The sequence below is a fragment of the Lissotriton vulgaris genome, chromosome 1_1 (genome assembly GCF_964263255.1).
Source record: "Lissotriton vulgaris chromosome 1_1, aLisVul1.2, whole genome shotgun sequence".
Lineage (NCBI taxonomy): Eukaryota > Metazoa > Chordata > Amphibia > Caudata > Salamandridae > Lissotriton > Lissotriton vulgaris.
Genome location: NC_141685.1, coordinates 1,220,368,205 through 1,220,440,293, shown reverse-complemented (window position 1 = coordinate 1,220,440,293; position 72,089 = coordinate 1,220,368,205).

The following is a 72,089-nucleotide window of genomic DNA, read 5'->3' as shown; positions in this document are numbered from 1 at the left end:
CCAGCGTGGTGCCCCTCACCATACTAATATGGCGAGGGGTGTCCCAGGGACATGTGGCGGGTGGATCGTCTCTGCCGGGCCGGCGGTGGCGATCCACCTGTTATCATAATAGGCCCCTTAGTCTCCTCAGGTGCCTAAAAAAGCAAGTATTTGCAATGCAATAGGCCTCCCATTACTGAAAGCTTGAGCTTTTGTCCTGCATTCTTATTTGCAATGCCAATAGGTCAATATTTCAGTAACGCGAGGCCTATTGCATTGTAAGTGCTTGTTTTAAAACACAAAATCCCTGAACACAGACAAAGCAGTGGTACACATTAAAAAAATAACTTAAGAAAAACAGCTGATAAGACATATGACATTGTCCGGTTATTTAAAAAAAAATGCACTGGGTATTCTTTCTTTTTCTCACCTTACTTGATATTTATTTAGGAGCATGTAGGTCAGAGGTAGTCCAGGCTCCTCTTGCAGGCCCCCGTGCAGGGAAAAGAGCAGAACTGTAAAGGAGGGGCTGGGGACCTCTGGGCAGGCATGCAGACAAATTTCCAGGAGGGGCTGGTGGGGCTGGGTCAGCTGTGGGTATATAGACCAAACGGAGGGCCTCTGCTACAGCAGCCACCGTCCTCCTATTTTCCAGTTCTGGATGGGTGGATATCAGATTTACAGCATGCCATGAATCCCTTTTCAGATACTGTTGTCATCCTTATGAATTTCTGATCAACTCAAGGGTCGCCTTTTCAATATTATCTCCGCTGGGCTGGCTATAGCGCTGGTGGCGCCCGGGGCGACATGTTTGTTGGTGCCCCCCTATCCATGGTGGAGGTGGTGACCACCTCCACTATGAATTACGTAACCACCACCTTTTAACAGTGGCCCTCAAGTCTCCATAACCACTGTCTTTCAGCTGCATTATATTAGTTGTATAACACTATTCATACAAGTGTAAGGTGTCAGAGCACTTTGCACCAGTCGCTCCTTGTCCTGACCAGACTTTGCGTGGGGGTAGGTGCTGACGGCAGAGACCGCACGCCGCTTGGGTACCTTACTCAAAGGTGCAGGTCCCACGGGAGCAGACTGCGGGGCACCTTAGGGATTGTCTTAGGCTCGCTCGTCTAAGGGCAGGACCATTCGGCCTGCTTTTCCACTGACCGCAAGACAGAAGGTTGTATTTTAAACATTCACTGTGTAGTACTGAGCACTTAGGTCCTGAAGAATTGCAATGAATGCAAGAAACATGTTGACCTGACCAGAAGGTTGTAGATATCTCACTGTGAACCTTATCACAGCACCTATCTCCCCTCCCACCTTTTAACCAAGGAAGCCAACCACACTAATAAATCACTCTCACTTCACGAATACACATTCACTTGCCCTCTCACATGCATGCACCATATGGCTGGAACAGAAGATCTCTGATAAAGAGCCCCTTCGCGGGTGCCCGTCAGACATTGCAGCGCCAGTCTGATGAGGAGCAGAACCCATATGATGAAGCATGACACCTAGCTTGCTAGGTGTTTGAGGGTTTTAGTTCCAAAAATGGAAATCCCCCCCCCCCTTTTTTCCTTTTCCTTCTCTACGCAACTTTCACACCCTCACCTTACTTGGGGAACTTTGTACCCTCCTTGTGTTACTGTTCTCCCGGACATGTACACTGGACCCCGCTAAATATAGTCCGTTTCTGGTTCCTCCCTTTTGTTGATAGAGCACTTTGCATCACACACAAATTACACAGAGACAATCAAGCATGTAAATCAGTGTATAGGAAATGGTACATACGCCATAGGACGACAAGGTGTTGGAGTGACACGTAATCCATGCTGGTAGGTAGTATACTTCAAGAGTGCTTGATCTCAATAAACATAAACTCATAATTGAAAACTAAACATTTTAATAATAAGAACTGATTTCAACGATTACTACACAAATTAACCCTTTTTGCAACATTAATCTATGCTATAATCTATACTTTGCAGTGTGTATGCAGTTCTCTGATTACAGTTAATAATTAACTGTTCTATATTAGGATTTTAACTTATAAACTTCAAGTAACAAAAGGATGTCTCTTAGAAAAGCAGAAACCCACTGATCTATTTACATTACATTCACTTTGTGATCTGCATGGTACAAATTCTTTGCAGCAGGGAGACCAAACATTTGTTCTATTTTATGATCAGTCAAAACCTCAACTTGACAAAACTCTGATCTCTCTCCAGAAAGAACATTAATCACCGGAGTTATTAATCACCGGAGTTGTCTCAACATTTTTATTGTTGCCTTGAAATTGCTGAAGGCAGGTGCTTTTAAATCAGAAATAAACTTGTATACACGGTGCCCCCTAAAGTCAGCACCCGCTGTGGTGGCACCGGTCGCAGCACCCTAGAGCCGGCCCAGCAGCTACACAACTAATCCTCACAGCATTGTTACTTAGTTGCATTTACTCTAGGGCAATGTTGTAGAAGCAGATATAAGAAGACTGAAGAAATGCTGACGGAAATGGGAGGAGTCGCTTCAAAACAAGACTTTTCCATAAAGATAGGGCCCTGAATTATGGTTGGTTACCTTTTGAGGGTCTGTCTTCACCAAGTTTTCATCTATCCAGAACAGAGGAAAGAGAAAAGGAGGCAAGAAGATTAGGAAGGAGATGAATGTAAATGAAAAGCACCTAGTCTGTGGAGGGAACATTTTCTTGAACTCCTTTCTTTCTTTTACATTTCAAAGTGTTGTATGCTCATAGACTGATGTGAAACTCTAGAGGGTAAGGTGGTAGGCCAAGAAACAAAACAGGTATATTTTGAAAACCATCCATTTCGTTTCCAGGTGAATATTTTAGGGGAACGATTTACCATTCTTTCATGCAGCGCAACACAACAAGCCTTCTTGTCGAGATGCGTGAAAGGGATAGTGCAGGAATGCATTGTATTTACCGTTAGGTGAATTCCTGTCCTTTCTCAGTGCTGGTGCACTTTTGGCTGCCTAGCGTAAATGCAAGCACCCTTGCATCATGTTGCAAGGGTGCCTGCATTGTAGTCAGGATTGTTTTTGCGCAGCATGAGACAACTTCCTGCACAAAAGCAATCTTTAGAGGCGGAAAGCAGCACATGTATAAAGAAGAATAAATGAGGAGAAATAAAGATAGTTGTCCTTGTTATGCCTCACCTGGGGAGGTGTAGCATTTTGATGGATTCCCAGGTCTTTTACTAATGGTAAATCTGGGCATATGCCAAAATCCATTGGTGGATGCATGGAAACACCGAAGCTACTCTGATGACAAGCGTCCGTGGGGTAGAGTAACGCATGGCAGCCATTTGTGCTGCCTTGCGTTACTCTACATGTATCAAGCCATGCAGGGCCATGCAAGGTGGCTTTGCAAGCCTTGATAAATCTCACTTAGATTTTGAGTTGACCTTGCGCCCCCGTGCAAGGGTGATGAAAAAACTTGATAAATATGGGTCCTGATTGTTAAAAGACAACGAACTGTCAGGTGGAAAAGATGATGGTCATGGATTGAGAGGAATATATGTTGTCAATTTTCCTCTGTCATCCACACAGGGAATCATCACTAGGTATTAATGATAATTGACTGTTGCACATAGGGCACATTATTCATTTTGATTTTTTATTTGGTCCCACCAATTTCACATTTGAATTAATAAATTAAAATAAGTGAAATCGCCTGACTCTGAATTTTCTTATGTGTGAACGGCCACAGGAGACACATAGTGAAGGTCAGTGGACAAGTGGCTTTGCTTGAGTATTTAAAACAGCTGCTGGGATATCTAGTATCACTCAATCATACTTAAATATTTGGGTATGTTACACCTACAACGCAACTTTTACGTAGCATTCCGTTACAACGCAGATTTTACAACGCGGGATCCATTACATCGGATGTCATTACAATGCATGGCATTACATCGCAGATGCTATTACAACGCATACTATTACATCGTAAGTATTGGTAAGTATTTAATTTTTTTAAATTTTATTTAATATTATTTAATTGATTTAATAATTATTAATAATTAAAAAAAATATTTATTTTTGTTTTTAAATATTATAAATTAAATATATTAATTTAAGTGATTTTTTAAATAAGTATGAGTATAGGAATATATGTTTTGGGGTACTGAGGTATATGTTTTGGGGTGTTTGGGTATTTATAGGTTTTAGGGCAGGGTTTGGGTTTTGGGGTACAGGGGTGTTTTTAGGTTTTAGGGCAGGGTTTGGGTTTTGGGGTACAGGGGTGTTTTTAGGTTTTAGGGCAGGGTTTGGGTTTTGGGGTACAGGGGTGTTTTTAGGTTTTAGGGCAGGGTTTGGGTTTTGGGGTACAGGGGTGTTTTTAGGTTTTAGGGTAGGGTTTGGGTTTTGGGGTACAGGGGTGTTTTTAGGTTTTAGGGTAGGGTTTGGGTTTTGGGGTACAGGGGTGTTTTTAGGTTTTAGGGTAGGGTTTGGGTTTTGGGGTACAGGGGTGTTTATAGGTTTTAGGGCAGGGTTTGGGTTTTGGGGTACAGGGGTGTTTTTAGGTTTTAGGGTAGGGTTTGGGTTTTGGGGTACAGGGGTGTTTTTAGGTTTTAGGGCAGGGTTTGGGTTTTGGGGTACAGGGGTGTTTTTAGGTTTTAGGGTAGGGTTTGGGTTTTGGGGTACAGGGGTGTTTTTAGGTTTTAGGGTAGGGTTTGGGTTTTGGGGTACAGGGGTGTTTTTAGGGTTTAGGGCAGGGTTTGGGTTTTGGGGTACAGGGGTGTTTTTAGGTTTTAGGGCAGGGTTTGGGTTTTGGGGTACAGGGGTGTTTTTAGGTTTCAGGGTAGGGTTTGGGTTTTGGGGTACAGGGGTGTTTTTAGGTTTTAGGGCAGGGTTTGGGTTTTGGGGTACAGGGGTGTTTTTAGGTTTTAGGGCAGGGTTTGGGTTTTGGGGTACAGGGGTGTTTTTAGGTTTTAGGGCAGGGTTTGGGTTTTGGGGTACAGGGGTGTTTTTAGGTTTTATGGTAGGGTTTGGGTTTTGGGGTACAGGGGTGTTTTTAGGTTTTAGGGCAGGGTTTGGGTTTAGGGATAATTAAATTATATTTACCATTTTAAAATATATTTAATAAATTAAATTAATTATTTTACATTAATTACATTTTTTAATTAAATTAATTAAATTAAATAAATTAATATTTTTAATTTAATTTCATTTCATTATAAAAAATATGTACATTAAACTAATTACTTTTTTTTATTAAATTAAATTAATTACAATTTTTAATAAAATTACATTTATTAAATAGATATTATTTTATTAAATTAAATTAATGACAATTTTTAAATGTCTTTTAATTAATTTATTTTAAAAAAATTAATTATAATAAACTAAACAACATTTTTTAAAAAAGGTATACTTACCTATACTTACGATGTAATGCCATGCGTTGTAATAGCATCTGCGATGTAATGCCATGCATTGTATTGACATCCGTTGTAATGGATCCCGCGTTGTAAAATCTGCGTTGTAACGGAATGCGTTGTAACACAACGCGTTGTACAGACACCAATCCAATATTTGTGCTCATTGTCTTTTCGTGACCAATTATTGACTATAGGAGGACATCTCCTAACAGTTTACCTTTCATCTGTCTTCTATAGCTTATGATTTTGACTTTCCCTTTTAACTTACTTCTCTAGCGCATAATTTTTTATCTATATCGTCTGTTTAAAAATAACATTTTATAGGGTTGCAAGCGTTAAAGTACGGGAGCCAAAGCAAGAACTTCTAAATCTTTAAGTGGATGAAAAGTATGAGTTGGGTGTCAATTGGATTACTTTATAATAAAACATGGTGTCATCATTGCTATTGTTTTAAATGCACCAGTTTTCCAGAAATAAAAAAAATATTTGAATATTTCATAATATTGTGTGCTAAAAAACGCCAGAATTTCACAATTTGGTGAAGTGATGAAATTACCTTGAACTGTCTTGCCATCAGTAATTGACATTGAGAGAACAACCACGTGTTTCTTAAAACATGGAGAAAAGAAAGGGAAGTTGGCACGGGACTTCATGACATTACTTACTGTCAAGGTCACTTATATACCTCTAATTGCAATTGATTTGCATTCCAAGTTGCAGGTGCTCGTTCTACTTTAAATGCACACCTCAGAGCGCCATCTGGCCCTCTGTTAGTCGAGTCATAAAAAGAGCGTGCACGGGTCGGTGCCCCGCCCTGGCGCACGTCTGATCATGGCCGCCAAATATAAGGTGCATGATCGGATGTAATTGATGGATTGTGGAGGGCAGGTTACTGGAGTGAAAGCACGTCCTGTAGGTTAAAGTTTATGAGCGGATCATGAAATTAATTCACAGCCATGTTCAGCTCTCCTATAAAGACTTGCTTACATTACGCTCAATAAACGCCATCTATTAACATATGTCATCCACACCTGGGCATTAATAGCCTATAATTACAGACCGGTGTTTTGGAAACTAACAGAGTACATCAGTAATAAGATACTAACTTCCGACTTTGCTGCCATAAAAAGGGTACAGACTTCAAATGGTATTGTAGTAACAGCAAAAAGCACATGCACGCAGATTTATCTCTCACAAAGTCGCTGATGAAGACTACTAATCTTGTCTGTGTCTAATTTTCTCCCCTGTGGTTTCCGTCCTCCTGGGTCTGTCTGTTAGGAGCGCGCGGTGTTCCTTGGAGGCCATGTTTCATGGATGGTACGCGGAGCCCACCTGCCATGTGTCAGGCACGCATTTCTCATGAAGGAGTGAGGCACCCCAAGGGCGCTGGCACAGGCAGGAGATTTCAAGGCTTGTTGGTTTTGGAGTTCGGCTATGAGCTCCCTGGCGCTGGTGCTGCTGTCAACAGGCAGGATTGCAATACCACTGGAGAAGCCGGTGGAGGATGGGGGGGCAGCAGTGTTCTCAGGCGAACCACACAAAGGAGCACATATGCGAACTCCTGTCTGCCGCAGAGTGAGCCGCTGACATGTGATGTGCAGGGAACACACGTGAAATGCTTGCACTGAACATCCTGGTACACTGTTATCAGAAATATTTCTTATTTCAACAACTGTCTGATATTTTGTATCATTAAATATAAGAGAAGCCAAAACTGCCTGGCTCGTTATTGTCTGAGGGCCTCAGAAAGGATGACCAATTCACCAAGATGGAACCACATGAAACAAATGTGCCCAATATTTCCCCATTCAAAAGATCCAAAATAATCACCATCAAATGCGCCAAATATTTCAGGGTTCGTTGTAAAAGATAAACCTTCATTGCAATAACACCGCTTTTATTGTTTAAAAAAATAATAGGACTAATTATCGTGGGCATCTTACATTTACATATTGTTAAAAACGGGGTCTCTAGTTGGCCGAGGACTGCAACCCGTCCACGTAGGCACCACCACTCTAGTCAGGGTAGGCTGGATACACACAGAAAGATAACCTGTGCTCACCCTCTGGTAGCTTGGCACAGAGCAGTCAGGATAATCCAAAGAGGGACTGTGCAAAATATTTGTGCAACACACTCACACACACACACACACACAGAAAAACATCATAAAAATACTCCACAGTGGTTTAGAAAAATAGACAATCATTTTGTAAATAAATCATGATCAAAATGACAAAAATACAATAAGTAGAATTTGAGACATGCATTTTGAAAGAATAAAAGTGTTCGGAGCGCTTAGAATCAATAGGTGATTGAGGGGGTTATCTGGTTGCATGGGACTAGGACAAAGCTGACTGTTCAAGCCGACCGTGACAAATCGCTGGCCAGGGACAAGTGCCACGCAGGCCCGGTGAACAGAGTACCTTGATCCTAGATCACAGCAGTGAGATGCGGGGTGCAGACAAGCAATATGTCCATTTTGAGCCTGCAGTTCAAGTGATGCTTTGATTTTCTTCATGCAGTGATGTGTCGGGTCCGATGATCTTAGCACCTGTTCTGAGTGCAGTGGTTGCAAAGACGATGCACAGGGTTAATCTATGCTGGAGGGGTGATGCCTCCATATTCTCCACGATGTGACGATGATGAGTTGGTTCAAAGTGGGTGTTCTGGATGCAAGGCTCCAAATTCTACTTCCACAACATGGTCAATGGGCTGTTTCTGCTGCAGGCTGCAGATGCGTAAAATTCTCAGGTTCAAGAATATGGGTCCAGTTCCTGTAAACCAGGAAGAGGAGCAGGTGTAGGACTTTGATAACCCTGATTCTCAATCAATGGGAGACAAGCCAACAAGCCCTTGAAGACCACTTCAGCTGCAAGGCAGAGTTCAGCTCTCCTCAGAGAGCAGCAGGACAGCATAGCAGAATAGCAAGCCTTCCAGATAAGCAGTCAAATCAAATCAAATCAATATGAGCTTTATTCGATTTTAGTCATTTAAAATCACAAAAGCAGACAAATTCATAAAAGCAGGTAAAAACATTCGATAAATACTTTAAGTTTAAAAAGTGCATTAAGTTCCACAAAGTGCGTAAAGTGCATTCAAGAAAAGGCAGTTAATATACAAGGTTAATACAATCCAGTCTATGTTCAAAATAGATTTATCCATTTACACTTTTCTTAACTCTCAATATGCTTTTCAGATATGGCGCATACAGATAAAATACTGTCTAAAAATTGTAAATATAAAAAGGCTGGTCTGCATTGCCTCCAACCCCCCTGCTTTAACAATGGGAGGATCCATCAAGCTCTTTCCTTTACATGAAGTTTAAAAAACGTCACGTGGATAGTAGATTGTGGTGACACATTGTCGCAAGGGCAAGGGCAGAGTTCTCTGGACCATTCGTTAATCCCCGGGTAACTAAACAGTCGATGGAAGCTATTGAACCTAAATCGAGTTAAAAGGTATCTGTCATATCCCTCAGTACAACATAAAAGATACGGTTGGATATCAAACATGATGAAAGTCAAGTGATGCTGGGTTACCAACTCTTTGTTCATCTCCAGGGCAGCTCTAAGTGACTCTAAATGGATTAAGCAGGTTAATTGAAACTCCTTCCTGGAAATAGAATTCATTTTCTCTGGGGAAGTATAATAATCTGGATGCCCTATATCAATCATACATTTTTTAACATAATTCAGCCACTCAATCTTACTGGCATGGTCCAGAATCATTGAAACCTTGATTATCTCTCTGTTTAGTCCTGTAATACTAGAGGTCCAGTTCCTATGCCAAAGCAGTACAGGTTGCATTTCAATGACACCAGAGACGTAGGAGATACCCAACTCGCTGTGACAGTTAAAAACTGGGGAACTAGCTGGAACTGCTAAGATAAACCTTAAAAATGCATCTTCCACACGGATCGAGGATACATCGTAAAAACCCCACACTTCTGCCCCAAAAATCGCAATACTTAAACACTTTGCCTGGTATATCTTAAGTAGTATACCAGGGGGCCTTTTACCCATTTTTTGGGAGAAGTTAACGACAGCTGCAGTCGACTCCATAAATAGTATACTCCTATTCTTCACCACTGGGCCCCAAGAGGCTGTATTTGCAAATAGGACACCCAGATAGGTAAAGATATTTGTTGAGTCCACCCTTTTGTCCCCCAGAGGGAGGCCTTTACATTTGTTTCTCCCTCGACCGCAGGTAATAACAAACTTTTTTTTCACATTTAATTTTAATCCTAAATTATCCAAAAAGCTAGTGTATGTAGTAAGGGCTTTCTGCAGACCTAGTTGCGTGTGGGCCATGAGTACTGCGTCATCTTGCGTGGAAGAGGGAGACTATTGGCCGTTTGTTGACATACAGAGTGTCTTTCGCCATTCCTTCAAGCTCCTGTTCCAGGGTGTTGGTATATAAAGTGAACAGGAACGGCGCCAGAACACAGCCTTTTCTCACCCCTATCCACGTTAAATGGCACGGTGCATTCCCCTTTGGATCCATAGCGCACCGTAACAGTAACCCCAGAATATAATTGTTTTAAAAACTGTCCCAGTACCGGATCAATCTTCACTTTTGTTAAGATGCTCCACAGTTTATTATGTACAACACAGTCGAATGCGGCTGCAAGATCTACAAATGCCACATAAAGTTTCCCAGCCTTTGCCTGAGTGTACTTTCCAATTAAAATATTGAGATTTAAAACCTGCTCATTTGTCCCTAATCCCTGTCTAAAACCATATTAACATTGCTTATTATATTATTCTCGTCTACCAATGTTTGTAATTTGTTCAGGACAAGCAGTCAAGCAGAGTCTCAATCCTTGATGCAGCATGGCAGTTCTACTAACAGAGTCCAATTATAGGTGCAGACGTGTTTGGTGGAGTCAGAGACACAGTACACATACTCAGCTGTACCTTTGAAGTGAGGGTGAGTCAAAGAAGGGTCTTTGAAGTGCACAAAAGTTCTTTCTTCCTACCCTGGCTCCAGACAATCAGTAGGGGGTAATCAGCCCTTTGTGCCAGCCCCTCCTTCCCTTCCTTCCCCGGAAGAGCCCTCAGAATGCAGATGAGTATTCAGACACACCTAACCTTTGTATGCTTTTGGCTGGCTAGAGGGAATGAACAAAATATAACTGTCACCCACCCCAGACGTGTATTGGAGACAGGCTTCAGGCACACAGAGCTGAATGAGCAGAGACATGTCTGCTTTCTAGAAGTGGCCTTTCTAAAACAGTAATGATAAATGCAACTTTAACAGCAAGGATGATTCATGATTACCATTCCAAAGATATAAAACACGACCCCGCTATTCCTTTCCAATCAGGAATTCTAGCTTAAAGTGTATTAAGGAATTATCAATGTTAACCTATGAGAAAAGTAGGCCTCACAGTAGTGAAAAATGAATTTAGGCTTTTTTTTACTTCCAGGACATTCCTACCATTCACTCACATAGCACCATGCCCTATGGACTACCTAGGGCCTACCGAAGGGGAGGCTTATGTGTAATGAAAGGTGAGTTTAAGGCTTGACAAAGGGTTTTAAATGCCAAGTTGAAATCCCAGTAAATCTGCACATGCAGGTTCTGCAGTGGCAGGCTTGAGACATCTTTATATGGCTACTGGTGTGGGTGGCGCAGTCAGTGCTGCAGGCCCACTATAAGCATTTAATTTACAGGCTCTGGGTTTATGGTATGCCACTTTACAAGGAACTTACAAGTAAATTAAATATCCCAATTGTGTATACACTAATGTGACCATGTTTAGGGGAGAATCACATGCACATCAGCACTGGTCAGTAGTGGTAAAGTGCTCAGAATCCTAATGCCAACAGAAAGAATCAGCAAAAAGAGGAGTTAAGCACGCTAAAAGTTTGGGGAAGTCCACCCTCAGGCTGACAGGTCCAACACATATCAGCTGTAATTGTGCTTCAAACCATCATGAAATACCCTAAAAAGAGTCACAGTTTTGGGTAGTCCAAAAACATGAACATCATCACATCAAATTTTCCATCAAAAGTGAATAAATTAACAACAGAATCAACATTAAGTAATGTTATCACAATTGTCATAAATGACTATAAAAAAATCAGCATGAAACCCTATCAAGAATTGACATAAATTACTTTAACCTCTGCCTTAAGAGTAGTAATAAAGTCAAATGTAGTCAAGCCATCACACAGTACTCACTAATTATAACAAAGATGTGATGATGCTTTAGAAACTGAGTATCTGGGGGACACCATGGACTTCATTAATAAAGTTGAAGGACTCAAGTTTGATCCAACTTCCCAACTGCTTGCCACCATGGACGTGTGTTCCTTGTATACACAGATACCCCAACAAGATGGCCTGGGTGTCATCGAACTATACTTGGAAAGTAGACCTCGTCCACACAGGGTCCCCACTGACCTTATCATTTCATTTGCGAAGCTGGCCCTGAAAAAGAATTTGTTTACATTTGAAGACGAGATGTTCTTACAAGTAAAAGGCTCAGCGATGGGCTGCCCTTTTGCGCCCGAAATGGCTATTCTCTATATGGGCCAATACGAGGAGAAATACGTATATAACAACAACCCCTACAAAGAGCATATCGAGCAATGGCTCAGATATATAGACGATATCTGATGCGTCTGGAATGGTCCCACAGCTCTACTTGAAGAATTCCACGTATGGCTCAACAACAGAATCCCTGATATCAAATTCAGTCTGAGTTATGATTCTAAATCTTTACCATTTCTGGATGTGGAGATTTCTGTAAAAACTGACAAACTCTCATGCTCTCTCTATCAAAAGAAAACCGACAAGAATAATGCACTCCATTACAGGAGCTACCATCCCAGGAGTCTGCGGGATAATCTCCCATACGGACAATTTCTCCGTGTGAGGCGGAATTGCTCATCTGTACAACAGTTCGATCTTCATGGACAAGCGCTAATGGCCAAATTTCAGGAAAGGGGATATCCTCACAAGTTGCTCAAACATTCCATGAAAAGAGCTAGATGGACGCCCAGGGAACATCTACTGGAGAAAAGATCAAGACCAGCGACCCAAAGGATTGTTTGTGTATCCACCTTCGGACCTCATACCAACCAGTTGCAAAAGATCATCAAGAAAAGTTGGCATCTGGTTGTGGAAATCTTACCAAATGTAGGTGTACCATTGTTTGCCCTCAAAAAGAACCGGAGCATAGGCCAGATGATCACTTCCACTAGGCCTCCAGCCAAAAGGGACACCCAAAGTACCATCTTTGGGTCCAATCCCGTGAAGGGACATCGTAAATGCGGGACTTGCACTGTCTGTGACATCACAATGGAAGGTTCCCTTTTCACTGACGGCAACAAATTTTGGCGCCATGATGAACATACCAATTGCAAGACTAAATACACTGTGTATGCGATTCAATGTCCCTGTAAAAAGCTGTACATTGGGAAGACCACGCAGGAGGTTCGTCCATGAATCATACAACACAGGTCCCGAATAAACAATAAGAACTTAACGGCACCTTTGGTCTCTCATTTCTTACAATACAAACATTCGGTGAATGACATGAGATGGACTGTGCTGGCAGTGATTCGAGGTGGTAGTGGAGATCCAGACGTACGCCTTTCCCAAAAGGAAGCGTATCTTATCCTAAAATTTGATACATCGAACTCTGGCCTCAACGAAATGTCCGAACTCTCTAACTTAGGATTCTAGTTCCTACCGAAGCCTGTTTTCAGTATTCTCTTCAGCCCGCTTTGGCGGTTCCATGTTTAAGCTGTGCTGCTGCTGCTGATCTCTCCCCTTCAATCTTGGTTGTCCTAAATACCAATCCCCCCTCGTCTATGTTGTTAAAAATTTGGTTATATTTTCTTGCCTGTACTACTGTCATTTTCATTTCGCAATTAATGGTGGCATCGGACTTGTGTATTGTTTTAAGCAATACCTATATTGGGTACTGGCTGCACAGTGCTTTTTAACCAGGGATATGCCTCATAACACAGGATTTCATTGCAGGGCACAATCTTGGCTCACATTAACGGTTCTGGTTGGGACCAACATGAAATGAGCAACTTATGAAAAGGATTTTATGTTACAATATGTTTAAAGTTCATGCACTGGGAACAATTTGGATTCTATGTAATAATTGTCCGAGCTCTGGATATATGTCAATGTAGTGTGATGTTGTGTGTAACTTTTTCCACTGACATGCCCACTCTGACCAAGAAGTAACATCGCGATTCAGACAAGGTTTGTCATTTAATAACCCCTTCGCGCCCCCCTTTCTTTACCTACCAGCTACATGGAACTACGAGTACCATGATTCTCGGGACTGATACACAGTCCTTTTTCCATTGTTACGCCCTCCCTGCAGTAAGTCGTTTGATCTACGAGCGAGAGGCTCACTCTGCGACTTTGTTTCCAGACGCGACAAACAATAGACTCCTTCCCTCGAGGGCTCCAAGTAAGTAGCGTCCTGGTTGCCCTGATTTCTCGGTGCAATATGTTAAACGCGTCCTAATTGTTCCTTGTTGGTCTCCGCTTTTCCACAGCGGTACGCGGCAGTTTGATTCCCGCCCCGCTGCCCGGATTTCTCCGCGGCTCGGCCGTTTCCATACGAGCACAATTTGGGTGCAGGTAGGAGACGTCCTGCTTGTTCTATACATGCCTTCTTGTAACATTAACCTTACGTGTCACATTCCAACCGCCCTTCTAAGTGTCATCCCTCTTTTGTGTGCTTTGCCCCCCAGCCTTCCCAAACAAAGAACACGATCATGTGAGTCTCCCCTTGAATCGCGCACCGCATCCTGGGCGCTCTGTATCCAGACATCTTTGATACTGCATACAGGTACTTGGTTTTCCCCCACAATCCCGTGTCTGTGCCAACATGTCTATCATGTACCCTACAGTTCTGACTGCCTTCACTCTTGCCTTTTCAGAATACTCACCTGACGCTAAATCTACTTTTCCTCGTGCAGCCTCTGTGTTGGCTGATAAGGTAAAGTTCCTATTACCCCTGGGTAGAGAGGCAGAGAGGACTCTCTCAGTATGACAATACAAGCAATTTATATAGTTTGTGACACCATTCCTTAATTCTTTTTTCAGGCAAACTCTTACCCAGTTCCTGTCCTGAGGAGAACCTATACTTATCACGGTTCGAAATGCGTTGACTCCCAGCCTGTGTCAAGAAAGAAGGGTGCAGCTAGGGATTAACTAATACCACTTGTGTGGGCCCTTTCTGTCAATCTATAAAATTTCCTACCACAGGTGTTGTGAGACAGGCAGGCAAATCCATTCTACATCCGCCTGTTCACCGGTTTTCTAGTCAAAGGACTGGCTCGCTCCACTTATAAACTGTGTTTTTTCTGTAAAGGTTGTTCATGTTGTAATTACTTTGCAATGTAATTTGTTTCAAGTGTTTTCGTTGGTGTCACCTATATATTGAGTATTCACCTTGAATGTCTGTATATTTGTATATATTGTACATATTCTTGCATGTTTTTGAACTGACTGTTTTGATAGAAAGTTCCTTTGATGTCATGTGTTCTGATGAACTAATGCAAATTGATTCTAAAATACAATACATTTGTTTGGAAATATATAACCAATGGCTATGCGGTACGGTCTGGCTGTGTGGACCTTGATTTCTCTTGAAATAATCCTGATCAGCTATTTTGTTCTGTTTTTCAATTGTTGAGATCCAGGCTGATAAGTAGTAGGATCCAATACCTTCATTTCTACACCGCTTTAGAAACATTGTCATGAACATAAGGAAAGGAAACAATCCCTAATCATCATGGATTGCATCCTTGGTATCTTCTCCTTGAATCACATTCTTAGATTTTAGAGTTTGGCAGATGGGACAGTCCATCAATATGTGACAGATAGTTTGTCCGTCGTAATCACAGTGCCATAGGCCAGCTACTCTTAACCTGTGTTTCGGGGACACCTGGGGGAGTCTGTGAAGCCTACTCAGGAGGTCTGCAACTGCCTACAAAAGAAAAACATATTAACAGAATAATAAAGTGTGCGCAAATGTAGACGTTAAATGTAAAATTAAAAGTAAACATTCAGTAAATGTGAGGGAATTTCAAATTGGAGGCCAACAATTACGTTAAATTTTCAAGTTGATCAATGGGTGCAGTGCAAGTATATCAAACAGGATGTAGGACGGACAATGGGTGGCCTTTGGTGAATTTAGCAATGCCCCAACCTTACCATTAATTACTATTGTGATTTTTTCCTATTGCTTTGTGAATAAAATAAATATTCATTTAATAGTGTATTTGTTTAGTTAATGCTTGTTTTCATAATTTGTGTATTGCTTTGCTGTGTACATTTTCCAAATTGCTTAGGCCGGGCTCCCCGAATAGCAATAATGACTTAGTAGGTTTCCCCAGATTCAAAATAATGATCCAATGGGGATCCCCAGATTTCAGTAAAGATTAAGTTGAGGTCCACAGAAGTCAAAAGGTTAAGAACTACTGCCAGAAGCTAAAATGCATGTCATACAGTGGATATCCACCACGTTTGTGACAAAGTACCCATCTGCCGAACTCTAAATCAAGCCCTTAGTTGTAAAGTTCCAGTTCTTCCTCGTAAAATATAATTCATTGCTATATGTGCAAGATATGGGTAGTTTGGAGATGTGTTAAACTTTGTAACTTCAATGATTTCTTATGCTTTGTTATTTTTTCAAAGTTCCATACAGCCACATTCCTGTCTCTTAAAAGCAAGATCCCTCTCCATGATTGTACTCCAGTTAGATTCAGCATGCCCTCCTTTGCAAATATATATATATCTATATATATATATATATGTATATATATATGCCACGAAAGATTCTTCAAGATGAAAGAACCGGAGAGACACAGAAGGGGAATGTAGGAAGGGTCTTTATTCCATCGGAGCTCTTGGCATGACGCGTTTCGGTGCAATACCTTCCTCGGATGTCAGCCCCAGCTACAGTTCAAAACGCCAAAAGAGTCTTTGTTAAATGTCCTTACGTCCTGCCTGGATTGGCTGTTCAGGTGGGCGGGGTTGGATTCACGAACAGCACCGCAGCAGCATTGGCTAACTACAGGTACCAGCATGCCCTGTCCACGACTTGCAGGTAAGTGAATTTCATTGCTATATGTGCAAGATGTGGGTAGTTTGGAGATGTGTTAAACTTTGTAACTTCAATGATTTCTTATGCTTTGTTATTTTTTCAAAGTTCCATACAGCCACATTCCTGTCTCTTAAAAGCAGGATCCCTCTCCATGATTGTACTCCAGTTAGATTCAGCATGCCCTCCTTTGCAAATATATATATATCTATATATATATATAGGAAATTTCATTCACTTAACACTTGACTTTGCCAATGTCTGAATGTAATGTGTAATATTGTGGCGCTATCGTACAACATTCTGTGCCCACTGGGGCTTTATCTCTTTTGCCAAGTGCCTTGTACATTTGGGGAGTGAGTATTACTTGTGAACAATTAATCTGTATGAATCTACGGCAGAAATGTAGTGGGTTCAGGTTCACGATATAATTAACTTGTATTTATACAGTTATTCAAAACAACGTTAGTGGTTTTTAAAGTGTAAATATATATTTATATTTTATATATTAAGCCACATGTACTTCAATCAAAGTATGTATATAATATTGGCATACATTTGATAGCACTTGGAAATGTAGTAGTATTTTTTCTATGTTGCTGAATTTTTTGTAATGATTTGCGCGCGCACTTGCACTTTAAATGTTTGGCATTGGCTGTGAGCAACTGGCCATGTGATCAAGCTGTAAAGGCGAAACGCGTTATGGCAGCGGCAGGCTTGCTGAAATAAACACGAAGGTTTAAGCACTGAAAAATTTGGGTCCGTTCTTTCGTCAGCGCTGGAGTGTTGGGCTAAGGCGGATGCCTTGGCAGTGACGAATTCTCGTTCATTTGTGTTACCGTAGAGGCTTCCACGTACGAACGGAACCCCTCCTTGTTGGTTTGGGCTACGCGGCAGGAAGCAGTTCCTTGACTGGTCACCCGGAAGAGGTCTTACGAACTCCGGGAGGAGTAAGCCGCAGTGCCCCCGGACGCCGGAAATTATCGGACTGCTTTACAGCTGACGCCTCGAGGAAGGAAGAAAGCACCGGACGGTGTTTTTTACGGTGAATCGGCGAAAGCGGTCTGGCAAGGGACGTTCCGGTAAGGAGTGTGCAGGTGTGACGGTGCTCGCTCACTTGATTAGCACCGAACATTTAACCTTTGTGGAGCGATTTAAGCTCACAGCCTTAGTGCCGTAATGTCCGCAAATAAGTTGCGTGAGCGTGAGGAGGCGGCAGAAGCTATGTTTGTAGATTCCCCGGCTGGGGGGTCTGGCCAAGTCCCGCAGGCAACGCAAGCGAACACAGGGAATCCCACCATTCGTGACTTGTTCAAGAAGTTGGAGAAGTTAATGAGATCAGAACAATCGAAGTGGTGGGAGCATAGGTCTCTTTCGAGGTACTTGCAAGTTAACAGAGTGCCGAGGGGACTGGGAATAACACTAGCCCCCAGTTACGAGAACCCTGACCCGTTAATGCTTAAGGAATGGGCTGAAGCCAACTTAGAGTCATCAGCGAAGCTATTGAGAATCTTGGTGAAATATGCCTCAAGTGATCGGGATAAATTGCAGGTTGAAATTGATAAACTGGAGGAGGAAATAACTGGACTGGGAGAAAATGATCAAGCCAAGAAATTGCGTGAAGAAATGCTGGTCCGTCTAAATAAGGAAGAGGATATTATAAAAAAGAGGAAGGCCTACAAATTTGAGAGAGATCGATTGGATTATGCGAATGGCCAAATCTTCACCTTTGCCAGGCGGTTCGATGGAGTAAAAGCAAGAGTCAGGGGGGCACAGGGTGGGGTGCCTGCTGCCCGTGACAACTCCATTTCCAGTTCGGAATTGAGCTCCAACATCGAGAGCGAACCAGAAAATGAAGGAAGAGCGGACCAGGCATTGGGGTTTACCAGGCTTACTGTGGCGGAAGAGGTAGATTGTTTGTGCCTGGACCGCAAAGACACTTTGCGGTCGAGAACAAAACGAACACCAGGCGCAACTACCGGAGGAGCCAACGCCGCAAAAAATGCAGGAGCCGCAAAAACACAAGCAAAGGGACCCCCGAGGGGCAGATGGAACCGCTCCCAACAACGCAATCAGGCACAATCGAAAGCACCAGCTCAGCGATTAACCTCACAACAATAAAATTGACGAAGCAGGAGGAAGCAGTTCTTGCTTTGGGACTGTCATATTGTCCGCCAAACAACTTCAATTATGCAGATGCTCGTATGGATACCTACAGATTTATCCGAAAGCTTAAATTAAGCAAATTTCATTGTCTTCAATCCAAAAAACAAAATCCTGTGGAAATGAATAGCCCGACTTTGCTTACTGTGGAAGACCAAGAGGATGTGAATACAATATGGTCTCTACAAAATGAATCTGCTGGCAATGTTGGGGGCGATTGCAACATGGAGCGAATAAATGCAGCAGCAGGTTTGACTTCGTTCAAGCCCAAATCAACATTTCAGCCCATCATGCTCCATGACAATATAGACGTTTATCATGACTTGGTGACCAAAGAACTGAAACAATTATATGTGGCCACTAACAGTAAACGCAATATCATGAGCAAACGTAATTGGAGCTATGTACAACTGGTGGAAAAACTTACTGCGGACAATAACATTTTGGTGCGCCAAGCAGACAAGGGGGGCAATGTTGTCTTGTGGCCCCGGAATTTATACTTGCAGGAGGCAGATAAACAACTCAATGATCTTGCATGCTATAGAAAGAGCAACTGGCCAACATTGAAGGCAACATGGGGAGATCAGGCTGCCAAGCTCCAGGCGTGGAGAAGTGCAGGTATCATAACGGAGGATGAGTTCCGATTCATGAGAAAAGAACACCCAGTGGTCCCTTCCTTTTACCTAATCCCCAAAGTCCACAAAGACAGTGTTGAGCCCCCGGGGCGCCCCATAATTTCTGCAATTGATAGCTCCTTGGAAAACGTGTCAAAATATATAGACTTCTTTCTTCAGGATTGGGTGAAAGGATTGAACTCATATGTACAGGACTCAACAGATTTTACCCGCAAGACTGAACAATTGGTTTGGGGCCCAGACCTCATATTTATGACTTTGGATGTATCCTCACTTTACACCTCAATTTCCCATCGAGATGGACTGAAGGCAATAGAACATTTCCTCAACAAACGCCCCATATACTTTGGGGTTCACAATAGGATGCTGTTATCCATGGTCAAAATGTGTTTGGAGCAGAATTTCTTTCTGTTCAATAATCAGATTTACCATCAAACCAGGGGTGTCGCCATGGGGGCCTGTTTCTCCCCTAGCTATGCATGTTTGCACATGGGGCTATGGGAGGAACAGGTCCTGGCGGGAGATCTGCGAGAAACCATGGAACAGCAGGTGGTCACCTATCTACGATACATTGATGACCTTTTCTTTGTATGGAAAGGGACGGAGGAATCAGCAAGTAAATTTGTGGAAAGGCTGAATGTTAACAATTTGAATCTGCATTTTACATCTTGCATTAATGCGAAAAAAGTCTGTTTTCTTGATATGGAAATATATGTCAGTGAAAATCGCATGCAAACTAGGCTATACAGAAAGCCGACTGCTGGCAATACCATCTTGCACGCAGCCAGCCACCATCCTGGCCATTTGATACGCAGCATTCCCTACGGGGAAATGTTGCGTATCAGACGTATCTGTAGTAGCGAGGAGGAATGCACTATAGCTCAGGAAGCTTGCAAAAATAGATTCCTAGCAAGGGGATATTCTAGATCTTTGGTGGAGTCCGCACAGAAGAGGACTCATCAGATTTCCCGGGAATCCGCCCTTATCCCAAAGAATAGAGAGGCAGAAACTACTGCAGGGAAAGGGGTCAGCAGTCCTCGCATGATTGTGACATATAGCAGACAGCATTCAGCTCTAAGAAAGATATTTTGCGATAATTGGAACCTCATTTTGGGGGATCCAGTTATTGGTAACAAAGTATCGAGAAAGCCACTGTTGACCTTCAGAAAGTCCAAATCTATGGCTAATGCTTTGGTCCAGAATGCCTTAGAACCCCAGATGTCATCAACATGGAAGTCCTTGGGAGGGGGGTTCAAGAAATGCATAGTGTGTAAGGCATGTAAATATGGGACTAACAAATCCACCTATGTTGTCCCGTTCTCCAGCACTCCGAGGAGAATCACTAAACGCCTTACGTGCAAGACAGATTACGCGGTCTATGTGCTGGAGTGCACGTGTGGTCTCAGGTACGTGGGGAGCACCCGCTTGCAGGTCCACAAACGTGTACTTCAGCACATTAGAGCTATTTCAAACAAAGATCAGGCCTACCCGGTTGCTAGGCACTTTGAACAGCAACATAGCTCTAACCCTTTGCATCTGTCTTACTTTGTTATAGATGCAATTTGGCCCATGAAGAGAGGGGGTGATCGAGAGGCGAAATTACGCCTACTTGAAACCCGGTACATCCTGGAACTAGACAGTAAGCAGCCACAGGGTCTGAATGCGACGGAAGATCTTTATACTTGTCTATGAAGTGATGGGAGTAATTACTCATTGCGAATTCTCCGCGCTTCAAAGTGGGTCAGGATAGTCCATTCAGTTACTGTGTTTGGGAGTAATTTGCCGATAGGGTACTTGGTCTTTTAAAATCACAACACTGTTGTTGCTTTATTTGAACATCTGATGCCTCCACTCTTTCTGTGTTAAGAGCTTTCTTAAATAGTAGGAGGATTAGTCCATGGAACATAACCATGAGTTAAACACAACATGTGTTTCCTTTTGTATAAGTTTTGATTTCCTTTTCAAAAATTGGTTGAGCACTAGCACGAGCACTTTAGGAAATTTCATTCACTTAACACTTGACTTTGCCAATGTCTGAATGTAATGTGTAATATTGTGGCGCTATCGTACAACATTCTGTGCCCACTGGGGCTTTATCTCTTTTGCCAAGTGCCTTGTACATTTGGGGAGTGAGTATTACTTGTGAACAATTAATCTGTATGAATCTACGGCAGAAATGTAGTGGGTTCAGGTTCACGATATAATTAACTTGTATTTATACAGTTATTCAAAACAACGTTAGTGGTTTTTAAAGTGTAAATATATATTTATATTTTATATATTAAGCCACATGTACTTCAATCAAAGTATGTATATAATATTGGCATACATTTGATAGCACTTGGAAATGTAGTAGTATTTTTTCTATGTTGCTGAATTTTTTGTAATGATTTGCGCGCGCACTTGCACTTTAAATGTTTGGCATTGGCTGTGAGCAACTGGCCATGTGATCAAGCTGTAAAGGCGAAACGCGTTATGGCAGCGGCAGGCTTGCTGAAATAAACACGAAGGTTTAAGCACTGAAAAATTTGGGTCCGTTCTTTCGTCAGCGCTGGAGTGTTGGGCTAAGGCGGATGCCTTGGCAGTGACGAATTCTCGTTCATATATATATATATATATATATATATATATATATATATATATATATATATATATATATATATATATTTATATATATATATATATACATGCCATGAAAGATTCTTCAAGATGAAAGAACCGGAGAGACACAGAAGGGGAATGTAGGAAGGGTCTTTATTCCATCGGAGCTCTTGGCATGACGCGTTTCGGTGCAATACCTTCCTCGGATGCCAGCCCCAGCTACAGTTTAAAACGCCAAAAGAGTCTTTGTTAAATGTCCTTACGTCCTGCCTGGATTGGCTGTTCAGGTGGGCGGGGTTGGATTCGCGAACAGCACCGCAGCAGCATTGGATAACTACATGTACCAGCATGCCCTGTCCACGACTTGCAGGTAAGTGATTCCACCCCAGTCCTAGTGTCCCAAGTAGGGTCCTGAGTTCTTGTGGACGAGGAATGTTCTTGTGGCAAAGCTGTGCATGTGAAAGTATGTACCCTTCCCGGGTCCCCTAGACACTTCAGCTGCGTGTGTCTGTTCTCAGCCGGGCCATGGATTCGTCGATGAAGTCATCGCCGTTCCTCTGTGAAGTCACAGTAATTAAGCACAGGGGCTGAGAGCGGGTGCAGCGGGTCAGTGCATTCCAATACCTTGGAGGGAAAGTGTGCCGAAGCTGTCCTGTTGAGACTGACCTCTGATTGAAGCGGGTCTCTTCCAGCACATCCAGGACTGGCGTGCAAAGTAATTGCCACAAAAGATTCTTCAAGATGAAAGAACCGGAGAGACACAGAAGGGGAATGTAGGAAGGGTCTTTATTCCATCGGAGCTCTTGGCATGACGCGTTTCGGTGCAATACCTTCCTCGGATGCCAGCCCCAGCTACAGTTCAAAACGCCAAAAGAGTCTTTGTTAAATGTCCTTACGTCCTGCCTGGATTGGCTGTTCAGGTGGGCGGGGTTGGATTCACGAACAGCACCGCAGCAGCATTGGCTAACTACAGGTACCAGCATGCCCTGTCCACGACTTGCAGGTAAGTGATTCATTGCTATATGTGCAAGATATGGGTAGTTTGGAGATGTGTTAAACTTTGTAACTTCAATGATTTCTTATGCTTTGTTATTTTTTCAAAGTTCCATACAGCCACATTCCTGTCTCTTAAAAGCAGGATCCCTCTCCATGATTGTACTCCAGTTAGATTCAGCATGCCCTCCTTTGCAATATATATATATATATATATATATATATATATATATATATATATTACCTACTGGCGGTCGCCAGTAGGTAGTTATAGTTAGGATAATTTTCAATGTTAAATCTCAACATTCTATTTTGAATAACTTTGGCGCCGGTTGACGAATCTGCCTGAAATTTTCAGGAAAATGGTCTCATGGCGGTCCGGTCCTTCCCTTAAAGTTTGGGGGGGATTCGTCAAGCGGGGGCCGAGATAAAAGGGGGGTCCCAAAACGCGTTTTCCCCATGTTAATTTCCATAGGGCGGTCGATTTCACTTTTAGCTCGAACGGCTGAATGGATTTCCACCAAACTTGGCAAAATTGTAGGGACTGGTAGCCCGATGTGCCTTTGCTATGTCTCAAGATATGTGCTTCAGTGGATTTTGAGAAATTAACCTTCAAAAAAATATATATATCTATAGGCGCTCTCCGGTGCGCGCACCGGAGAGCGCTCCCGGCGCGACACGCGACTTGCGCGCAGAAAGCTGATTGGCTCTCAGTTGTCTGTAAACATTCTAAACAGTCCGGAGCGGCCGCCATCTTGTCTATCGGTAAAATCTAGTCATAAGAGGTGGCAAAAACAAAGGGTGGAATTGACCATAAGGGGGCAGGGTAGACCCCCCTGACCCCCTAGGTTTGATATGGGGGCCATTAAAGGGCCCCGCGGGGCCTCAAATTTTTTTTTTTTTTCGATTTTCGCGGGGGAAGCGCCTGGTGCGCGCACCGGGGAGCGTATCGAGGAGGGTACTATGGAAAAATAATCACTTCAAAAAATTGTATGTTTATTAATTGTTTTTTTTAAATTTTTTTATTTTATGTAAGTACCTACATGTAGGTACTAATGAAGAGACTTAAATTTAATGTTCACCATCTTCTTTGTAGACATCTTGCATGTTGTTATTGTATTTTTTGTGGTATATGGAATTCATAATATAGTCTGTCTGGAAAGGAGAAACAGATCTTTTAAGCACTCCCTGAGAATTTCTAGGGGATCATGAGTAGTCTATCCTGTTCACTTATGAAAATGAGGTGAAAAATATTCATATGAGATAATATAGTGGGAGAAAGGTAGTAACTATGAGTAAACTTACTATGTAACAGAAAAATAGTTGAACAGTATACTATAAGTCTCACTTTATATTTTAAACATTTTTGGTAATACTTTATGAATTACATATAAAAAAGAATATTGTCTGAAACAACTTGAAATTATTAAATATAAATTTATTCCTCTGATTCTTTTTCATAATTTAATAACATTTCTAACATAATATGCGTCACTTTTTAAATATTGCATAACAATGCGCATTTTTTTACACCGCTGGTGCGTCACAAAAATTGACGCACAGGAAGCGCAAAACTAACAGCGCAAGGCCTTCATAAATATGGTCCTGGATTTTCCCCGTGCTTCTCCGGTGCGCGTACCATGCAAATTAACTTTGAAAAAATATATATTGTGCTACATTGGGCTATATATATATGCCAAAATGCCAAAATGTAACCCAAATGTAGTCCAATGTAGCCCAATGTAGCCCAAAGATGGCCACCAGAGACCAAAAAATGTAAATGTAGCCCAAATTTCAACTAGATGTAGCCCAACTGTAGCCCAATGACAGAATGTACCAGAGTGTTCTAAAGAACAACTAGAGTGCTAACAGTCTTATTTATAAAGTGAGACTTATAGTTAGGAATTAGCATTAAAAAAAACTATGAAATTCACTGAAAAAACCATAGGTTTCACACCAGTTATAGTAAGGAATTAGCATTTAAAAAACCTATGAAATTCACTGAAAAAACCATAGGTTTCACACCAGTTATAGTTAGGAATTAGCATTTAAAAAACCTATTAAATTCACTGAAAAAACCATAGGTTTCACACCAGTTATAGTTAGCTGGAAATTTTACTGACATAAAACCATTGAAATTCCCACGTTATAGTTAGTCGGACTCACTATAACTTGCGCGTGCAATGCACTGCTGATGACATCACATATTACATCACTCATGACATGGTCAGTGACATCACTCATGACACCATCCTTGTGACATAGTGACAGACCTCCTTTCACTATAATGTAACCCTTGAGACACATATTCAAAAATAGAAACTGAAATTTTTAAAAAAATGGAGATACCTATATCAGTTACAACAAGCAATTCAGTAATTCCACTATCTATATACACATCCACTCATTCACCAACAGTTCTATATAGTCACTCATACATATACTCACTCATCATATGAAGAGATACACCTATACATCCTGTTACACACCGACATTCATCCAAAAGTTACTCACACACATATTCACACGTGCAAATAAACTATTGAACAACCATTTATTTGAATATAGAGTTATACAACCACTTCCACCTTACTTCTACTGAAAATTACACAAATTTATTCTCTTAAACAATCACTTATAGAAACACATACTTATTTAAACAGGAAATCTTACAATCTCTTACTCTCACATATACTCACTTATATACATCAATATTCATATATACTAGATTAAAACATATGTAGTTACTGATAAAGACACTAGCGAGACAGTCATTCACTCACTAACAAACACATATAGACACTCATCCACCCATACAGTCCTGTACATATGCTGTCTTCAAAACACATACAAACAAAGAGTCAGTCACTCATGCATCTATGTGCTAAGTAATACCCCCACCAAACCATATAGACACTCATACTGATACTAATAATAATATCAAATAACCCATATACATACGCATGTTGCTACTTATCAACACATGTAGCCACTTATACACAAAGTGAAACACTAATATATGTATTTAAATTTTTAAACATAACTCACTAATATTTATTTTTCAGAAAGACACATATTCACTGGATGGTGTCATCAGTGATGTCATGAGTGATGTCACTGACCATGTCATGAGTGATGTAATATGTGATGTCATCAGCAGTGCATTGCACGCGCAAGTTATAGTGAGTCCGACTAACTATAACGTGGGAATTTCAATGGTTTTATGTCAGTAAAATTTCCAGCTAACTATAACTGGTGTGAAACCTATGTTTTTTTCAGTGAATTTAATAGGTTTTTTAAATGCTAATTCCTAACTATAACTGGTGTGAAACCTATGGTTTTTTCAGTGAATATATATATATATATATATATATATATATATATATATATATATATATATATATATATATATATATATATATATATATATATATATATATATATATATATATATATATATATATTACCTACTGGCGGTCGCCAGTAGGTAGTTATAGTTAGGATTTTTTTCAATGTTAAATCTCAAAATTCTATTTGGAATAACTTTGGCACCGGTTGACGAATCTGCCTGAAAATTTCATGAAAATGGCCTCGTCGAGCTCCGGTCCTTCCCTGAAAGTTTGGGGGGGATACAATAAGCGGGGGCCGAGATAAAAGGGGGGTCCCAAAACGCGTTTTCCCCATGTTAATTTCCATAGGGCGTTCGATTTCACTTTTAGCCCGAACGGCTGAATGGATTTACACCAAACTTGGCAAAATTGTAGGGACTGGTAGCCCGATGTGCCTTTGCTATGTCTCAAGATATGTGCTCCAGTGGATTTTGAGTAATTTAGGTTCAAAAAAATATATATATCTATAGCAGCGCACCGGTGCGCGCACCAGGGAGCGCTCCGGGCGCGTGACGCGAGGTGCGCATGGAAAGCTGATTGGCTCTCGGGTGTCTGTAAACATTCCAAACAGTCCAGAGCGGTCGCCATCTTGTGTCTCGGTAAAATCGAGACATAAGAGGTGGCTAAAACAAAGTGGGAACTGACCATAAGGCGTCAGGGATAGACCCCTTTGACCCCCTAGGTTTGATGTGGGGGCTATAAAAGGGCCCCACGGGGCATTTAAAATATTTTTTTTTTTTCGTTTTGCGCGGGGGAAGCGCTCGGTGCGCGCACCAGGTAGCGCACCGGGGAGCGTAAAATGAGGGAAAAAGATGACAGAGTTTTAAAAAAAATTAAGTTTTTATTTAGAAATTGGAGGTAGTTCTTAAAAGAACTTTTTTTTTCTTCTTTTTGTTGTTTTATATTTTTTTTGTGTTTTTGGAACTTTTTGAACTTTTTTTGGCTTTTCAAAACAGTTTTATATTTTTTTTGTATTTTTTAGGGGGAGAAACAAAAAAAGGGAATTGAAACTGGCTCAACTGGAGCAAAAAAACAAAAAACCCAAAAAATTATTTCTTTTTGGGGCACTTGTGATTATCACCTGCAAGGACGATGAGCTTAATACTTTGTTCCCCATAGGAGATAAGCTTGCCACAAGCAGTACAAGTAATTTTAAAATCAGCAAATCTCGGCTGAATGCAAGGCATCACCTCAGATGTTTCTGGTTGCGAGGAAGTGGGTTGGTTTCTTTGGGAGGGGGTCCTTGATGACTGGGGGAGGTTACTGGCCAGTTCCCGGAACTCTGCACGAGAGTAGTTGTTTGGATGCTTTCTTGTCATGTGCCGAATCATGGTATAGTTACCAAAAGAATATTTCTTGTTTGGGTTGCCCCGTGAAAGTTCATCATTGCAGATGAGGCAAGTCACCTTGGGAGCATTCACCTTTTTTTTCCCCTCTGGAATTGAAAAAAACTGCCAAACAATGTGTGGTTTGGGTTTGTAAGGTGTATTTTCTTCTGGCAGCCATCTTCTTCTCCCCTCCTCCTCTTCCTCTTCCTCCTCCTCCTGTTCTTGACCAGCAATATAATTTGGAGCTGGTCCTCTTGGTGGTGGTGGTGGTGGTGGTGGGGCAGATGCACCAGCTGATGCTACTACTGAAGCCATTATTTGGAGCAAAAAAGTAGAGAGAGCAACAAACAGGTCTTCCTCAGTCAAAGGACAAAGTCAGAATAAGGAAAAAAGGTGGGGTCTTTCATCATTTAGAAAAAAAAACTGTCCTGAACCAATGAGAAGTGTTATTTTCAGGTCACAAGACCAGGGGCTTCATCATTATGAAACTAAAACTGTTATGAACCAATGAAAAGTGTTATTTTCTGCTCACATGACCCGACGCGCTTACGCTACGCGCACGGGGGCGCGCAGCGTAAGCGCGTCGGAAGTTTACGTTTTGCGATCGTATTCGCTCGAGTACTTCCGGGTGCGCTTACGCCGTGCGTATCACGCGGTCGCGGCTACGCGATACGTCACGATCATGTTTTCGTTTGCGATATTGGCGCTCACGAGACGCTCCCCGGAGCGCGCCCGGGGGCGCTTTTCAGAAATACGCTTTTCGGGGCGCACTCCGGGGCGCGCTCTGGGAGCGCTCCCCCCAAAAATTAAAAAAAAAAAAATTGGATAATTGTAGAGACAGGTAGCCCTATTCTGAAGTGGTTTGTAAAAAAATTAACTTTATAAAAATATGTATTGTGCTACATTGGGCTTAATATATGTTAGAGCCAAAATGTAGCCCAAATGTAGCCCAAAGTAGCCCAATGTAGCCCAAAGATGGCCACCAGAGATCAAAAATTGTAAATGTAGCCCAAAATTCAACTAGATGTAGCCCAACTGTAGCCCAATGACAGAATGTACCAGAGTGTTAAAAAGAACAACTAGAGTGCTAACAGTCTTATTTATAAAGTGAAACTTATAGTTAGGAATTAGCATTAAAAAAACCTTTGAAATTCACTGAAAAAAACCATAGGTTTCACACCAGTTATAGTTAGGAATTAGCATTTAAAAAACCTATTAAATTCACTGAAAAAACCATAGGTTTCACACCAGTTATAGTTAGCTGGAAATTTTACTGATATAAAACCATTGAAATTCCCACGTTATAGTTAGTCGGACTCACTATAACTTGCGCGTGCAATGCACTGCTGATGACATCACATATTACATCACTCATGACATCACTGATGACACCATCCAGTGAATATGTGTCTTTCTGAAAAATAAATATTAGTGAGTTATGTTTAAATATTTAAATACATATATTAGTGTTTCACTTTGTGTATAAGTGGCTACATGTGTTGATAAGTAGCTACATGCGTATGTATATGGGTTATTTGATATTTTTAGTAGTATCAGTATGAGTGTCTATATGGTTTGGTGGAGGTATTACTTAGCACATAGATGCATGAGTGACTGACTCTTTGTTTGTATGTGTTTTGAAGACAGCATATGTACAGGACTGTATGGGTGGATGAGTGTCTATATGTGTTTGTTAGTGAGTGAATGACTGTCTCACTAGTGTCTTTATCAGTAACTACATATGTTTTAATCTAGTATATATGAATATTGATGTATATAAGTGAGTATATGTGAGAGTAAGAGATTGTAAGATTTCCTGTTTAAATAAGTATGTGTTTCTATAAGTGATTGTTTAAGAGAATAAATATGTGTAATTTTCAGTAGAAGTAAGGTGGAAGTGTGTGTATAACTCTATATTCAAATAAATGGTTGTTCAATAGTTTATTTGCACGTGTGAATATGTGTGTGAGTAACTTTTGGATGAATGTCGGTGTGTAACAGGATGTATAGGTGTATCTCTTCATATGATGAGTGAGTATATGTATGAGTGACTATATAGAACTGTTGGTGAATGAGTGGATGTGTATATAGATAGTGGAAGTACAGAATTGCTTGTTGTAACTGATATAGGTATGTCCATTTTTTAAAAATTTCAGTTTCTATTTTTGAATATGTGTCTCAAGGGTTACTTTACACTGAGAGGAGGTCTGTGACTGTGTCACAAGCATGGTGTCATCAGTGATGTCATGAGTGATGTAATATGTGATGTCATCAGCAGTGCATTGCACGCCCAAGTTATAGTGAGTCCGACTAACTATAACGTGGGAATTTCAATGGTTTTATATCAGTAAAATTTCCAGCTAACTATAACTGGTGTGAAACCTATGGTTTTTTCAGTGAATTCAATAGGTTTTTTAAATGCTAATTCCTAACTATAACTGGTGTTAAACCTATGGTTTTTTTCAGTGAATATATATATATTATATATATATATACCATAACCAGCATGCCGTTAAACACGCCCACTGGGGCAGGACTCATATCATTTAAATAAATTAGTTCTTCTAAACCAGTTTCCTGCTTAACTCGTGCCAGTGAACAAGAGCGATTGCAGCTCGAAACGCGTATGGCAATTGGAATGCGTTGCGCCTGCTGCTAACACTGCCGCCTGCAATGTTGGTGTGAGTCCGACAGTGTGTAGCTTCCCACAAGGGCAACTTTGGTTTTTTGAAATTTAGCGGTCTGCTCGGCCGCGGGAAGCTCCGACGCCGGATGGCGTCTCCTGATGGCTGGTAAACACCGGCACTCCTTGGAACTGTTGGAGCCTCACTTGTGGAGATATTGGCGGTGCCAAGTAACAGGATGTCCACAGACTTCCTCCCTACAGGGATTACTTATTATATTGAGTGGCAGGACTGGGGCCACTTGGGAAGAGAACTTCGAGTCTTTGGCAGCATATCAGGACTACCATAACCAGCATGCCGTTAAACACGCCCACTGGGGCGGGACTCATATCATTTAAATAAATTAGTTCTTCTAAACCAGTTTCCTGCTTAACTCGTGCCAGTGAACAAGAGCGATTGCAGCTCGAAACGCGTATGGCAATTGGAATGCGTTGCGCCTGCTGCTAACACTGCCGCCTGCAATGTTGGTGTGAGTCCGACAGTGTGTAGCTTCCCACAAGGGCAACTTTGGTTTTTTGAAATTTAGCGGTCTGCTCGGCCGCGGGAAGCTCCGACGCCGGATGGCGTCTCCTGATGGCTGGTAAACACCGGCACTCCTTGGAACTGTTGGAGCCTCACTTGTGGAGATATTGGCGGTGCCAAGTAACAGGATGTCCACAGACTTCCTCCCTACAGGGATTACTTATTATATTGAGTGGCAGGACTGGGGCCACTTGGGAAGAGAACTTCGAGTCTTTGGCAGCATATCAGGACTACCATAACCAGCATGCCGTTAAACACGCCCACTGGGGCGGGACTCATATCATTTAAATAAATTAGTTCTTCTAAACCAGTTTCCTGCTTAACTCGTGCCAGTGAACAAGAGCGATTGCAGCTCGAAACGCGTATGGCAATTGGAATGCGTTGTGCCTGCTGCTAACACTGCCGCCTGCAATGTTGGTGTGAGTCCGACAGTGTGTAGCTTCCCAGAAGGGCAACTTTGGTTTTTTGAAATTTAGCGGTCTGCTCGGCCGCGGGAAGCTCCGACGCCGGATGGCGTCTCCTGATGGCTGGTAAACACCGGCACTCCTTGGAACTGTTGAAGCCTCACTTGTGGAGATATTGGCGGTGCCAAGTAACAGGATGTTCACAGACTTCCTCCCTACAGGGATTACTTATTATATTGAGTGGCAGGACTGGGGCCACTTGGGAAGAGAACTTCGAGTCTTTGGCAGCATATCAGGACTACCATAACCAGCATGCCGTTAAACACGCCCACTGGGGCGGGACTCATATCATTTAAATAAATTAGTTCTTCTAAACCAGTTTCCTGCTTAACTCGTGCCAGTGAACAAGAGCGATTGCAGCTCGAAACGCGTATGGCAATTGGAATGCGTTGCGCCTGCTGCTAACACTGCCGCCTGCAATGTTGGTGTGAGTCCGACAGTGTGTAGCTTCCCACAAGGGCAACTTTGGTTTTTTGATATATATATATATATATATATATATATATATATATATATATATATATATATATATATATATATATATATATATATATATATATATATATATATATATATATATATATATATATATATATATATATATATATATTATTTTGTTCAAAAAATGTTAGCCATTCTAGGAAAGTTCCACCCAATGCTTGTTCATTATAATTTCATGGTCCACAATACAAAATCTTGGATTAATCAACTCTTTTTTCTAAATTTAACTTCTGTCAATTTTTCCCATATTCAAAAGTTTAATGATAATACATGGCCAGTACCAACGTTCTCTCTTTCTGGCAGATTTCCAGTAGAAAGGAGGCAAATGCTACTGTGCCATTTTATGTGGGCACACTTGCCAAAACATCCAATTAGGTATATGTACCATGTGCGGCTCTTCCGTCTAAAATGTCTTGGGGCAAGAGGGCAAGACAAGCCAAAAAACTCAAAGCCAGCTTTTTTTTAGGATTTATTCAGGTAAAGGAAGTGGGCAGCCACCAAACAGTCATGGTGTACATTATTGATTTATGCCAGCCAGAAAAATGTGGCCAGTTGAATGGTTTCTGAGGCATTGTTGAAGTGTAGATATTTGGGGATTTATTTATATGAGACCTGCATCACTTTTGCACTACATAAAGTGGTACATGCGTGATGCCTGTCTCTTAATCTGATTTAGGAAGACAAGCAAATCCACCCTGCATTGCCTTGAGTGGCCTCATAAATCATGAGTAAGGCAATGCAGTGCAAACCGTTTTGTAGCCTTACTCTGCGTCCAGGTGGCGTTCCATGGGCATTGCGGTGGGCTATCCCACTCAACACCCATGGAATCTGACACTGCCCCAGATTTACAAAATCATTTAAACCCAGGGACGTACCATATCTGCACGCCTCCCATGGTGCCTCTTTCCGCACAAAAAACAATCCTGCATGTAATGGAGGCACCATGATGCAAGGGTGCTTACGTTTAGGGTTACGCAAGAATGAAAAAGACAGACAGATGATGGACGGAATACAGAGAAAATCAGTCTTGACCATGTTCCTCAAGGGAACAGTCCAGCCCAAACCGCCAAGCCAGGCCCACCCTGGACCAGCAACAAGCATCCTGGGACCAGTTTCGGGGCATCACCCCTCATCAGCCAGGCTAGCTTCAATATAGTGAGACAGTAAGACCGGGACCCACGTCTGGGCATACCCGGCGCACTTAATCGCATGAAAGCAAAAGACACACAGATGATGGACAAAATGCAGACTAAATCAGACATTCAACACAGTCAAGAGATCTGGGTTAAATAAATCATTCTTTTGCTCACCATGGCTCCCCAGTTTAGACCCAGCATATGCAAATCAGTCTTGACCCTGGTCCTCATGGGAAGAGTCCAGCCTGAACTACAGGCCAGGCCCTCCCTGGATCAGAAAGAAGCATCCTATGACCGGTTTCAGGGCATCACCCCTCATCAGCCAGGCTAGCTTGAATCCAGAGACACAGTGAGCCCGAGAACCACATCTAAAAACATTGCCCGGTGCACTTAGGGCAAGAAAGCAAAAGACACATTGAGGATGTGTGGAATGCAGAGCAAATCAAACATTCACCCCAGTCAAGAGATCTGGGCTGAATCCACTCTTTTGCCAACCATTGTACCTCAGTTTAGACCCAGCATATGTAAATCAGTCTTGACCCTGTTCCTCATGGGAACAGTTCAGCCCAATCTGCCAAGCTATCCCTCCCTGGACCAGAAACCAGCATCCTGGTTCCGGTTTCGGAGCACCACCCATCATCAGCCATGCTAGGCTGAATCCAATGACACAGTGAAATTGGGACCCATGTCTGGGCATACCTGACACACTTAAGGCGAGAAAGCAAAAGACACACAGATGATGGATGGAATGCAGAGCAAATCAAACATTCACCCCCAGTCAAAAGATCTGTACTAGGCTGCAGAAACTGCAGAAACTGCACCAGCAAAGGGAGAAAGGACAGGGATGCACCATATTGCTTAAATCCGAGGCATTCCTGCCCTTTCAGTTGGGCATAAAGCAGTGCAGCAAAGTGCTACATTTGCCTAAGTCAAAATCACATAGATGAGCCCCTAGGTTTTAAGGGTACAGATGTATATTTTACTGTCCTCCAGATATATGAGCAGTCTCTGTTGCAAAGCCTCAGGGATGGCTGTGTCTAGCCTTGCATATTGTCACGTCCACAAGGATTAAGAATATCTTGGAGAGAGCTTTCACCTTTTGAACAATTCGCTTTGTATATTGTAGCATACCATTACATTGCATGAATCTTACCTGCTGCACAATATGTAAAAAAAATAACACATACGGTTGCCCTGGTTATGAGTAGGCCCTGTTGGATGCTAATTATGACTTCTGATAGAAATCTGACTGCAATGTGTTAGGAATTAATGGGACAAGATATTTATCACATAGTCTGACTTTTTTATGAATATCATTTGGAATTTGGTCCTTACTGTACCAAAATCTGCATTTTCTACTAAATACCATACCTTTCTCCGTGTTATCTTCTGGGAGGTTTGACCTGCCAAAATTAATGAAAGGCAGTGCTTAATTTGAGCCAGTGGTTTCCGGTGCTCGGCTCCAGAACTTAATTGTCAGCACTGGGGCCTGTGACAGTCTGCCACAAGGTGGTGCTGTTTGGCTAACTTAGAGATGAGCAAAATTGTATTATTGACTCACTATACATTACAATTAAATATTACCTGCCACCCAAGCAATTCTTATAGCTTTGGGGGTCTGGAATAGTACGAACTGTCACACTTGTAGGAGTGTGAATATTAGTACTTGTGTTGTTACTATCAATGGCGTCCCTGGCAGGGGCAATGGTTGGCACAAGGAGCAGTGGCCTCCTGAAGAAAGCCCTGGCACTTCTATTTTTACAAATTAAGCACTGAGGGGAGACTTTTATAGTACATGGTATCACTATTTTACAGGCCACTTGTAATCAGCCCCTGTCGGTTATTTCAGCTTCTTATCATTCTCACTATTTCCCTCTATCCCTGGAGAGCCTCGTGTTGAGTTCATAAATGTTATGAAAGCATGGAAGGATGTTCACTGGGGAACATTACATGGCTGATCAGAAAAAGCTAAAAAGGAGTAAGGTGGCACTGCTTTTGGTATGGCATAAGGACATTCAATCATATGCCAAGACTCCATAACTTAACACAGCATCACAATGTATGGTGCATAAAACCATAGCATAATATGACAGGTATTTCAAAATCATATGTTCAGATCAGTGGGTCTTTTGGTGTTATGCATTAGTTTATTATTAACCAAAACAACACTCATTTTATTGTTACTCATTACTACTCACACTCATTACAAGTTAACAGAAGACTGGATATCCTCCATGCCGAGCATTAGAGTAAATGTTTATTGGGTATATTACTATACATAACATATATCTTAATGTGCCATATGTCTGGGCAAAACATACAAGTAAGTCTCATGATCCTAAATTATACTAATGAAAGAGGGTGAGACGGGTCAGGAATTTCAAAATTAAAAATGAAATGTAATGTTCTTTTTCTTTTGCTGGCGATTGATAAAGTAGTACCAGACAGCACTTTAACTAGTAAACAGTTTGCACTGCATTTTGGAGAGTTAGACTACTAGGGACAGATTTAATAACAAAAGTTCCTGTGTTATGTGGCATCAATGGGAAAGACAAAACAGAACCAAATGAACAAGGACATGGTGCTGTTTTTTGTCCTCCAGTACTGGCACACTTTTGTCTGCCATGCACCAAAGCACACACCTGCAGCGCAATGGTGTGTGCACTTTGTCAAGAATAGATTTTTTACTGGAAAGGGACATTTCCCCAACAAAAAATAGCTCTGAAACATTTCCCACTTTGTATGTGTGGTGTACAGCATAGTACACATGCAAAGTTTGAAAACTTTTGAAACTAGAATTTCTTTGTATATCTTACCCCTGTCTCGATGAGCAGATAAGCATCAACACATTTTAGCAGATACAGATTTGCATCAAAACCTATGGGTGGGTGTAAGGCAGCGCCCATGTACCAGAGATGAAATGCTCCATGACATTTGGGGTCAATTTTGATGTTGGTCGGAGTTGTCTCCGACCGACATCAATGAGCAATTGAGACCGACCGACCTCCTGTCAGCGGTCCTGACCGCCTAATTATGATGTGACAGCAAATGGTGCACTCACATACTCACATTTCCCTATGGGAGATTGTGCTACGGCCATACACTGGCCTTAGCACAAGCTCCCATAGGAAAATGGGAAATGTGTGGTTGTGTTCATCCCTGCACTGCGTGGCAGGCACCTCAGGGTGCCTGCCACCTGGTGGAGAGATCAACAAGGGGGCCTCGGCCCCCAACCGGAGGCCGCAAGGAGATGGGGGCCCTGTTCGGGGACCCCAAACTCGCATTCTGACAGGCTGTCTATTTTGGAAAACCCAGCATAGAAAGCCTGTCAGAAACCCAGGATCATAATCCAAATGGCAGAAACGCCGTCCATTGGGATTTCAGGGTTGTCTCTGACTAGCCAAAGGGCTCCTTGAGCCAGCCGAAATCCAGCCAGAATGACCGGGCGGTTTCAATTCTGACCACCTAGATTGTAATTAGGCGGTCAGAATTGAAACTGATGATCTCAGTCGGAAAGCTTCCAACCTCAATTTTGAGGTTTTCTGACCAAGATTGCAATAGGCCCCAAAGTAGGGCAAGGTAGTGCATAGCACTACTTTGTGTTACTTCAGGCATCTTTTAAATGTAAATTAGGATTTCTGCTAGGAAGTAAATCCCAACACAACAGTGTTTAAAAATTTCTCTCTTAATTTAATTATGTTCGACTTGTTTTATAGTGCTCAAATCTATTTTTTGCTGTGTATATATATTTGAATAATACATGCTTCTATAAGCCAATGTAAGGTCACATACCACGGAAGGATGAAAGGTTGAGAAGTTCTTGGCAAAATTCCAACTTGAAAGCTGCAGCTCTTAGCTGATGGTAGAACCAAGGTCTTGACTGCCACCCATCAAGAACACTGTAGCTCCTATTTGCCACAGCACATTTGTACCAAAGACGCTCACACTCCTTTGCAGTGTGGCAGCAGTGCAAACTTCTGCGAAAGAAAAGTGTATGGCCAGATTCCCACAACATTTTATCCCAAGTTTCACCTCATGCTAAAAGCAAGAAAATGTAAACTAGTGCACATGTAGTATATAATAGCATGCACCATTTACCAGAGTGAAGATGGTGATCATGGTGATGGTGATGAGACTCTTCTAACACATTGATGATGGGTGGGATAAGCCGTAGATCTGACGGCACTTTACACAACTTGTACAAGGGTAATCTGTATAGTAGTATCTTTGTCACTGACTTCACTCCCATTATTTGAATTACTGTTCAAGCTCAAGTGTGCACCATTGTGTTTCTTATATTGCATATTAAGTTGTACACTTAGTGCACAACCACCAACATAAACTCACAGTGGACATAATTGTTTATGAAACAACATCCTAAGGGGAATTCTTGAGAGACGAATATCTCGTGTTTATTACCCATTATGAGCCAAATGTGTGAAGCATGATTTTTTTGTGATTTACATGCAATGTTTCTATGAAGAAAAGATACGCTTTAACTAATTGTTGAAAAATGTGCAACTTGACTCTGAACATAACATTCTTCGAAGTAACCTTTTTTTATTGAAACTCTGCTCTTTCTCCTTCATGTAGGAATTCGTTTTGCCACAATAATAGCCTTTTGGAATTTCGTAAACACGATCGTATGCTTATAAGATCATGTTCGAGTATAAAATATTTCATAGATTCTCTTTCTTTACATACCTCGTGCCACTTCTTTTAAAGAGACTCTCCTCGGTCAGGTGAGGAACTTGAATAATCGCAAACACTGACTTCAGTTCTTACATCTGCTGAGCCACCTTTAAGCTGTTCAGATCATGATAACTCACCAGCCGATGGGTATCAGGTCCTAACGCACCAAAGTTTCTTTTTGTTAAACCAAGGTCTTAAATCCTTAACAACTAAGACCAATGACTTAGGTCAGGGGTAAAAAAAATTATTAAAAAAAGTTTTTATAATGTTATTGTTTCGACCTCCACAAACAAATAATGGGATCATCATCATGACAAAATGAAAATTCAGAAGCACCTGGCGCAATTACTTAGAGCAAAAAAGAAAAGGTATGAGTGAACTAAGAGTAGAGATTACTAACATTCTGCAACAATAAAAGAAAGCAGTCAAATAAAAATTCACTAAGGGCCTTTTCTAGTTAATAAAGAAAAAGCATAAGTGAATAAATGGAAGTATATCTACTTTGGACTCTTCAGGGCAATTTTCATGCAGGTCCATCAAACGAAGCCTTAAAATAAGGAGGGCTTCTTCCTAAACAGTGACATTTTCCATTTTAACTGCCATAGGATAATTTGATCCTTTATACATATACTCTAAACTTTCCCCATAAATAGACCTTTACTCAACAAAGTGCCTTTGCTTAGGTTGGTGTTAATCAGTTCAGCAGTTATTGTGAATTCAGCATTTAAAGAATACTCTGGTCGGGGGATGAAAAGGATACATTTTTAGAGCCGTCTGAACCAATTGGCAAAGGATCTTCCATGGTTTGTGAATCCACAGAGAATATATGACTGTTAAAAAACCATAAAGCAATGCCATTGGAAGAGGGAGCTGTTTCTCCCATTGTCCATTGCATATTCGCGAATCAAAATGCAGATTTTCAGATCAACTTCACTTTGATTGGCTCACCAACACAGTAAACATTTTGGTGCAGCCACTATTAGATACCATCAGTGCATATTTTGGAAAAATATAGGTTAAGGGCATAGGGGGCAGGATGAGTGCACCTTGCCACAGGGCTCATGTGTGAGGGCCCCAAAGGGACAATAAAATAAATATGTAATGAAATGTATATTTATCATGGGTCTTGCAAACCCATGCCTGATTCATAAATTCTGGACCACCTGGAGCCTCAAGGCAGCCAAACCCTTTAAAAAATAAAATAAAAAATGCACTACAGCAGCCCTTTGATAATTGCCACACACAGATTTGGCCACATGTAGTGGTTTGGGACCAAGGCTTGGCTACAGTCTAGTTCTTGCAGACGTCTACCTCACTTGTGAATGTCCAAAAGACTAGCAGGGCTTTGATTAGCTTTCAACTGCAGGTTGGGTACAGAGCCAGGCCACTTGTGGCTAACCCCCACTCTGCATCACCAAAGTCAGAGTGTGGAGCGGGTTGGCCTCCAGCAGAGGTTTGAGCGCCCAGTCTGGCTGATGGTCAAGTGTTGCAGTCTTTGACTGTGCACAACGGGGTTTGACCACCCATGGGCGGTTGGATGTAGGCATTGGCTGCAGCTGTTGCATGTGGATTAAAACCCCCAAAAAGTCACTGAAAAAAAAATAAAGTGAAGTTATGGTTAAAGTGAAGTTATGTTTGCAAACTAAAATCCCAAATCCACCGAAATTCACAAGTTGTGCTTCTGAGTACGATCAATAACTCACACAAAAGGCATGCAAACCATGAATTGCATACCAAATGCACTGTGTATGATCTTATTTATCCTGATAAGTAAGGTCACCTGAAAGTAAAACATAATTAAAAAAAAATGCATACTCTAGCCAATGAATAATACTATATTTATTGTAGGGCCTTTCATAATGTTAAGGATAATGTGCTATATTGATGTGCTTATAGAAATAACAGTACCATATATTTAGAAGAAGATTAAAAAATGATTAATATCAGGGCTCGTATTACAGACAGGGCACAATGTCCCTGTGTGCACCGCACCACACCTTTAAAAAGGAGCACTAGGTGCAAACGGACAGTGGATCCTATTATGATGAATATGCTGCCTTTGTAGCGAACTTGCACTGCCCTGGGTGCAGAGCATTCAGTGAAACTCAGAGCAGCTGCTTCAAAGCTACTCTGTGGTTCTCAGTGCATGGGGCAACCCATATGCACTTTTATGGAAAGGGTAGAGATATCCCCTTGGAGTCGAGTGCAGTGAGAGATTGTACTGCACCCACCTGCAGAGGGATGTCTGGGGGTTTCCAAATTGCAGCTCCCAGGGCGCACTAACAGTGCACCTCCTGTGTGTGGATCACTGTCAGAGTGCCCCCTAAGGGCCTATTTGACTCTGTGCACATGTCAATAAAAGGGACAGGCACAGAGGCAATGTGATTCCCCACTCGCGAGATAACTTTAGTGCTACAAGTGCTCCAGCACTATCAGTATTACAAAAGGGGACGCACAAGTGTCAACAGTTCCTTCTGCAATACCTCAGTGCTGCGGGCTCAGAAAGCGGTGCACATGCCTGTTGCTCTCCCAGAGCACTATGTATAAGAGGATCCCTGGTGCTCTATTATGATTATTTTTTCTCTGTTGAGCCAGTGCAGAAGGGGTCCCGTGCACTTGTTTTGCCACTTTTACCACATATATTATTTTGAAAAATCTCTGACTTAATGTGCATTTTGCTAACAGCAAGCGCGGAAACACAGGCACGAGACCTCTTATGCACAGGCAGAGAGTAGAAAACTGCATCATGATATTGCCCAATTTCCTTCATCTCCTACTGTGGTGTCACCCAAGGCAAAAAACAGATGTATGGTTGCCTGACCTGCGAATTCTTTGGCTCAAGCCCTACTTGACTCCTTAAACTGTCCTGCAATGATAGTTTGAGAACCTTGCAAAGATGGCTTTTACTGAATGTCACAATTCCTCTTTTTTTACTTTTACTTGTTATGAGTGATAACATTGAGATGTATAAATTACTGAAAATAGCCCTTTTACGTCACCACGTTTGGATGTGCAGTGCCATCTGGGAAAAAAAGTAACAGGTCCGTTTTTTACACACATAGACAGAAAGTACTCCTCAGAAAAATATACAATTATGACACGTTTTTGTAGGCATATTTCAGAGGTAGGGATGGGAAGATTAGAATTGCAAGAGTTGGAGCAAAGGGTGGAACTTGGCAACATGGAGAATACGTGCAAATCGTGTAGTAATTTGAAGTACCTCCTTTGCCACCATTGCTGCTAAAAATACTGGAGTAAGGGTTCACAGTGGATGTGGAAAATTCCCTCATAATCAAGGGATGTAATATAAATCATTTCTACAAATGGAAAGTATTTCTCATGTGAAAAAAGATAGGAGGCATATTTATGAGGGGAATTGCATTGCTCTTGCACCGCAAAATGCTGTCCAAGAACAACGCAAGTCCAACATTAGATTTATGAAGCCAAGAGTGGCACTGAGTGACTTCATAAATCTGGAGTAACGCAACCCAGTGCAAATCACTACATTGCGTTACTCTGCCCTTGGAAGGCATTATATGGGCATTGCATGGGTGTTCCCATGTTTTTTTTCGCATTCCCACATTTACCAAAACCGGTAAACCTGGGAATGCGCCAAAAAGATACGTCTTCACAGGGGAGTTGTAACAAGGATAAATATTTTTATTTCTCCTTGTTACTTCCTTGGTTTATGTGTGCGGCATTCAGCAGCACAGATAGGAAGAAAAATGTACCTATCAGGAATGTTTTTATACAGTAAGATGCCTCTTTTACAAAAACAATCCTGAATGCAACACAGGCACTCTTGCACTATGGTGCAATGGTGCAAGGGTGCCTGTGTTGGTGCTAGCCAGCCAAAACAGCGCCAGCGCAGGGACATGGACAGGAATGCATTTTATGCATTTGAATATGGTGGATTCCAGCCCTTTAAGGGGAATGAGAATGTGGATAGAAATCTACGACTTGCACCACAAAATGTGGTGTGAGCACGGAGAAAGTCCAAAATGAGATTTATGAGTCGCCCAAGGCCCCCTTGTGTGTCACTGAGTGACTTCATAAATATGGAGTAACACAACCCAACGCAAATTACTATGTTGCAGTACTCTGCCCTGGGAAGGCATTTCATGAGGTTGCAAGGGTGTTCCCACACAACTCCGATGGTTTTTGATGCATTTTCAGATTTACCTGAACTGGTAATCCTGGAAATGTGGGTAAATGCGAGAGGTACCCCTTAACTATAGTCAAGGGAAGTAACCAGTAAAACAAAGTGTTCCCTTGAGCGTACTTGAATAGGAAAAGCTGGAGGGTCAAGAGAAAAAAAAAAAACAATTACAAAATACAAGTAAATATAAAGAATTCTTACAATTTATTGAAAATACAAATGTTAAAAGAAGAGTGGTCCAAATGGAACCCACTCAACACAGGTAAAACAATAAAAGGCTTTTTGACATTCAATTTTGGCCAGCAAGATTGAATCACCAGGACAGAAAGGGCTGTAAGACATGGAATTTGTGCAATACTGGTTGTATATTCGGACTCTATTGTAAACACCTAAGCTATGTGCACTATAGTACAGTATATCAGCAGAGATGTCGAGATCATGAATTATACTGGGTGAAGCTTCGACGCGTTTTGGTGGTTTTCAGAACTTTTGTCCACCTTTATCAAGACACCTTTAAGTTTCTGTTGAGGTATTGGGGTCAATATAATCCTGGAAATGTGCCAAAAAGGTACGCCTTTACTGGGGAGTTGTAACAAGGAGCAATATCTTTATTTCTTCTCATTACTTCCTCTTTTTATGTGTGCTGCATTCAACAGAACACATAGAAAGAGGAATTTGCATCTCATGAATGTGTTTGTGTGTTTACAAAAACAATCCTGCATGCAACACAGGCACCCTTGCACCATGGTGCAAGGGTGCCAGTGTTGGCGCCAGCCAGCCAGCCAAAACAGTGCCAGCACAGGGACAAGGACAGGAATGCATCAGATTCTTTTAAATATGGTGTACTCCTGCACTTTCCATGTGATGTAGCGAGGCAAGGGGACTTGCTGCATTGCACCACATTCTGATAATTATGCCTAAATGTATGCTTCCACCATACCGTCTCATTATGGATGCTCAAACTGTGAACCTTCCACTGAAAGACTTTAAGGGGAATGAGAATGTGGATAGAAATCTACAACTGGTTTACATTTACAGACATATGACTGTGGGTGTATGTCAAGGCCACAAAGTCTGGTAATCTATGCTAATTATAGGTGGGAACCTACTAACATAGAGTCTTCCATTTTTATGAACCAGGCTCAATGGCTCACGCTTTCCCCAAAGACGTTCTTGAACTCACCCCTTTAAGGCATTTGGAATCTCAAACACAAATAAAGGTGGGAATAATGACTGGCCTGTTGTCTTTGGCCAGTTTAACAGGGGCTCATCCACCAGAACATGCCTAGTACTCATCAGCCATGTAGGTATCCAACTTGCCAGAAGCAGTCACTAAGTGATGCATCAGGAAAACGTGCATTGCATTGGGTAATGTATCATAAATGTCTGTGTGTTGATTTATCCGAGCAGTGAAGTGCCTGATTATATTAAATTGTTTCTCCCACTCCACTGTTGCAGCATTAGCGTGCCCGGGGTGCTTTAATCTAACTTGTGGGTCCCACAGTGTGAGAACCCCACACGCACCAGTTCTTGGGGAAGAGGACTTCAATCCCTAGGCTCCCCTGCTCCTCTGTTGCAACATTAGCACACCTGGAGGCACCTAATTCTAATTTGTGGGTCCTGTGGCGTGGGACGCACGCGGGACATGCCTGGCGGTGGGTGGACAAAGCCTGGGGCAAGGGCGGGCCTGTCCTTGCCCATCATTGACAGGAAGAGGCAGGGCAGGGATACCCCCCTTGGATCCAGTTTGCTGGATTGTTCTGGTGCCATAAGGTACTATGACATTGAAAAATTTCTTACTTCTCATAAATGGATTGTATCTTTATTTTATTACTTACACCAAAATACAGTGGGAACTTCAAGGAGTGCAAAGAATCCAAGCTTCTCCCCGATTAAACAGCAGATGCATTTTTTGGGACTATTCAATATTTACCCAGCATTATTGTTGACTGTTGCAAGATCTAACTGATAAAGGAGTGCATAATTTCCCGTTTGGGGTCTCAGACCCTAGGTAGGCCCCTCCTGGTGCGCATGCTCTCATGATACTCCATTGTTGTCGGATTCAGTATTTGTTGGTCTTTTTTTTTTTTCTTGCCTAGTGGATACTGGGTGGAATTTCCTTCAACCTCCCTTAATTCGCTTTTTTCCCTTCCTCTAACTGTGTATTCTTCTGCAAGCTTGGGTAATGGGCAAATACAAGGCTGTAGAGGGGGGTATAAAGCCTGCAGAGGGGAAACAAATGCAGCTGTGTGTGGTTAACGATGATGTAATGGACAGAATTGACAACCTGCTGTTGGAGTGTACAGATTTGGTTAATTTTAACTCAAAGTGATCGACCGATGTAGAGTCCAGGCAACGGATCCAATGGATCCATAACGTTTTTGAGAAATTTCACACAAAATTGCAATTGAGCCCCACATTGTCCTTACATAAACACCCATATGGGTCCAAATTAAATACAACCTCTGCCCAATTACACCCTAATTGTGTTGATCTGATGTATTTGAATTTAGTTATTGTTTCTCTGCCCTCCCCATTGAGGAAATTGTCACAGAAGTGTGAATACTCATATACTCATACTGAAGGTCAGGGTTGTACTGATTTGGGGGTTATGGCCCTACTGCAGAGTTATAATTCCGGGGGGTTTCTAGTGGTAACCACAAACCTACTACTCCAGATCCCGCACCCCCATTCCCTCAAGTGCCAACCAATGTTGCCATTCCAGAGTCAGCACCAAACCCACCTCCAATAGATGATGGGGGGTGTGGTGGCTAGGGCGGGGTGGATACCCTCCTCATCCCACCCCAGGTTGATATCACTAGGGTGGGAACCCTTTACAGAGGCTTGGCGGTACCGGCCTCCTTTAGTTTCTTGCACCTAGAATTTTACAGTAGTAGGGGAGGGCTGGGTAAGATGGAGAGTGCATGATGCTATTTGAACTCGATGCAATGCATGAAGCCAGCCTGCTATGAACTTTCTTGATAGGGTATCAAAGCTGGCCCCTGGGGTGAATGAAGATCCAGATTCCCTAACAAATAATGTAATATACTGGTCTAGAGCTACTAGACAATGCTATGCACTAATTAGCAGTGATAATACAAGGGTGAAAAGGCTGCCTACTGATGACTAGCATTTTGACAAATTGCGTACTTCCCTCGTTAATAAAAATGTGGTCGAAGGTGTTATGGCAATTGAAGCCCGTACCATTTCCAAGGCAAACACCCTGATTCGAATTAAATTTAGGTATCCAGTACCTATTCATAACTTGTACATCACAGAAGATAAGACCGGGAGGGCTGCATCCAAAAATTAGCTAAATGGGATTCCAAATTGACTGATGGAAAATGGTTCTCTATGTAGCAGTATAGGTGTTAGAGAAAGGGATAATTGTGAGGAAGAAGAGCTGCCTTACCCTTCAGTACGTTATTTACCAAGTCATGCTCTTCCCCCGAATAACAGCAACAATGTAGGAGTGTTAGGTGCTGGTTTGTCGGGTCAGATTGAATACCTGGACACTGTGGTCCCCTGGCCATGACTGTTGAGGGAAGCATAGTAGCGGGTGTTGCCTCTGCAGTTGTGGACGGTACCTTGCAGTTCCAGGCTTCCTTTATTAGAATCCTATCATGGAATGTAGCAGTGCTAACCAAGCTATTAGTAGAGGATGGGTAAGGTTTCTTTATTGATGCATATGACATCTACATTTTTCAGGAGACGTGGTGCTTAGCTCCCACCCAAAGGATGGGGTACACGTTTTTTAGTGTTAATGCAGTCTGTTTTGCAAGGGGGAGACCCGCAGGAGGATTAAAACATCACCCCAATGCAGAAATTCCCAAGTGCCTGTAGATTGACTCAATATATTGGCAGTGAGATTGGTGCTCCCACCTGGGCAGATACTTGGAATATTTAATGTCTACAAGAGAGTAGAGAATAGCAAACAGGAAACGATTGCCATTGCTACATTTGAACCATTGGTTGCTTCCCCCTCAGATCTAATCGAAGAGCAGGTTGTTCATTGGGGCATCCCTGCACTGGATCTACCAACAGTTAGGTGGACAGTAAGAGTGAGCCTGATATTGGCCTTGACGCTAAAATGTGACCTTAAAGCCACTAATGGTAGATTCCCTGAACAAAATCTTCTCTAAACAGCTACTGGCTAGTGTACAGGAGTGGATAAAAGATGCGAGTATACATATGGATTGGCAGGCAGGCTTTAGATAACATGTGAGTATGCTTGATCAGATTTTTCAATTTTGTTTGTGTGTATTGGCGAGAGGTGACATTAACAAGGGCAAACTTGATGTTGCCTTCTTTGATCTCGATGCAGCTTTTGATTTCATGCCCGAGCAAGACTAAGGTAGGTATTTGAAGAAATAGATTTCCCCCCCCCATTGCTAGATATTATTGTGAGGCTTTATGCTGATACCTTTGCCCAGGTGAGGTAGGGTGGGGTGGGGGAGGGAAAGAGCCCTCACAGACCGATGTGAGTTGGTTACGGGGTATGCCAGGGGTGTGTTTTGTCCCACACCCTTTTTACTTTATACATAAATAGGATAATCGGCTTTTTAGATCAAGTTGGGTGCGACACCCCTAAGAAAGGTGGGCAGAGGGTTCCTGCATTTCTTTTTGCAGCGGATACCTTGTTAATTTGTAAATCACCGCATGATGTGCAACAGCTCCATAACTCTTTACAATTGTTCTGTGTGTATTGAGGCTCGGAGCCTAATAGGGGAGAGGATGTAGCTTTACCGCTAGAGCGGTCGACCTTAAAGCTGGAGGAACCGGGTTTGAGTCTCGGCAACAATACTCAACATCCTGTGATTCAGGGCAAATCACTTAGTCCCAGATGTAGGTAGCCCAATACCGGTCAGTAATGGCCGAAATGACCGAATTTCGTCCGTTACCGACCGGTATTTGGCTTTTGAGATGTAGGTGGCATGATTCCTGGATTCAGCATTTTACCAAATCGTGAATCGGTAAATTACTGAATTCTTAACATACCGATTCGGTAAATTACCAAATCTGTAATGTAGGGAGTACTCAAGTTAGTGCATTCCTGAGTTAAGGATTCGTTATTTACCACCAACTACAAGTTGGTGGCAAATATCGAAAACCTTTGACAAAGCAATTATTTTGCTTTTACAACACTGCGACGTGGCAGACATATGTGTGCCACATGTGCACCCAGGCACTATTGAGGTGTGCAACAGGGTGTCAATGTGACACCCTGCCACCCTTGAAAATGTTCCCCCTAATACCGATTCGGTATTTAGCGAATCGGTAATACTGAATGGCTTCCTATTCATTCCTATGGGCCTCCAGGCCCATAGGAATGAATGGGAATTCCCGAATTGGTAAATACCGATTCTTAGTTACCGAATCCTACCCATTCGGTAAAATTCACGGAATAATTATCTACATCCCATTTACCTATTCCTAAATACCGAAACGGTAAAATTCAGTATTTAAGAATAGGTAAATTGAGATTACCTACATCTGACCCTTAATCTCCCTGTGCCTAAGAAAAATGAATGTGTAACAAAACTGGTGCTCATGTAAAGTGCTCTGATACCCGATATCTCCGGTCTAGTTCGCGCTACATAAAACAAAAACAAAAATAATTGCTCCAAGACTAAGGGCCCGATGTAGGTAATTTTATTTTGCCACTTCTTAAATACCGAATGATACCGAATAGGTATTTAAGAAGTGGTAAAATAGAGGGGGGGGGAATGTAGGTAATACAGAATCGGTAAATACCGAATCGTTAAGATTTGGTATTTACCGATTCTGTAAATACCGATTCGGTAATGCCCATTGATTCCAATGGGCATTGAAGCCCATAGGAATCAATGGGCATTACCGAATCGGTATTTACCGATTCGGTAAATGCCGATTCCAGCAAGGGTGCAGGGGGTGTCACTTTGACACCCTCTAGCACCCCAAATACAGGCATGTGTGCCATGTGGCACACAGACATGCCCTAAGGGCATGTCTGTCTGTCACATGGCATAGGTGTGCATGCACACATGTGCATGCACACCTGGATTCGGTATTTTACCACCCAATTGGATTGGGTGGTAAAATACCGAATCTGAAAGGCCTGTAGCACTGGAAACAGTGCTACCTACATCAGGAATTTTCCGAATCGGTAAAATTACCGATTCGGTATTTTACAGAATCGGTAAATTTACTGATTCTGTAAAATATAGCCCCCTACATCTCATTCACCAAATACCGGTCGGTAACGGCCGAATTCGGCCGTTACCGACGGTATTTGGTGATCTACATCGGGCCCTAAATGTATTATTTTTAGTAAATACCGTCGGTAACGGCCGAATTCGGCCGTTACCGACCGGTATTTGGTGAATGAGATGTAGGGGGCTATATTTTACAGAATCAGTAAATTTACCGATTCTGTAAAATACCGAATCGGTAATTTTACCGATTCGGAAAATTCCTGATGTAGGTAGCACTGTTTCCAGTGCTACAGGCCTTTCAGATTCGGTATTTTACCACCCAATCCAATTGGGTGGTAAAATACCGAATCCAGGTGTGCATGCACATGTGTGCATGCACACCTATGCCATGTGACAGACAGACATGCCCTTAGGGCATGTCTGTGTGCCACATGGCACAAATGCCTGTATTTGGGGTGCTAGAGGGTGTCAAAGTGACACCCCCTGCACCCTTGCTGGAATCGGCATTTACTGAGGTGTGCAACAGGGTGTCAATGTGACACCCTGCCACCCTTGAAAATGTTCCCCCTATTACCGATTCGGTATTTAGCGAATCGGTAATACTGAATGGCTTCCTATTCATTCCTATGGGCCTCCAGGCCCATAGGAATGAATGGGAATTCCCGAATTGGTAAATACCGATTCTTAGTTACCGAATCCTACCCATTCGGTAAAATTCACGGAATAATTATCTACATCCCATTTACCTATTCCTAAATACCGAAACGGTAAAATTCAGTATTTAAGAATAGGTAAATTGAGATTACCTACATCTGACCCTTAATCTCCCTGTGCCTAAGAAAAATGAATGTGTAACAAAACTGGTGCTCATGTAAAGTGCTCTGATACCCGATATCTCCGGTCTAGTTCGCGCTACATAAAACAAAAACAAAAATAATTGCTCCAAGACTAAGGGCCCGATGTAGGTAATTTTATTTTGCCACTTCTTAAATACCGAATGATACCGAATAGGTATTTAAGAAGTGGTAAAATAGAGGGGGGGGGAATGTAGGTAATACAGAATCGGTAAATACCGAATCGTTAAGATTTGGTATTTACCGATTCTGTAAATACCGATTCGGTAATGCCCATTGATTCCAATGGGCATTGAAGCCCATAGGAATCAATGGGCATTACCGAATCGGTATTTACCGATTCGGTAAATGCCGATTCCAGCAAGGGTGCAGGGGGTGTCACTTTGACACCCTCTAGCACCCCAAATACAGGCATGTGTGCCATGTGGCACACAGACATGCCCTAAGGGCATGTCTGTCTGTCACATGGCATAGGTGTGCATGCACACATGTGCATGCACACCTGGATTCGGTATTTTACCACCCAATTGGATTGGGTGGTAAAATACCGAATCTGAAAGGCCTGTAGCACTGGAAACAGTGCTACCTACATCAGGAATTTTCCGAATCGGTAAAATTACCGATTCGGTATTTTACAGAATCGGTAAATTTACTGATTCTGTAAAATATAGCCCCCTACATCTCATTCACCAAATACCGGTCGGTAACGGCCGAATTCGGCCGTTACCGACGGTATTTGGTGATCTACATCGGGCCCTAAATGTATTATTTTTAGTGGACAGTTGTCAACTTCTTATAAGAGGAGGATGCTAGTGGGTGACACAATTTTAGATGTGGTACCAAGCTTTGAAAACTTGGGAATTAAATTCACCAAGAACCTATGACGGACACCACAGGTGGAAAAAGCCCACATATCCTTAATTCAACACACAACACATAGGAAAAATCCACAGGAAAACAATATCAAGAAGCGTGGGTCCAGACTTGGAAATCTGTAATGTGAAGGCCCTAGGGGCGGTTCTTTATGGAGCTGAGTTGTGGGATTACTCCCACACTAAAGGCCTCCATAGTGGAGCAATGGTTTTTAAGAACTTTATTGAATCTGTCCACTAGTACACCACTGTACCCTCTTGTTTCAGACCTGGGCCAAAAGAAAATTGCAGATAAGATTGACTGTAGAATACTGACCTTTTGGCACAAGTTATGGACAAATCCTGCCCTTGAGTCTTACAGTAGGGTGTCAAAAACCTTTTGGTCTCTGAGTACATATCGAAAATACCCTGGCTCTTTGCTATGAAGGATTTGCTTAATAGATTGAATATGGATGAGTATTAGCTAACCCCTAAAAGCATGTGCATGATTTGTAAGGCTAGTATAAAAGGACTTTTCTGGGAAAATGTGGGGGTTAACAATATCAGGATGTGTATGATTTCCCTATAGCTGTCTTTTTTGGACCAGAAACCAGTAGCCGTCTATGAAGGTACCATTGAGGAAATTGCTCCTCCGCTGGATAGGAAACTATTTTTGCAATTTTGGTATGGTACCTTACCATGATGTCATTTACTAGTCAATGGCAACAGAAAAAGGGGCAAAAAGATCATAAGTGTACAGGCTGCGATGAGTGTTTGAAACACCAATTCATGTTCTGTTTATCTGTCCTTCATATAAACAAATACGGGCAAAATGGATTGTTCCCTTGCGTAAAATTCCAGGTTGTAGGGTGCACAGGGAGGTGTTCAGAATTTTACAGATGGACACTAGCCAGATAGTAGTCTCTTGTGTGGCAATGTTTCTTAGGGCCTTTTGGATAAAGCATGTACAATTTCTACAGTCTGCTATGGTTTTTACATGAGAATGGTTTTAAGGCGGAGGCGCTGAGTTGTGACATTTTGTGTTTATATTTTATACCTTTTTAGCAGTGATTGTGCAATGGGTACTATTGCCCCTTTTAAATAATCTGCTACTTATTGTACATTTTAAAAGTGTATTTTCATGTATTTATGTATTTATTTACTGTGCAATTGTTTGTTTATACTTTTATGATTGTTATCGATCGAAATAAAGTTCTCATGATGATGGTTGAATTGATTGTCTATGGTAGCAAAAATATGGAGCCATGCACTATGTAATTCTTGTGGCTTTGTTTCCCAGGAATACAGATAAATGTATTCCTATCAAGGCCGGGGCAAAGTTACACCAGCCAAATTCCTGAAATTCATGAATTTTGTATTACGTGGAATTCACAACATTTCTCCGAATTTGACTTTATGTGAATTAGACAACTTTTTTAGGTCGAGCCTAGCGTTGCAGCGCATGCACTGTACGCTTTGCGAGGCATGCAGTATTGAGTATGGCGTGGAAGCTCAGTGTAATCTCCACCTATCTTTTTTGTTGGCTTAGGTCCTAAATGCTGCCTTACCATTGATTTTAGGCTTGTTAGTCCCTCCTCCTGACGACCATGTCGTCATTTGTATCCTTACATGGCTACTGGCCCCTTTACATTCAACACTATTTTGTTCCCTTGCCTTGAGGAGGAGTAGAGAGGAGGGCTGGCACAGGATGGTAGAGTGTCTGTGCAGAAGCATGTACAGTCAGACGTCGGCTTATGGGTTGAGAATGACATTGAGTTAATCAGTGGCACAGTCCTCAGCACCCCCTTGGTTTAGACCCGCCAATCCTGGAGCTCGGAGTCAGGTGCGAAAGTTATGTCTGCAGAGAAACACTCTTCAAGCTGATAAGTGTGAACTGTGCACAGATAATTCCCTTCATCATTAACATTAAAAAATACAAAGGACTTTGAGCGAAACCCCTCGATGCTGCACGCGCTTTATATTGTAAGGTCTGGGATTGAGACCAGATGTTTATCAGAGTTATGCGCCACATTATGCGAAAACGAGCCATCTTCAAAGCTGTTCGGACACTGGGTCAACAAATTGGACACGTCATGGGCAATGGCCAGCGGGTCCCAGCCTCGGTCTGCCAATCTGGACCACAACCCGCCGCTGCCCCCTAACGCCCCCTGCATCAATGCCAGAAGAGGCCTCCCAAGAGAAGATGAGAGGGGGAAAACTCGGCGTGCTCCTCCCCTTGACTTTCCCAGGAGTGGTTCCAGTCCCAAATCCACACAGCGCGCGCTCTGCAGTTATGGTAGGTACTAATTGTATTGTTTCCTCGGCGTCGGAATGCCAAAAAAATATTAACATTTACTATTGGTATAATGCTTAGTATTGGAACACGCCGACCGTAGGCAGACACTATACTATGCCATGATTTGCTAGTGTTAATGTGCTCCTTGAATGTAATCTCACTTCCCGCCATGTGACACAGTGTACTCCTTTGGGCCTCCTCTTGCTACTGTCGATACATTAAGATTAAGAAAACTCCATCCAGCGATTCCTTTAACCACATGGCTGCTAGGCGTTTTCCCGTCCTGCGCTGAAAAACCAAAATGACCATTATTCATGACAAGCTGGCCTTGTCATCCGCGCACGGCAGGTAAGCGCCATGACGAGCCCAGCTCGTCATTAGCTTCGAAGGGGTTAAAGCATTTGCCTCTCAAAATAGGCTGAGCCATTCTACAACTCATAATCTTTCCTGGAGCAAGCTTCTCTACTAAGGGAGTTCGAAGTAGGTTTAGCCGGGAAAATAAATCATGTCACTTCTGCGTGATGTCTGCTCACCTACCAACAAGCCTTATTTCATGAGGATGACTTTTATTACTTTTAGCCACACGGGGTGTTGTAGTCAACAGTACTGAACATGCTGAGGCAGGCTTGTATTATCAGGCCTGAGAGTAATTGTAATGACCCCAGAATATTCAGAGTAAGTTCAGTAGTTCTGCGCTACTCTTTGACACGCAATTACAGATAATAACTCAACTATGTCCACTCCCATAATTAAGAGTAATTTTGAGCAAAACAACCTAAAGGAAGAGCACAGTTAACGACTGGTGTTTGTGTTCTGTGGCATGTAGTGCTATTTCCTCAGGGCAAAATGCATCCTCATGTCTATTATAGATGCAATGGTGTATTTTGTACTAAACATAAGAGGAGTATCACCTAGAAAAGCTCAAGGAGCGATCTGAGTGGGAAGATTAAATCAGAAGAGAGTCCTTCTTAGATTATATTAAACCCCTCACTCACCAACCTGGACTACTGGACAATATTAAAAATGTGTGAAGGATACAATTACTGTTTGTTATGACCATATGTATCAATGTGTTGGAGGTCTACATGTTTCAACCCGCTGGTGGAAGTTGCCGGGTTTTCTTCAGGACCAACGGAAAACGGGTGGTCAGAACACACTAACGCTCTGCCAGACCTAGATTCCTTAAAACTACTGACAAAAAATCTGCAGTAGAATTGTCACTCAAACCCAGATGGGTGAGAGAGACAAAAAGAAAGAGACTCCTGTATTAAGGTCTCTGTGCTTCACAGGGTTGGGTCGGAGTTGGCCTCTGGTAGGGACATATTAGTTTGCCAGAAAAGAGCCTAGCCGATTACCTACATGCCTCTCCTGCAGCCACCCCGCCCGGTGGCCGGGCAAGCTATGGTCATAACAAACTGTAATTGTATCCTTCACACATTTTTAATATTGTCCAGTAGTCTAGAAAAAAACTTTATTAACAATGGTCATACCAGGACAATTTTTAACACTTTTTTTGCACTATTCACACAAAAAAACATGCTCCACTGTATTTCAGGTGTCGAAGCACACCCTGATGGCATTCGGCTATCAGGGTGGACCCCGATGATGAAGCATGTCACCAACCAGGTTGGTGAGTGAGGGGTTTATTATAATCCAAGAAGGACTCTCTTCTGATTTAATCTTCCCACTCAGATCGCTCCTTGAGCTTTTCTAGGTGATACTCCTCTTATGTTTATTGATAGTTAGTCTAGGGGACTAGGAGTACTCCCCGTTCACAGTCCCTGTGAACAAATTCCCTTACTCTCCCTTGTGTTTATTTGTATTTTGTACTAAGAAACTAGCACTAAATGCTGGTAGTAAGTTGGGGGAAATCCTACTGCAAGTGCACATTTAGCAAGCTCGAGTGGCCATTATTGTTCATGTTTTATTGCGTTTACTGCTATTTCTTAGCGCAAAATTCATTTTTCCCGGCATTTTGGATGTGAGGGTGCATTGTTGTGCTAGGAAAATAGCACTAAATGCAGAACTACTCTTCTGGAGTAATTCTGTGCAATCTCGCTGAGTTTTTTTGTAATGTGCGTTATTTCGCTACAAAGAATTACACATGTTTTGCCCTCCCCTACTATTATTCCTAATATACATTTGAAGCCTTCATGTCCCAGCAAGCTTAGTATTGTCGCTGAAAACCAAGATTCAGTGAAAGTGGTGGAAGCAGGGTTAGTTGCACCCCCACACATTATCCAGCACCTCAGGTTTATTTTCCTTCAGCTTGGGATACAGCCTTTTTGACTGGAGGCGAAAGTGTACTTTCAGGGATAGGCGAAGAAGTCCAGTACCAGTGCAGTCTCTGTTAGTTGGTAACCTTTGAAAGTGATAGTGATTAAAAGAACATTTTGTTTAAAACAATGGTATTCATTTTGTTACAGCTCAATTTCTACATATAGTGGCTTAAAGGGTTCTGAAATGTTTCTCAATAAATATTTAATACTTTTTATACAGCGCAAATAAAGCCTGATGCTGTGCAGGGGTATTGGATGTTCACCACCCATCAAGTAATCATTGACATATGATTATAAAATGGTGAATTTTGCAGCAGCACTCCCATAACATTTAGCTAACAAGTTATAGACAGGTCTACCGTAATAATGTGGCAGGGGAGCACCACATCATATGGTAAAGCTGACTAAATGATGCAGTGAGAAAAGGCAAATTAATAGGATTAGCTCATTCTGTGATAGTATTGCTCTTTTATTTTGTCATTTTAAATCAGTTTAATACTTTTAACAAAGGTTATATCTCATTAGTATTAGTTTAACACCTAACTACAGCAATAAACAACAGAAATGTGACCTGTCAACCTTTGCAATGAGCCTTTCACCGAGTGGCAAACATATCATCACGTTTTTAGGTCGAGTCTACTGGCAGCACGCTTGCGCTGCTGCCTCTGCGAGGCATGCTGTAGTAGAATATGCTGTGGAAGCCTCGCCTACTCTACGCCCATATTTTTCATTGGCTAGTGTCATTGCCCTTGGTAAATGCTGGCTTACAATTCATTATGAGTTTTGTTAGTCACTTCTTGTTACTGCCTTGTCACCGTTTGTTACCTCCCATAAGGACTGGATCTTTTACTTGTGTTGTTACACGGTCTCCTTGATAAGCACTTTTTTCTTTAATGATCTTCCTTATTCCACCCACGACACCTTAGCAAGCCCTCTGGTTTTACTAATGTATATATTTAAGTTATAGTGCATCCGCTTTAACTATAACGGCCACACTTAATTATTTATTTACTTAATGCTGCCCGCTTTCCTAATGCATTTTTTAAAGTTTTAGCACATCCGCTTGAACCATAGCGATGCGCTTATATATTTATTTACTTAACGCTAGCCGCTTTCGTAATGTATTTATTACATTTATAGAGTGTCTGCTTTAACTATAGTGGACACGCTCATTTATTTATTTTATTAATAGTGCAGGCCGCTTTTGTTAGGGCTGAGCAAGGGGGGGCACAACGTTAGAACATTTGCAATGTAATGGACTTGCATTTACGCACTTTCAGGCTATTGTCATTGTAAATGACAGTGCTATTTATTTATGTTTTTAAAACCAAAATATAATTAAAAGGCATTGTCATTTACAATGCCAACAGATCAATCTCGCGTTAATGCGAGACCTATTGCATTGCAAATTTTTATTTTCCGTGCCCACATTTAAAAAAAAAAAGACTTGTGAAATGTCAGTGAAAGCCTGGTTCACACGGAAGATGTTGTTGTAAGAGAAAATTTGTGGAAGAACCAGTCTGCAGTCGATATGTATTGAGATATTTTGAAGCATGGTGCGCACTTGTACCATGTAGAATGAAAACGTTTTCAATAAGTTTATAGAAAAAATGGCCCCATCTAAGGACCTTGATGCGGTTCCACCTTGGTGGAGTTCAAAAACCTTTATGCAGAAAATATATACATTTTGAGAGTAGAGGACTGACATGCCATTAGCTTTACTGTTCACAAATATATAAATGTGATGCTTTCACACAGATTGAAGTATCTGCAGAAGAGGAAAGTGCAGTTGATAGATGCACCCATAAGCAAGACAGGAAGGAAGCAGATGAATCCAACATTTCATTATTAATAAAAAACTGATTTTGTGGAATATATGAATTTAGTAATTCACAGATAACCCTGAATTACGTTGTATGTTCCAGTAGCAGAATACAAAATGATGAGGACCCCCCCCCCCCTGCTGAACGTGGGCCCCCCCAGACTCACATATATCAAAGATCTCTCATTAGCCTTGAGCTTACGTGAGCCCCTCAAAAGGGTTGGACCCCCTGGTGCAAAGGGGCCCCATGCACGCAGGGCTCTTGTTACGCCTCTAAGGCCATATTACAGAATACAGCACGCTCTCTTTTTTGTGTCAGTTGCACCTTTCAAAAGCCACACAGTCGTGCAGCCCTGGGGGCAGCGCATTCAAGTGAAATACAGAGAAGCTTTCATGTAGCCGCTCCGTTTTTTCACTGTGCAGGTGGCCACCCACCTTCACTATTAAGGGGCATTAGAGATCCTCTTGCAGGCAGGTGCAGTGAGTGACTGCACCCACCTGCAAGGGGAAGTCTGGGGTGGTTCATAGGACTCCCTTCCTCCTCCAGTGGGCTGCTATCAGGGGGCGCAATGACAGTGCACCTTCGGACAGAGAAGTGTAGCTCAATGGTTAGCGCGGCAGACCCTGATGCAGAGGTCTAGCCCGGGACCAGGGTTCAATTCCCCGCCTCGGCGGGTCTTGGGCTCAAAATTCCACGGACCTGATAATTCTCGCCTCGGTGCCTATTCTAATCATGCAGTCCCACTCTGCAACTCTGGGCAATAGCTCGCTTAATCTCCACAACAGCCCCCGCAACGCTAAGGATGCCTGGCCTCCACCCTGGGGGTGCCCAGGAGTCGACGCCTCACAGGGAAAGCCAGGACGAGTTCCACAGTGGTATTCGTACAAGCGCCTTGAGACCCTTGTGGGTGAGTAGTGCGCTATACAAGTATCAATTTACATTTACATTTACATTTACATTTGCCTTTGCCTCTGCATCTATAATACCAGCGGGCGCAGAGACAAAGTGAGTCCCTCATTTGTGTGTTTGGCCACACCCCATACAAAATACAGAACACCTTCTGGGATATTACGAAAAGGGTCTCACAAGTGTCTGTGAACCTTTCTGTCACACCAAAGTTCCTCGGGGCGTGCAAAGCGGGCGCACATGCCTGTCTCGCCCATGGGGCACTTTCCATGAAATAGCCCATTGTATGCTCATATTCTAAATTCGTAAAAAAAATGAAAAAGAAGCTGTATCTGTCCACACGTGTGTCTCTGCCTCAGTATATTGTAGAATTATGTATTTTTGAAAGCATTTGTTGGCTCTCGACAAGAGCGAATACTGTAAAAGGCAGAATGAGTATTGTGGTACCTGAAAAATGGAGTGCCTCCTGTGCCTTATTAAATCCATAATTATCGCTTGGTTATTCGCCTCCTTTTAAATTTCCTACAGCAATTTATTAATTTCGCTCTACCCCGCATTTAATGCGACCAGTTAATTTTCGATATGATGGCTTTCTCGCCTTTATTGTAACCGTGCCCTCGGTTAAATTTCCAAGCAGTGTTTTTTCCCATTTTTATAGTCCCTCCAGGGATCCCTTCCGTGGCCAGTGTTATTTACTTTATATGCCAATGATATCTGCTCCGCATCATAAAATTCTAATTATCATCTTTATGTAGATGGCACAGTTTTACACACTATTGGATGGTAACTCGTGCTTGTTCAGAATCAGATGGTGACAGGTTTCAGTACTCGTTGCATGAAAATTATTTAATTACCCTATACAAATTATGTTTGTGAATTCTAATTTCAAACCCAAAAAAAATCAAACTTGCTCATTTCTGCTCATAAGTATATGCTGTGGGATGAGAGCGGTGCACGAGGCACCCGAGGTTGTCCTTGAAGCAATGGTAAGTGGATTATAAGCATACCTTGTACACAGTAGCAGACTCCACACACCAGCGGTCACTCTTGTGAAAGAATAAAGATAAGTGTCCTTCATAATTTGCATGCTCAAACCACCTTTCTCTAGTCATACTCCGCCTTCTGCTTTGTAAATCCTCGTAAACGCACTAACATCGTTTGGCAGGTGTTTCTTTTTATACTTCTCTGTACATTGCCCACGAATGTCAGCATTTTGAATTTGCAGGGCACAGCCTGCCAGCCTAGGAATGGGAGAGTTTAACCTCAGCAAACAATGTAAAGATTTGCGAATTATGAAGCGTCATAATGAATACAGGCGCTGAATGCCATCCTGTGAACATTGAACACAATTAAACAGGTGCAATGCATCGAGATTCACTTATGATGTTAAAGTACTGACCCACAAGTTCACCAGGGTGCGTACTATAACGAGCAAGCCTTGTTGTATTTCAGCAAATTCCTAAGCAGACGTAAACTACCTGTGAAATCAGTAAAACGATTACATTATCCTTTTCAGTCATGTGTTAAAGCCACATTGTTCCTAAACACTTAGTGGAAGCTGAAAATGGCCTTTTACAAAAAGTATATTCGGAAAAACAATTTTGTCCCAAAGCTAAAAGACCGAGGGACTAATTACGAGTTTGGCGGTACATAGAACCGCCAAAATATCGAAGTGAAGGTGAAATGGCAGTCGAGGACTGCCGCACCAATGGTCTGAACTGTGTATTACAACTACAGCAGTTGGAACACCTTCACAATCCCTGGCACTGGTGCGGCTGCCTGAGACCGCAATATGCTTGGTGGTGTTACTGTGGCACCACAAAGCATATTACGAGTTGGGAGTTGGCTGTCAACCACCCTTTTCATGACAGTGAGACTCAATCAATCAATCAGGGATTCGTAGAGAGCACTACTCATCCGTGAGGGTCTCAAGCCGCTGGGGGGAGGGGGTTTTCAGGCTGCTCAGTCATCCAAAGAGCCAGGTCTTGAGGCTTTTCCAGAATGCTTGTAGAGTGGGGCTTCTTCTGATGGTGAAGGGGAGTTTGTTCCAGTTCTTGGCCGCGCTGTAGGAGAAGGATCTGCCTGTTGTTCTGGCTCTGTGTATGCTGGGAATTTCAGCCAGGGCTAGGTCATTGGAGCGGAGGTTTCTCTTGGAGGCGCAGGAGGACATTCTTTTGTTGAGGTATTGGGGTCCGGTGTTCTGGAATGCTTTGTAGGCATATGTGAGCAGCTTGAAGGTCACTCTTTATTCAACGGGGAGCCAGTGGAGGTCTCCTAGGTGCTGGGTGATGTGGTCTTGTCGTGGGATGTTGAGGACGAGTCTGGCTGCGTGTTCTGAATGGTCTGAAGTTTGTGGAGCAGAGATTTGTTGATTCAGGCCTAGAGGGAGTTTCTGTAGTTCAGCCTGCTGGTGATGAGTGCGTGGGTGACGGTCTTCCTGGATTTGGGGGCGATCCATTTGAATGATTTGAATGTCTTGCGGAGTATGCAGAGTCTGTTGAAGCATGTGGACGATACTGCGTTGATCTGTCAATTTATGGTGAGGGAGGAGTCGAGTATGATGCTGAGGTTTGGGGTGTGGCCGGTGGGTGTGGGAGGGTTGCTGAGGTTGGGGGGGGGCCACTACGTGTCGTCCCACACGGACCGGGTGGATCAGAGGATGAAGATTTCTGTTTTCTCTAAGTTGTGCTTGAGGCAGCTGCTGCATATCCAGGATGCAACGTCCTTCATTCCTTCCTGGAAGTTGTCCCTGGTGATGTCCGGATCCTTGGTGAAGGAGAGGATGAGCTGGGTGTCATTGGCATTTGGTATTTTTCTGAGTCCATGTTTTCTGACAATGGTTGCAAGGGGGGCTGAGGGAGGATTCTTGGGGTACTCCGCATCTGATTTCTGTGAGTTTAGAGAGGAAGGGCGGGAATCTTAGTCTTTGAGTTCAGCCGCTGAGGAAGGAGCCGCTCCAGTCTAGGGCAGTTCCTTATGCCAGTTTTGTGGAGCCTGGTGGGTTGTGTGCACTGGGAGATGAGAGATGGTATCCAAGGTTGCTGAGATGTCTAGTAGAATGAGGGCTGCAGTGCGACCGTGGTCAAGGAGAGTGTGGATGTTGTCCGTGGCGGCTAGGAGGGAGGTCTTGGTGCTGTGGTTGCTGCAGAAGTCGGATTGAGATGTGTTGATGGTGTCATTTGTTTCTTTGTAGTTCATTAGCTGGATGTTGACGATGTTCTCAGTGACTTTCATGGTGAAGGGGAGGAGAGGGATGGGCTTATAGTTCTTGAGGTCCGTCGGGTCTGCAGAGGGCTTTTTGAGGAGGGGTTTGACTTCTGCGCATTTCCAGTTGTCAGAGAACATACCTGTTTTGAGGGTGCAGTTGATTGTCCTTTGTAGTTCTGGTACGATGGCTGAGGCAGTCATGTGGAAGATGTGCAGCGAGCAGGGGTCAGTGGGTGCTCTTGAGTGTCTGATCCTCAAGGTTTTTGCGGTATCTTCTGTGTTGACAGGGGTCTAGGCGAGGATGGTCGACTGATTGGTGTTGATGGTGGAAGGTGTTGGGTCAGTGCCTTGGTCATGTTCGTCAAAGTTGTCGTTGAGTGCGCTGATCTTGTGGTGAAGGAAGGAGCCGAGTTTGCTGCAGAGGGCCTGGGAGGGGGGACATCAGAGGTATTGCTGGGGAGTCTGATGAATTCTTGTTTGTTGTTCAAGAGTTACTTGGAGTTGCTGGAGTTGGAGAGGATTCTGTCCTGGATGAAGTTCCTCTTCGTAGATCTGATGATTTGGTGGTGTGCTGTAGTGGCGGTCCTGTAGGTAGTGCATGCTTCTGGGGTTTTGCTTTTCCTCTATACATTCTTGAGCTGTCAGCATGAGCGCTTGGACTCTCGGTGGTATGTGGTGAACCGGGTGTCTTTCATGGTCTGTTGGCTTTTGTTGTCTGTTGGCATTCTGGAGGGATGCAAGCATGTTGGCACAGTCGGCGATCCATTAGTGGAGTTTGTTGGCTACAAGTCGGTGTCAGTTGTGGTGGGGGGAGAAATGCAGTGGAGGTGAGATGCTCTTCGGTGATCTTGCTCCAGTTTCTGCACGGGGACGTGGCACTGGCTTGTGTGCTGTGAGTTTCGAGAAGGAGAAGTGGACGCAGTGGTAGTCTGCCAGAGGGAATGCATTGTGTGACTAAAGTGGATGTTGATCCCTGTGGTGAAGATGTGGTTGAAGGTGTGTCCCGTCTTGTGGGTAGGGGTGGTGATGAGTTGCTTCAGTCCGATGTTGGCAAGGTTGTCTAGTAGGGTGGTAGAGTTGAGTGTGGCTGAGGTTGTCAAGGTGGAAATTCAGGTCTCTGAGAAGTACTATGTCCATGGAGGCGGGGGCGTGGGACACGATGTGGTCTCTGATGATGTTGGTGAACGGGGTCCGGGAGGTCTGTAGGCAAGAGTTCTGTGTAGGGTTGTTCTGGGGTTGACCTTGATCTTGAAGTGGATGTGTTCCATGGGGGTGAGGAGTCGTTCCAGATGGCGGTTGTCAGTCGGAGGGAGCATATGTGGACGATGGTGAGGACTCCTCCAGGGTGGTTGGAGTGGTATTTCCTCTGGATCTTGTACCCATTGGGGACGGTTGTTGGGTGCAGAGCTGGTGTTGGTCCAGGTCTCTGTGAGTTAGGCTATGTTGGGCTAGAGGGTGTTGCGGAGGACCAAGATTTCTACAGCATGTCTGTGCAGGGAGTGTACATTGAGGAGGTAGAAGCCTAGGGGATTGGGTGAGCTGGTGTCTGGTGGGTTGGTGGTAGTTTTCAGGGTCCGGAGGTGGGTGAAGCTGTGGTGGCAGTGTCAGCAAGAGAATGGGCCTTGTGTGATGCCAGGCGTTGGAGCTGGCAGTTGTTGTTGCATCCAGGGTCGAGTGCGTGGAGGGAAGCTGGGAAAGCAGGAGTGGGAACACATGGGGGGAGGGCCGTGAGGCAGAGAAAGGGAGCGAGAAAGGCAATGGGAATACGAAAAACAAAACAGTGGAAGCAGCAAACAGGAAAATGGCACAAATAGACAAAAAAGGCACAAAGAGACAAAAGAGGCGCAAATAAACAAAAAACAGTGAAACACGAAGACTGGCAGAGTTGACCAGCAGAAGAGCAAGGCTCTCCGACTGGACCTCCAGGGATGAGGCATAGGCAGGAGCCTGTGGTGGAGGAGGGCCTCAAACACCTACCTGAACCAGCTGGGGCCAGAGACTCAACATCCAAGCTGCACAAGGGGAGAGCAGATTCCCTGACCAGGAGGTCAGAGGTCTTGCTCACCCTGTTGTGCAGCAGCCGCCATTAAGTAGGGGTCAGGAGCAAGGAGAGCAGCTGGGAGGCTGGAGAGGGAGCACACGGTGGGGAGGGGCCACCGGGGCAGCAGCGGCGGGAAAGAGAGAGAGAAAGGCAATAGGAATACAAAAAACAAAACAGTGAAGGAGCAAACAGGAAAACAGCACAAATAGATGAAAAAGGCACACAAAAAAGGCACAAATAGACAAATAGACAAAAGAGGCACAAATAGACAAAAAAGGGAAAAAGAAACAAAAGAGGCACAAATATACATAAAAGGCACAAAGAGACAAAACCAGAAAAAAACAGGAAGACTGGCAGAGTGGACCAGCAGAAGAGCAAGGCTCTCCCACTGCACTACCAGGGATGAGGCACAGGAAGGAGTCTGCGGGTGAAGTAGGGCCTCAAACACCTACCTAAACCTGAGCGGTGCTGGGGGCAGAGATGCAATGATGGAGCTGCGTGAGGGGAGAGCAGATTCCCTGATCAGGAGGTCAGAGGTCTTGTTGCTATCAAAAGGGTGGTGGAGAGTCAACAAAGCCTCAGGCCCTTTGAGCTGCATGCGGGGGGCGCATGTTGTGCCCCTGCCCGATTACTGTCTATGCCATGCTGGAACACGCTGTGGCTGCCTTTCTAATGCTCTCCTCTGAGCCTTTTTGAAAGGCAGCATTGTCTGCCAGCTCCTGCAGGACTGCCCACCCAAATAACAACTTGTAATCTGGCAGGCAGCTGGAGGTCCACTTTGGCAGTGCTGGAGCAGGGCGGTGGAGTGCAACCCCACTCCCGCACCACCAAAGATGGATTCAGGTCATGAGATTTTATTAAGTTAACTGCGAGAACTTGAAATGTGTAATTACGGTACGGGTTCATAGTCACTCTGGTGAATATAAAATAACTATTTTAGGGATTTTTGCTTGCTGCAAATGCTGGTACAATAACATAAGCACATTGGGCCCCACAAGGAAGAAAGAGTGTATAAGTTCAAAAGATTTATTAAAAGATTTGCAAGTTACAACTCAAATCATCAGTATTAATAGTAAATCAGTAGTCACTTGAATACATTAGTCAATATATTGAAAACAATTCTAAATCACATGAGTAGAGGCAAACTGTTATAAAGGTATGTGAAAAAGAATAGAGCAAATCAGTTTGGCTATAAAGGAGAACTCCCTACACTCAGGAAAATAGGGGAATCTAAATCTAAAGGCAGATGGGAGGGCATCTCAATTGTCGTCTATATTATGGTAGGTTAAAACACATGTTTCTGCCATCAGCTACCCCAGGTGACTACCCCCTTCCTTCTTAATGAAACAGGTCTGGGATAGTCACCTGGGGGGAGCTGATGGCAGTGCAGGGAAGAGTTAAGGGCCATGACTAAGGTTTAAATATATTCAGCTGTCTGCCTGGTTTGCAAGTGCGGCCCAGGAGATATGGGGAGGGCCTGGGAATTTGAGTCAATGTGCAAGGATGTGAGGTCTAAATGTAAGGAGGTTGTCATTTAGTATTGGAAGTTCCTGGATGCTGAGAATAGAAACATTTTATTCAAAAAAAGCGATGCCTTAGGTCTAATTAAAACAATCTATTTTTGAAAGAGCAATATAAATTATCTCCTCCTAAATGAAACAAATCATATTCACAAAACAAATTCTACCTCATTTATGCACCTCCATACCCAATCCAGAACATAACACACATTTCTAACTGGCATTTTATTTTTGCATCAATTAGAACATTTTACCACAAAGGTTTGTTGATTTACAAACTAATATTTAGATACAATGACAAACCAAACATATATATATACACACATTACTTTTTACACATATATATATACACATATATTAACTTTTTTATATCTTTTTCAAGTATGTTAGCCCAAAATTTTTTGAAAAGAGGATGCTATATACATGTACAGCTAAGCATTCCTGTAAAACAAGATCTAACCAGAAATCAAAAGGACAAGGAAGGTCTATATTGTTTCAACCTATCTTCTTATTGTACGCTTTTTAAATATATATTTTCACAACGTAAGATTTTTTTAAACTGGTGTCTTCTCGTGGATGTCGACGCGTTTCAGCCCATTGACTACGGGCCTCATCAGGACATGGGCTAATAATAATCAGTCGTAATTTGTGTACTCCAACCGATTTGTCAAAAACCGAAGAACTTTCCCAGATGTACTGATAAGTAGCAATCAAGAATTTGGCTCCTATTGACAAAATAATTTGTAAAGTCCAATAAGCCTCTAGGGGTATTCAGTTGGCCGTTCTCTATAGTCGAAGCGGACCGAACTGGAGTAGGATTCACCGGAGCAGCTTAAATGCTTTTTATTATATCACGGGTATTTTAGCTGCAATGTAGCGCTCGTGCGTTGTGGGGTTCAGTCGCACGCCATATTAGATCTGTGGCACTATATTTAATATGAGCTTAGTTGCAGCTAGCATGGCAAACTTCCTTGAAGTTGTTGTATTCATTGGTCTAACTGGCTAATCTGAAGCAAAAATCATTAGTTTACTATAAATACAGTATACTTGATCCCTCAAAAACTCGCAAAGTTTGTTCAGGAGCCGACTCCTAGATGTAGAAGATGTGGCCTCTTAAGAACCAAGGATGAACAGGTACTCTTTACTTGCCCTGAGGTTATGGCGTTCCGGAAGGATATTGAGAACATTTTTTAAAATATCCTCGGTTTAAATATCAAGTTAAGTTAGCTAATAATTTGAATGTGGGTATGGTCTTAAGTAGAAGGCAGTGGGGCCTCTTGTTTAATTTGGTGCTCTTAACCAGGAGGGAGATCTGCAGATGCTGGACAGATCCACTTCCTCCATGTGCATCCATTTGGCTTAAAGCTGTATATCGGACCTGCGGTTTGGATACTGAGGCTACACCTGGTTGTGCAACCAAGATATGTTCTTATTTCATCAGATGGAGTGGAATTAAGGGTAACGAATCAACAATATGAGAGGTCCTATGATTACACCAAGGCGCCTCTTTGGGTGACAGGCCGGTGGGCTCGGCCGCTACAGTTGGGCCTAATTTGAATGCAGCAAGCCATGGGTCGGACAAAAATGGTAAAAATGCCTGAGTCTTGCAGATGGCATGGTGATATGAGGACAAAAAATAAAGAAAACAGAAATTTCTAACATTTTGCAACACCTCACCTCCCCACGTTTCCCATGTGAGGCAACAATCAGCTTATGGTACATTTTGATAATTTGACATTATTTTTCTCAAGCTAGTGCACGAAGAAGCTTCCATAAATGCCCTTCAGACTTGCAGTTCATTATGAAAAATCTCCATCACTGTTCAGTACTGAATCATTGGACTGTGTGGTCCAAGAATCAGAATAGACTGTGTTGGAATATAAAATCATACATAATCATGATTGTCCCACTATGTACCATATAACCGCATATACGTATTCATAATCGTGAAGAAACGAATATTGTATGATAACCTAATGATAGGTTATGAAGGTTCGTTCAGAGCTATTGATATAGTCAGGGCCACCTAGATTCATCTCCCTTCATTTACGTATAGAGTCTTAGACGTTACATGGCATAATGCAGGATACGAGAACATGCTAAATTGCTGAATCTGCTTCTCTTCTCATTCGAACATGGCTCAGGGAAACCCAAGGTCATACTTGCCCTTCTCGTAGGATGCATACATTCTAGCAGGGTCCATTTCTGTACTCCTCGGGTCTAAGATAGACAAGAAGGGCACCTCACTGACCTACCCTCGGAATAGCTTTTTAGCTTAGCTATTGACAAATGTGTAAGAACCTTAAATGGGTGTTTCTGTTGACTAACGGACAACTTGTGTACTTCCTTTTTGGGTGCTAACCAGAATATGTAAAACGTATATATACTTTGTATTATGTGTGTTTCGTTAGTCTCCTCTGCGCACCTCCATGGGTCGTGTAGACAGAGGCTCCCCTGTCAGGGCTTGTATTTTGATTCAATAAACAATTCGACCTTCTCCATTGCCGACTGCCGTATTATTCTGTGATTATAGATATATTTATTTATATATATCCTTGGACTATTGGTAAGTATAGTCCGGCCTTCAGAAATTTAGATCCTTCAGTTGGCGACTCCGCCGGGACTCCGCGTTAGGGTCGTCCTCTCCTGTAATCAGGAGTAGAAGGGACAGGGAGGAGTTCTGGCCGGATGGGTGGACGAGAAGTATGTATTTACCAACACTCGTTAGTGGAGAGTCCGCCCTCTAAACCCAGAATCCCTCCCGGCTGCCAAAAACCCTACGCCGGAGTCCTACGGGCTTAACCCGAGAGAAATACAGACTGTGCCCGTCTGTCTAGAAATCGGCAGTGGAGAAGTCGGGATCGTCCTGAGTGCACCAGGTGAGTGAATCTTCTGATTAAGATTGGAAACGGATACTTGAAGGAAGTGTCCATTTGGAAATCGTAACTGTTTGTTTGTCGGTGGCCGTAGAAGCCGGACCACGAGGGAATCAGGAAAAGGGTCTGGCGTAGCGGTGCAGGGGCTGCACGGGCAGACACCTTTTGGGATTTGTCTTGATTTTGCGAAATTGCACTTGGTACCTTGCAAAGCACGGGGTGTTCACTCGGCCAAACTCACTCAGGAGAAGCCCTGGGAGCAGCTGGGTAAGCTAGGGTTCTGGAGCCTTGTGCCCCGAAACACCGGCCCAACCAGAATATGACCAGGGGATATATAAGAAGTGAGTTTGTGGTCTTCCTACAGAGAGGCTTATCTGTGGTTGTTGGAATTCTTTGGAATTTGATTCCCCGAACGGGAGTCGACGGGCTCCGTTCGTAATAAAAGACATGTCATTTGTATTTGATTTTGTGTAGAGCTCATTTTTGGAACCCTGCATTTTTTGAGACGCTTTGTATGAGAGAAAAAGGAAGAATATAAGAGAGTGAATGGTGAAGAGGGCGCGCCGTATGAAAGAAGCGATTGAAACATTTACAAAATTTGTAAAATTATCGTTAAAATGCCTTCTTTTAGTAAACTATGTTTTGGGTGCTGCTGTCGGAGAAGTGCTCGGCTGGAAGATAGACAGCCTGCCCCTCCCGAAGGTAGCCCCAGTTTTGATATGTATGTTAAACATGGTCTTACACCAATTTTATTTAATACTTTATGGAATAAGTATACGAGAGATAATGCTGATTTGCAATGCCCCCTCACGGGGTCATTTGATGAAAACAAAATAACGTATTTACAGAATAAAATGTTTATGAAGAAACGTCACCAGTCCATGTTTGACTCCTTGAAACTATGGTTAAAGGAGGCTAAACAACGGTGAATAAGGGAAGAGAAATTGGGAAGGATTAAATCTGGACAGACCACAACTTAAAAGGCTATAGCTTATGATAAAGGAAAACTGGAGGAAAATATTGCTCAAATGTATAGACAGTTTCGTTTAGGAACAGACAAAAGTTATGTGACTCGACCCGATACTGGAGATGAATTAGAAGGGTTGTTAGAAGCTCGTCCACCTCCTCCTTATGCCCCACAGGGTCTATACCCAGCAGTGCCATTGGCTCACCAAGGGCCTGCGCCTGCCTCTGCGCCTCCGCCTCCGCCGGCGCCCCCACTTCCGCCAGCACCTCCCATACGAAATCTTGTAGGAGCAATGGCTACGGCCCCGTTAGATGGGTCTGTACGGGATGCGCTGCTTCCCCCTCCTTCGCTCCGACCCTCTACTTCACCCTTGGTTACATTACAACCGGATTCGGTTGTACCGTCTATATCAAGTCCAATATTTCCCTCCCCTCCGGTTTGAAGCATTATGGATCCTCGAGCTTTGGCTACCCTAGACACAACCCCTAAACAATTGGGGTCAGATCTGAGTGACCCACAGGTTTATACCAGATCTGTGCTGGGTATGGAAGAACGAAAAACTATAGTAAACCAGGCGTCCCAATGGATGCGGAATGCTATTTACACAATGGAGGATATTTGGAGTACTATGAAAGATTAGCAGCCTGTTGCACAACAATTAGCTTTAGAAAATATGGCGATTTGTTTAATTTCGCTATGGGAACAGTGTTTTGAGGAGGGGTTCGCCCCACAGATTTTAAAGGATATAAGAGACAGAGCCCACAAATTCCACCTGCAGGCCGATGAAGTATATCAGAATGTGGCAACTCCTTTGCAGTATCGAGAGCGAATGCATCGGACATGTGCCGATTGGGGAACACAAAATCCGATGAGAGAAGTACATCCTCTTTTCTTTCCAGAAGTGCCTGAACTTAGGGATGCCGGGGGCAATGTAACTAGGCCGAGGGAGGACGCGAGGCTTCAGGAACAATGGGTTTATACCCCTTGGAAATGAAGCGAGGTCCTTACCTTGAAAGCACAGCTCCCCGACCCTCGTAAGAATCCCACTGCATATTACAAAGAATTGGGCGAAGCTGCCAACTCTGCGATTATGACTATACCATACATTGAGTTATTCTTTGGCCTTTTGATCCCGGTCGATATCTGGAGACAGATAAATGATACGGATCATATTCCCGAGTTAGGTGGAACGTGGGTTCAATTAAAAAATTGGGATAAGGAACGGAAGCCTGGGGAAAAACCCCGAGATGAAATATTAGCGGTACCAGATAAAATAATTACGTACATGCAAACCCTCCTGCCTCCTAAGAAAATAGATTGGGATAAGCTGGCTGCTTGTAAACAGAAGAAGGGCGAGAGTGTCTCGGATTTCTTCACTAAATTTGAGAAAACATTTATAGACTTTAGTGGGCAGGATTTATCCACGGATAGGGGATACGGTTGTTTGTAAATAGATTTGTGACGACCTTATTACCAGAGATTATGGCACGCCTTCAGGCGGCCGAAAGTACATGGACTACGTCCACCCCATCTGTGATCCTTAGTATGGCTCAGTATTATGAGCACCGAGAGAATGAGAATAAGGAAAGGACGGAGAAGAAAACAAAAGATTTGAGTCTTGATGCAACAAGTTAGTGGAGGACAGAATTCAGGACGAAGTGGGCGCAGTTCCTTCCAAAGAAGGACCGGCAAAGGACGAGGAGGTCCCCTGAATGTTGGTTTAAATCAATGCTCGTATTGTAAGCAAGAGGGGCATTGGAGAGCGGATTGCCCGTTGCTAATGGCAATAAATGTTCCCAGTAGGGGACGAGGCCGGGGCCGAGGTAATATTGATCGAACTAGTATGCGGAGAGAAGATGAGGATTCCCGGAAAAATGATTTTGATAATCCACAGAACAGGCAGTACTATAATGAGAATTTTATGGGTGATGACTACGATGAACAAGATTATGCATGAGACAGCCAGGGACAGAGAGGGGGCCACATTACAGTACCAATTGACCAAGAGGGACCTTATGTACAAGGGGAACTGTTGGGTGCATCAGGAAAATTCCTAGTGGATACTGGAGCAATGAATAGTTCAGTTGCTCATACCATGGTCCCAGGGGCGGCTCTGTCTGGCCACAAAAATTTATCAGTAGGGTTCTCTGGAATACCAGTGGTAAGCCCCATTTCTAAGCCTCTGCCCTTAACTATAGGACCTATTTCTATACAATCGCCTTTTTTGTTAACATCTAATTGTGGTGAGAACCTATTGGGTCTAGATATCTTAAAAAAATTACATGCTCGGATTTACTGCTCACCGGATGCTGTATATTTGACAATGCAGAAACCTTCTTTTCAGGATTCCAAATATTTTGCGAAGAATGAGCATCTACCCCCTGAATTCTCTACAATTCCACAGACCTTGTGGGCGACAGGGGACACTGATGTAGGTCTGTTAAAGATAGCCCCCGTGTCCATTACTCTGAAACCTAATGCACAGCTGCCTCGCATTCCACAATATAAAATTTCACCTGAAGGTGAACGGGCCATGCTAGACATTATTCGGGACCTTATTCAAAAGGGGGTGGTAGAAGAGACATCTGCTAATATTTGTAACAGCCCGATTTTACCGATTTTTAAAAAAAGAAAACACCAATTGATTGCGGTTCCACAGTATCCAGTGGTACCTCATATAACTGCTATTTTAACTATGATTCCTTCCACGGCCAAATACTTTTCGGTAATAGATTTGAAAAATGCCTTCTTTAGCATCCCGATTCATCCAGATAGTAGGCATATCTTCGGATTCTCATTAGCAGGCCAAAGTTTTAGATTTACACACACTCCTCAAGGCTATACTGAGAGTCCCAGTATTTATAGTCCAGCATTAAAAGCAGTCCTTGATGAATTCACTCTGCCAGCCGGAAATTCCATTATCCAGTATGTAGATGATATACTAGTGGCCTCCGATACTAAGGAGGGATGCAAGGAGGCCATGCTAAAATTGTTACACCATTTGGCCAAGAAAGGAAATAAAGTGTCCCTTTCCAAATTTCAATATTGTCGACAGGAAGTGACCTACTTAGGTCATTTTCTGTCGAAAGCGGGGAGACGATTGACTCCAGAGCGAATATCTGTAATAACTAACATGTCTGTCCCTCGTACACAACGTGATGTTCGTGCTTTTCTTGGCATAACCTCTTACTGTCGCCAGTGGATACCTAACTATTCACTTATCTCTAAACCCTTGTTGCAGTTGACAACCAAAGATGTGCATGAACCCCTGCCATGGACGGATGAATGTCAAGAAGCCTTTGTATCTTTAAAGTCTGCTCTTTGTTCTGCACCTGTGTTGGGAACCCCAGATTACCGGAAACCTTTTTCACTTTATGTGCATGAGGTAGACGGCTGTTCATTATCGGTGTTAACACAGACTTTTGGGGGGGAAACAAAGACCCTGTGCATATTTCTCTTCGATTTTGGACATTGTAGCATGAGCCCTCCCAAGCTGTCTGAGGGTCACTGCTGCAGTAGCACTGGCCATCCAACAGTCAGAAGGAATAGTCCTTAACACTGATCTCACAGTCATGGTACCGCATGCTGTGGATATTCTTTTAAACAGGACCAAAACACAACACCTCACGAGTGCTAGATAGACAGGATATGAATTGACACTGTTTGCCCCCCATATTATTATTAAGAGATGCACTACTTTGAATCCCGCTACGTTATTACCTCTCCCTGAGAAAGATGGAAGAGTTGATGTCCATGATTGTGTATTCAGAACAGAAGAAGAAACAAAAGGATGTTTAGATTTAACTGACACCCCTTTACTTGAACCAGATGGAGAATTATATGTGGACGGCTCTAGTTTTACGTTGCCAGATGGCACTGCGACAGCTGAGTATGCCATCACCACTCTGCAGACCACAGTGGAAACCGCAAGGATTCCACATCACTCAGCGCAGGCAGCTGAAATAATAGCCTTGTTAAGAGCCTGTGATATAAGTGAAGGTCTAAGAGTAAATATTTTCACAGACAGCCAGTACGCCTTTGGCGTCGCCCATAGTTTCGGAAGGCTGTTGAGGGAGCGGGGTTTCTTTACTACTCATGGCCAGAAAATTCAGCATGGTCCCTTGAGTGATCAATTGTTATTTGCATTAACCTTACCAAAGAAGTTAGCCATCATTAAGTGTAGTGCACATAAGAAGGTTGTAGACTCTATTGGAAAAGTGAATGCCTTTGCTGATTCAGTAGCAAAAGAGACAGCTCAGACTAAAGGAAGTCCTATGTTTTCTAGTGCATCTACCCGATGGCCCACTGAAACATCCTTATTTGATAATACTCTTGAAAGTGTAAAACAATTGCAGAAGGAAGCAACCCCTGAAGAAATGCAGAAGTGGGAACAGGAAATTGGGAAATTAGATGAGAAAGGATGCTGGATAGACCGATCTGAGAAACAGCGATGGTTGCTCCCTAATGCAACGGTATATGCAGTAGTTATGATGGCACATGGACCGGCCCATATCAGTGCTAAAGGAATCAGCACAGTACTAGAT